This window comes from Muscardinus avellanarius (assembly GCF_963383645.1).
Source record: "Muscardinus avellanarius genome assembly, chromosome: 10".
NCBI classification, from domain to species: domain Eukaryota; kingdom Metazoa; phylum Chordata; class Mammalia; order Rodentia; family Gliridae; genus Muscardinus; species Muscardinus avellanarius.
The window spans coordinates 105,815,177-105,886,960 of NC_137796.1; the positions used below are offsets into that span (position 1 = coordinate 105,815,177).

A 71,784-nucleotide genomic window follows, 5' to 3' on the forward strand; every position below is an offset into this window, starting at 1 on the left:
AGGGAGAGGTCGGGGACAGCCTCCTTCAGAGCCCCCAGAAGGAGCCAACCCTGTACACACTTCATCGTGAACTTGTAGCTTACAGAAGGGTGAGGAAATTATTTCCTGTTTGGGGGGAATTTTTTGTTGTTGTTGCAGATCTGGGGATGGAACCCAGGAGCAGTCTGCCTCTGAGCTACACCCCCAGCCCTATTTTTTATTCTTTATTTTGAAACAGGGTCTCCCTGAGTTGCAAAGGGCCTCACTAAGTAGCTGAGGCTGTTCTCGAACTGCAATCCTCCTGTCTCAGCCTCCCGAATGCTGGGATTACAAGCGTGCGCCACCACGCCCGGCTAATTCCTGTTCTTTCAAGCCATGGACATTTGTTGACTCACACGGGCAGATGGAAGACGACCCCATACAGACCTCAAAGGAAGCCCACCTGAGACGTCAGTGGAGCGGTAGTGAGTGCTCAGCGTGGGAGGCTGGCCTGCACACGGCCAGTGAGCCCTGCGCACACTCACAGTTACACAGGCGTGCAGAGCCCCCAAAGACGCCCGAAGAGGAGACTGGCAGTGCGGCCCCAAGGTGCGCTGCGGATCAAAGGGAAGCCAGCATGGAGCCGCGGCTAGGCCTAGGTATGGTGTAACCCCAAAGGTTCGTGGGTAGTAACATGAGTCCTGGACCCTTTAAGAGGTGGGGCCTCTGCCTGGTGTGGTGATGCATGCCTGTAATCCCAGGACTTGGGAGGCTGAGACAGGAGGATTGCAAGTTTGAGGCCAGCTTCAGGGTCTTCCATTTGAGACCCTGTTTGAAAATAAAAAATAAAATGGGACTGGGGATGTACCAAAGAGAAAGAGGGAGAAAGGGAGGGAAGGAGAGAGAGAAGGAGAGAGAGAGAGAGAGAGAGAGAGAGAGAGAGAGAGAGAGAGAGAGAGAGAGAGAGAGAAGAGGTGTGGGGCCTCATGGAAAGTGGGGGGTACTGGCCCTGGAAGGGATTAAGGTATTTCTCCTGAGATCCCAGTTAGTTCCCAAGAGAGCGGGTTGTTATAAACAGCAAGACTGAGCGGAGCAGGCCTGGCGGTGGCACACGCTTGTCATCCCAGCATTTGGGAGGCTGAGACAGGAGGATCTCAGGTTTGCAGACAGCCTCAGCTACTTAGTGAGGCTTTTTTTTTTTTTTCCCAGTACTGGGGATGGAACCCAGGGACTTTCTTCCTCTGAGCTAAACCCCCAGCCCGATTTTTTATTCTTTATTTTGAAATAGGGTCTCACTAAGTTGCAGAGGACCTAAGTATCTGCGACTGTCTGCAAACCGGGATCCTCCGGGCTCAGCCTCTCAAATGCTGGTATTACAAGCGTGCGCCACCACAGCCAGCTTAGGGAGGCCCTTTGCAAGTCAGTGAGACCCTGTTTCATGATGAAGAATAAAAAAAAAATAGGGCTGGGGGTGTAGCTTGGAGGTAGAATGCCCCTGGGTTCCATCCCCACAAATAAATAAATAAATAAAAATAAAAATAAAACAAGTAAAAAGCAAGACCGGCCCCTCCCCGGTCTCTGGCTTCATGTGTCATCATGCAGTCTCTCCCTCTCCCGCCGACCACCTTGCTGCCATCTGCCACGTCATGACAGAGCCCAGAGCCCCCGCACCTCCCGCTCCAGCCTCCAAACCTTGAACTAAATAACCCTCTCTTCTTTATAAAGTTCCCACCCTCGGGTATTTAGTTACAGCCACAGAAAACAGACTGATACAGGTTGTTGTGTGAGCTGTTGCTCTAGGAGAAAAGAGGGAGGGTGGGGAAGGTTGAGAGAGTTTGGCATTTCCTCCAGTGTTACTCCAGGACGGAGCTAAGACCGAATCTACCCTCCCGTGGCGCTGCCGTGGCTCGACTTTAAATACCTGGTTGTGCCGCTGCTGTCTGTGTCGGTGGAATTTACCTTAAGGATTTTAATAAAAAGGGATCTGGCACGAGCGTTTGCTGATATCCCCAAAACAGAAGGCTCAGAGCGATTCTGACTCCCCGGCCAACTTCATAGGAAATGGTTGAAGCGTTGAAAGTGCCCTACTCCCGTCCGCTGGGAGGATGTTTCTGAAGCAATAAATGATTGATGGTCGAATGAGCCTCACCCTCGAGCCCGAAGTGCAGAAATGAGACAGGCAGGAAAGGGTGGCCCCGCCCTCCACTGATGGGGGCGTCCGTTATGTATCAGCTGCTCCGGGAGCTTGTGGAGGGCTTGGTGTTCTTTAAGGATGATCCCCTGGCTACCCAGAGAGGGGTGTGGGAGTAGCCCATCCTACAGGAGGATTGTAAGTTCAAAATCAGTCTCAGGGAGCCCGGCGCAGTGGCGCATGCTTGCAATCCCAGCAATTGGGAGGCTGAGACCGGAGGATCGCGGTTCGCGGACAGCCTCAGCTACTTAGTGAGGCCCTCTGCAACTCAGTGAGACCCGGTTTCAAAATAAGGAATAAAAAAATAGGGCAGGGGGTGTAGCTCGGAGGTCAAATGCCCCTGGGTTCCATCCCCAGACCCAGAAAAAAAAAAAAAGAAATTGATTTTCTTTCTTTCTTCCCCTCCAGCCTACCAGCTTTGAATTTTTTTTTTTTTAAACTTTTGAGTCTGTTTTTAATTGGGGTTTGGGACATGAGGGAGGTGTCACCTTGGGGCATGCCCTTTCCCCAGGGAATGTCCATTCTAATATTCCTGGGGAGTTTTCTGGAACTTTCTCTTTTCCTTGGTGGTTTTGCTGCTACCAGCCTGTTCGGGTCCACTGCTGACTGGCTCCTCCTTGGAACAGAACCTCCTCTTTTTCTTGGGGACACCCCTGCTGCTGGCCTCTTAGGACCCGCACCGGTTGGCGTCTCTACTTTGGGTGAAGATTTCTTCCTCTTGGGAAGACTTTGCTGCCACCAGCCGTCTCCTCGAGATCACTACTAGCCAGTCCCTCCTTGGAAAACCATCTCTTTTTTGGGGGGGTTGGGGAGACAGACAGGTGGGTCTTCCATTCGATTCTCCTGAGGAACCTCCTGGGCCTTTTGCTTTCTCTTCTTTGGGGGTTTTTCCTGTGTCTCCACATCCTTCTGTCCCGCCCCTCCCAGCTTGGAATTTAGTTGCAAAGAATCCCTGCTGCAACAGCCCCCTGGGTAGAGAGCCCCTGGTGCACCGCCACCAGCCAAAAGCCAAGGCGCCTCTGAAGTCCGGGTCATGAGCCACAGGTCACCAGCACTGAGATTTGGCTAAACTCCAAAGCAGCCGGCATCTGTCACCAGGGGCTGACGGGGCGCCGGGGACCTCAGCTCCCGCAAGCCCCCTGTGGCTCTTCCGGGACCCCCAAGGCCCACGCCGGGGCAGCCCAGAGTCCCTCCCCTGGCTCCAGCTCAGAGGTCCACACTCAATGGACGCCTGGGTGGGCAGAGGCGCAGCCCAGGTCAGAGGAAACGCAGAGGGGTAACATAGAAGGGGGGGCGATGGAGACCAGCCAGTCCCAGAAAGTCAGGTCAGGGGTCGTATGATTTCTCTCCTATGCAGAAGCTAGAGGGAAAATCAAAAACGAAAGGAACTCCAGATAAATGAGAGAGGCCAGAGGAAGAGAGGAAGGGGCTGGGGAGGGAGGGGGGTTGAGGAGAAAACAGCTGAAATCGTGCAGGTGTCCACATTCGAAGGTGCCACCACCGGGCGCACTCTTGGGCCCAGTGGGGTGGGATCCGGAGGGAAACACCAAGCGCTGTGTGCAGGCATGTTGGTGCCACGCTGAACCTCGCCAGGGTGTGTAATTATGATGCACCAATAGAAACATAAAAAAATAAGAGAAAGAGAGAAGCCGGATGTGGGGACGCACGCTTATAATCCCAGTACTTGGGTGGCTGAGACACGGGGATCGCAGGTTCGAGGACAGCCTCAACAGGTAGTGAGACTCTCATTACCTAGCTTAAAAATTACCCTGATTTTTATTTATTTTTGTTTTATTTTCTTTTGTTTTTGGTGGTACTGGGGTTCCTGGAAGCCCTTCTACCTCTGGGCTACACTCCCAGACCCATTTTTTATATTTTTATTTGGAAACAGGGTCTCTTAAGCCAGGGCGGCTGGCTTCGAACCTGCGTGATCCTCCTGTCTCCGCCTCCCAAGCGCGGGAATTACAAGCGTGCGCCACCACACCCGGCAAAAAAATTACCCTGTTTAAAAAATAAAAATACCTGGGCGTGGTGGCCTCTGTTTGTCATCCCAGCATTTGGGAGGCTGAGACAGGAGGATCACGGTTCAAGGCCAGCCTCAGCTACTTAGTGAGGCCCTTTGCAACTCAGTGAGACCCTGTTTCAAAATAAAGAATAAAAAATAATGCTGGGGTGAAGCTCAGAGGCATAATGCCCCTGGGTTCCATCCCCAGTACCACACACACACAAAAAAAAATACAGAATAAAAAATAAGGCTGGGGGTGTATCTCAGAGGTCAAATGCCCCTGGGTTCCATCCCCAGACCCGCAAAAAAAAAAAAGAAACTCTCTCTCTCTTACACACACACACACACACACACACACACACACACACACACACTCAATTACTAGTATCACAAATATATATATATATATATATTTCTTTATCGAAGTAGAGAAGCAATAGAGACTGATGGAGATCAGTAACAGAAGCACGCACATGCACACGCATGCACGCACACACGCACGCAAGAAGCGTCCAGCCCCAAGAGCCGACTCGAGGAAGGTTAAAGCCAGGGGTGCTGGCCTCCACCTGTAATCCCAGTGCTGGAGAGACCGAGACAGGAGGACTGCAAGTTCGAGGACAGACTCGGCAACGTAGTGACACTCTCAGCAACTTAACGAGACTCTTTCAAAACAAAAATAATAAAATGAAACAGGGCTTAGTGTATAGCTTGGAGGTAGAATGCCCCTAGGTTCAATCTCTAGCACCACAATGTGTATGTATGTATATATAACTAAGGCCAAGATGGCAATAGAGGCTGAGATATCAGAAACTCTCAGCCGGGCATGGCGGTGCACACTTGTAATCCCAGCATTCGGGAGGCCGAGAACGGAGGATCGCAGTTCGCTGACAGCCTCAGCTACTTAGTGAGGCCCTCTGCAACTCAGTGAGACCCGGTTTCCAAATAAAGAATAAAAAATAGGGCAGGGGGTGTAGCTCAGAGGTCAAATGCCCCTGGGTTCCATCCCCAGACCCGCAAAAAAAAGAAACTCTCTCTCTCTCTTACACACACACACACACACACACACACACACACACACACACACACACCAGCCTCCTCTGCAGCCCGCAGAGCCAGGGTAGAGGAAGGGAGCGTGGAGCAGACCAGAGGAAAAGAACCTCCCCCATTTGATTCAACTTCCAAATTCAGTAGACTAACATTTTAAAGCTTTGAACAATCATAAAAATGCCTGCACTTCAAAAGAATATATTATCCGTAGCCATCCGGGGGGCTGGCAGAGCTCTGCTCTAAGCGGCGGCAGAAAGCAAATGAACCAAATCCAGCCACCAATGGGGCCGGGAGGAGGAAAGGGGAGCCGGCCCAGTGGGCTTCTGTCACCCCAGGAGACGCTTGAGAAGTCATGTCCAATACAGAAGCCCTGAGTGGCTGCGTGTGCTCGGCCTCCAGGGCTCAGGTCTCATGGCAAAGCAGGTAGTTTCATACAGCCCCAAGTGCTCCGCAGACAGCCCGCCGTGAGCCCGACACGGGCCCGATGTCCCCAGCGCCCAGCAAGCACCCGGGATAAAGGCGACACCCAATGGATACCTGTCAAATGTGTCCAGGGGCTCAACTCGACCCCATGCTGGCTCAGGACCTTCCAGCAGCCTCTGCCCTCACATCTCCCTACAGTTCCCTCTCACACACGGCTCCGTGCACACTGGTTTCTATGCACACTCCTACCCCAGGGTCTTTGCACATCCCTTGCCCACATCTGAAAACCTCATGGCTCACTCCCTCAGGTCTTCGACCAAAGGGCCTTTTCTAAAATTGCCACTTTGCCAGGCATGGGACCCATGCTTGTAATCCCGGCACATGGGAGCCCAAGATAGGAGGACGACAGGTTCAAGGACAGCCTCAGCAAGGAGTGAAACTCTCATCAACCTACTGACTGAAATGGAGCCACTGCCCCGCAGGGGGCGGGGCCAGAAGCTAGGAGGCGGAGCCCTGTGATTCCCAGAGGAGACCACGCCTCTCGATCTGAGAGGAGCCCGATGGAGAGAAACCCGATAGAGACAGAGAGATACGCTCTCCCCCACTCGCCCCTGCAGGCCCGCGGGGGCTGGTGACCGACTCCCCACGAATAAAGGCATCCACACCACCTATACTGGATTTCCGCGTGTATCTGTGCGCCAATGGGACCCGCCGCATCTTTATTTATTAATCATTGACCTAGTGAGATGCTGTTTCAAAATAAAAATTTTTTAAAATGACTGGAGAGCCAGGCACGGTGGTGCAGGCTTGTGACCCCAGCATTTGGGAGGCTGAGACAAGAGGATCACAGTTTGTGGACAGCCTCTGCTACTTAGTGAGGCCCTCTGCAACTCAGTGAGATCCCGTTTCAAACTAAAGAATAAAAAATAGGGCTGGGGGTGTAGCTCAGAGGCAGAATGCCCCTGGGTGCCACTCCCAGTACCACCAAAAAGAAAAAAGTATATGCCTCATCTCTGCAGAAGTCACAGCTACGCGGGCAGCCAGCTCCGCACTCCACTGAGCACTCAGTGGCCCCCGAGGCCACATGCTGTTGTCCTTTGGGTATTTGAATTTCAGTTTTGCCCTTGAATCTGGCCGGATGTTACTTTATTTATTTATTTACTTTTAGTGATCCTGGGGATTGAAGCCAGAGGCATTCTACCTCCAAACTACATATACCCCCAACCCCTTTTTTGTTGTTTTTATTTTGGAATAGGGTCTCACTAAGTTGCTAACGGTCTTGCTGGGGCTATCCTTGAACCTATAATCCTCCCATCTTAGCCTCTCAAGTACTGAGATTAAAGGCTTGTGCCAGCCGGGCGTGGTGGGCATGCTTGTAATCCCAGCATTCCAGAGACTGAGACAGGAGGATCACGGTTCGCAGCCAGCCTCAGCTACTTAGTGAGGCCCTCTGCAACTCAGTGAGACCCTGTTTCAAATTAAAGAATAAAAAATAGGGATAGGGGTGTAGCTCAGAAGTTGAATGGCCCTGGGTTCCATCCCCAGTACCACAAAAAAGAAAAAGAAAAAGCATGTGCCGCCATGCCCAGCCATCCCAGCTACTCAGAAAGCTGAGGGCAGGAAGATTGCAAGTTGAGGCCGGCCTGGGGAACTTAGCAAGACCCTGTCTCAAGATGAAGCCAGATGGCTGGGGATGTAGCTCGTGGCAGAGCACGTGTCTAGCAATGTAAGAGGTCCTGGGTTCAATCCCCAGTACCTCTAATAATAATAATGATAATAATAATAGTAGTAGTAGTAGTAGTAGTAGTAGTAGTACTAGTACTAGTAAAGGGCTGGGGATGTAGTTCACTAGTAGAGTACTTGTGCAAAGTCCTGGATTCCATTCTCAACATGACAATAAACAATTAATTAATTAAATAGGCATCCCATTCTTATTTTTACTTTTTGTGTGCCTGGCTCTGGGAATTAAACCCAGGAGCATTCTACATCTTATTTTCACTTTGAAACAGGATCTTGAATCACGAGGCGGCTCGGAGGCACCGCTGTTTTATAGGCATGCCGATTCTCGTGACATCTGCAGCATCGTGATGTTTGGAGTCTTGAGGCATCTGGAGTCTCGAGATATCTCCGCTTCTGGCTTCCAGGGTTCTGTTTCCTGCTCCGCTGTGAGATCACGTGGGGGAGGGACCCAACTTATCACCTGCAATCCCAGTACTTGAGAAGCTGAGACTGGAGGATTGCATGTTCAAAGCCAGCCTCAGCAACTTAGTGAGACCCTGTTTCCAAATAAAAAACAAGGGGTATAGCTCAGAGATAGAATGCCCCTAATTCAGTCCCCAGGAACACACACACACACACACACACACACACACACACATTCTTGATATTTCTCTTTCCTTTCATCTGTTGATAACGAAGGCATCATTCTTCTTGTTCCTTTGGGATTCCTAGTAATCCAGTCTAGTGCTCAGAAAACCAGCAATATTGGGCAGAACTAGTGACCTGGACAGCTAGACAGGAGCTTGGAGACCATGCTGTCCACAGACATAATTTGAGCACAGTCAGTATCACTGAACATTTTCTAAACGAGCTTCCCATAGATTACAACACGCAAAATGAGCAGGGGCCGCTGGCTTCTGAAAAAATTGTGCCGCCGTGTTTTTGAAAACAGAAAGCCAAGGAGAAGAAGATAACTACATTGTTTTGAAAGGCTGGGCTTCAAGTGTGGAACAATTGAGCAATATGTTTGTAAACACAGCTATTTTAAAAGACTGCGTGGCTTTTCTTCCAATTAAAATACCAAGCAAATTTGTAAGGCTGAATTTTATCAGCTAAAACTTGTAAACAAGAAAACAGAAGAAACCAGATGATAAGCATGCCTAGCTGAATCAGTTCTTTATGATCAGACCCCTTTCTTTTTTTTATAATTGTTTGCAAAAGAGAAAAAGAAAAAAAAAGTGGGTGTGGAGGCCTGTCATCCCAGTACTCAGGAGGCTTGTAGAAATTCTGGAAGAAGAGTTTCCCCCCCAGCATGAGAATTTAGTTAGAGAAACCTTCTCCCCTATTAGGATTAAGAAAGTAGAATATAAAATAAGATATTAGTATATAGAGTTAAGATATAGAAGTAAGGTAAGATTGGAAGCAGAATGAAGATCCGTAAGCCCAGCTGTCCAGGTTGCAGGATTCAAGAACAAGGGCAGGGGACCCGCCAGGTCAAAGCCTCTAATCTCCAGCTTGCCGGCCAAGGTCTCTGTCCTCCCCGCGCTGCCCCCCACAGCTGCAAACAACATGGGCCCCGATCCCCATATCTCTGAGCCAGGTCAGCCCTCCCCCTCCGGCCTGGGGAACAAGGCCATGCTAATCTGCTCTCCAGGCAGATTCCTCAGCGCGGAGATAAGCCTGGCCCAGCCAAGGTGGGTGGGAAGGAGCATATACCATAAGGGAGATAAGCAGTCCTTAGCAGGCTCTGACGTGTGTGGATGCGTGTTTTAAAATTATTGGTTGTACTTGTTTGTCCTTGTATCTGATTGGTTGTATTCTAAGGTTGGCGGGCTGGGACTTTTGGCGGGCTCTGACGTGTGTGTGTGTGTGTGTGTGTGTGTGTAACCACTCCGTCCTGGGGCTATAAATTCAGACCTTGGAGTGAGCTCTGGGTCGAACCTCGACCCCTGGCTAGCCGGGACAGAGCTGCAGCACAATAAACCTCGCTTGCATTTTACATCTCTTGTGAGCCCTTCGTTATTTGGGTTGGTGGGCGATTTTCGGACCCTTCAAGGCTGAGACAGGAGGATCACAGGTTTCAGGACAGCCTCAGTAAGTACTAAGAATCTCATCAATCTAGTGAGACCCTTTTTTAAAATAAAAATTTAAAAGGTTGAGGGTGTAACTCGGAGGTAGAATGCCCCTGGGTATAATCCCGAGTACCACAAAACAAATAAACAAATAAATAAATAAAGTTTACAAGCTGATTTAATCATTTTTCTATCCCAAAGATTTCATCTCTAGAGTTCTCACTGGGTATGAGGAACAGTTGTCATCTTGGACGCCAGACAAACTAGTACTAAAACACCATTTGCAGCCGGGCGTGGTGGTGCACGCTTGTAATCCCCTCGCTTGGGAGGCTGAGACAGGAGGATCGCACAGGTTCGAAGCCAGCCTCGGCTACTTAGTGAGGCTCTCAGCAACTTAGCGAGACCCTGTTTCCAAATAAAATATAAATAGGTCTGGGAGTGTAGCCTGGAGGTACAAAGCCTCTGGGTTTCACCCCCAGGACCACCAAAAAAATAAAATAAAATAAAATAAAACACCATTTGCTGTGTGCAAGGTGCCCGCACTTCAATAGGAAGCTGACATGGTCTCTCTTTTCATTTTCCCGAGAAATCTATGAGGCGGTGCATTTATTATGATAGAGGCATTTACTGGGATAAAGTCTCGCGATGACTAACAGGGACATCAAAGGCAGTGGTCTAGGGAAGACAGAAGCTACTTTTCTGTGACACAGCAATCTAGTACGAGGTGGTCCAGGGCTGGTGTGGTCGGCGATGTGTTTACCATGGCTGCTCCGTCTCGAATGGTCATCCCTGGAAGCCATCTCAGTAGAAGGAAGAAAGGGGAGAGACAGGACAACACCCCAAGAGGTTTCCCACACCACTCTTTCCTGTACCCATTTGGCCATACTTGGTCACATGGCCATGCATGGCTGCAAGGGAGGCTGGGAAATGTAGTTTTTAATAGCTATAGCTATTATGAGAGAGAGAGAGAGAGAGAGAGAGAGAGAGAGAGAGAGAGAGAGAGAGAGAGAGAGAGGAGAGAGAGAGAGAGAGAGAGAGAGAGATAGCCTAGAGAGAAAAGGAGGAGAAGGAGGAGGAGGAGGGGAGCATGGTGACGCACGGTTGTAAATCCCAACATTCTGGAGGCTGAGACAGGAGGATCACAGTTCAGCTACTTAGTGAGGTCCTCTGCAACTCAGTGAGACCCTGTTTCAAAATAAAGATAAAAAAATAGGGCTAGGGGTGTAGCTCGGAGGCCAAATGGCCCTGGGTTCCATCCCCAGACCCGCAAAAAATATAAAATAAGATTTTAAAGGGCTGAGAATCAGGCATAGTGGCACACTTCTGTAATCCTGATTCATGGGAGGCTGAGACAAGAGGACTGTAGATCCAAGGCCATCCTCAACAACTTAACAAGACCGTTTCTAAACAAACAAATAAACAAACAAAGGCGGGAGTGGTGGCACACACCACACTGAGACAGGAAGATCACAGGTTTGAAGCTAGCCTCAGCTACTTAGGATGACCATTTCAAAATAAAAAATAAAATAAGGCCTGGGGGCATACCTCAGAGGTTAAATGCCCCTGAGTTCAACTTCCAGTAACCAAAAAATAAAATAAAATAAAACGGGGGGTGGGGGGGATGAACACTGCTCCAGAGGCTTCCCTGCCTCTCCCCGGAGACTTCGAAGGTCTTTGTAGCAGCAGCTACACGGTCCTTGTCACACGCGCAGTAAGGAGAGGGGCCTCTGCCCCAGACACAGCTCTGATGGAGAGCTGCAAGGTCAGATGCCCTGCGGCCCACGAGCCTCTAGGTGGCAGCGCCCGGCCAGAAACGGAGCCCGCTGAAGGCCTGGAATAAGCCAGGACGGAGGACCAGGGCCCAGAGCCACCGCTGCCCCCCGGAGAGGCGCCCAGACCCTCCAGCGGCCCCTCCCGCCCCCAGTGCGGCCACCCCAAGGCGCCAGACCCTCAGATACTTGTCACTACGCCGTGATGGCGGAGGGAGGAGGCGAGCCTCTGGGGCTTGAGTTATCACTGCGATGGAGGCCAGCACTCCTTGCTGGCAGACACTGTCCTAGCCAAATAAAGACACGCTGCTCTGTATTTCTCATTCTACTGTGAGCGTTTCCAGAGGTCTTGCTTTACAGAGGCTTCATATTGCCGGGCTGGGTGGCACACGCTTGTAATCCCAGTACTTGGGAGGCTGAGACAGGAAGACCGCAGGTTGGAGGCCAGCCTCAGCTACTTAGGGAGGCCCTCTGCAACTCAGTGAGACCCTGTTTCAAAAATAAATAAAATAGGGCTGGGGTGTATCTCAGAGTAGAATGCCTCTGGCTCCAATCCCCAGAACCACAAGAAATAAAAATAAAAAATTAAAGACTTCATATTCTGCCTGAGGAAACAAGTGGAAAGTACTCACTCAATCCTCTGGTGTTTTAGGTCTTTTCTCAATGAACAATTGTGTCTTTTTTTTTTCTAATTGGTTGGTATTGAGAATTTAACCTAGGAGTGTTCTACCTCCAAGCTACATTCCTAGCCCCTCTTTTTTAAATGTACTTATTTATTGCAGTACTAAGGTTTGAACTCAGGGGCATTCTACCTCCAAGATATAGCCCCAACCCTCTTTTTTTTTTTTTTTTTTTGCGGGTCTGAAGATGAAACACAGGGGTATTCAACCTCTGAGCTACACCCCCTGCCCAATTTTTTATTCTTTATTTTGAAACTGGGTCTCACTGAGTTGCGGAGGGCCTCACTAAGTAGCTGAGGCTGTCCACGAACCGCGATCCTCCAGTCTCAGCCTCCTGAATGCTGGGATTACAAGCGTGCGCCACCACGCCCGGCTTCTATTTTTTTATTTTTGAAATAGGGTCTCACTAAGTTGCTGAGGGCCACACTAATTAGGTGAGGCTGGCTGGGAACCTGCGATCCTCCTGTCTCAGCCTCCCACATACTGGGATGACAAGTGTGTGCCACTACACCCGGCAGTTAGTGCTTCTTTTAAACAGGCATGGTGGTGGCCAGGCTGAGACAGGATCACAGGTTGAAAGCCAGACTTCTTAGCAAGTTCTTAGCAACCTAGTGAGACCTTGTTTCCAAATAAGGAATAAAATCAGGCTGGGATATGGCTTGGAGGTAGAATGCCTCTGGATTCAAGTCCCACTACCCTCCCTCAAAAAAAAAAGAGGTAAAATGTCTCTAGACTCAAGCCCCAGTACCAATAAACAAACAAACAAATAAATAATAACAGGCATGGTGGCACACACTTGTAATCCCAGTACTTGGGAAGCTAAGACAGGAGGATCTTAGGTTTGAGGCCAGGCTCAGCAACTTGGGGAGGCCCATAATAACTTAATGAGATCCTGTTTCAAAATAAAATATAAAAAAGACTGAGGTTGTAGCTCAGAGAGTTCAATCGCCAGTACAAAAAAGTAAACAGTGCCCTTTAATATTCTAAACTAAACTGGACGTGGTGGTGCATGCCTGTAATCCCAGTACTTGGGAGGCTGAGACAGGAGGATCCCAGGTTCAAGAGTAACCTCAGCTACTTGCTGAGACCCTGTTTCAAAACAAAAATATAAAAATAAGGCTGGGAGTGTAGCTCCGAGGTAGAATGTTCCTGGGTTCAATCCCCAGAACCCCCCGACAAAGAAAATTCTAAGCTAACCTTTGGGGGGGGGCACTAGAGACTGAATCTAGGGACATTCTATCTCCAAGCTACACTCCCAACCCTGGTTTTATTTTTTTGTTTGTTTGTTTTTTGTTTTTTTGCAGTACTGGGGATGGAACCCAGGGGGGCATGCTACCTCTGAGCTATACTCCCAGGCCTATTTATTATTTATTTTGAAACAGGGACTCACTAAGTTGCAGAGGGCCTCACTAAGTAGCTGAGGCTGGCCATGAACCTGCGATCCTCCTGCCTCAGCCTCCCAAGTACTGGGATTACAAACATGTGCCACCATATCAACCATTTTGTCTTTTTTTGTGTGTGTGTGGTACCAGGGGTGGAACCCAGAGGCTTTCTACTTCCAGGCTATACTCCCAGACCCATTTTTTAATATTTTATTTGGAAACAGGGTCTCACTAAGTTGCTGAGAGCCTCACTAAGTAGCTGAGGCTGGCTTCGAACCTGTGCGATCCTCCTGTCTCAGCCTCCCAAGCGTGTGTGCCACCACGCCCGGCTCCATATCAACCATTCTGATCACAAACTAAAAACATAGTTGGGCGTGTGGTGGTACATGCTTCTAATCCCTGAGATCCTCCACAATTTAGTGTGTGAAACCCCGTTTCAAAATAAAATAGGGGCTGGACGTGTAGCTCAGAGGTAGAACGCCCCCTTGGTGTGGGGAGCCATTAAGACTTTCCCCTTTTTTAAGGCTTTCCCCTACCTTGGTTCAATCCTCAGTACTATACACACACACACACACACACACACACACACACACACACACACACACACCTAGAAGCATAATTCAGTGAGAAAAGATACTACTGAAAACTATTCTCATTCTCCCCTTAGACCGTGAAACACTACCACTTACCTGGAGTGCATAAAAAGCAAAGTCAAACAAATTGGTCCCAGATGCCCCCCTCACGCCCCCCCCCCAAGTTCTAAGGAAACAGATAAGGAGATGACACCGGAGGGAAGTCCAGACCGAGAGAGAAGCCACAGCTGGGCATCCTCGCTGAAGCCCACCCTGTCTCTGAGCACAGCAGAGGCCTGGGCTCCTCTGGAGCTGGGGACCCGCAGGGGATCTGCACGCGGAGCACCGAGGGCCCTCAGGACGCTGAGCAGAGGGCGGTGAGGACGCCGCATCTCACCCGGCATAGCAGGGATTCCTGCAGGGCTGCCGCTTCCCGGTGGAGGCCGCTTTGCACGCAGCCCAGCGGGCAGGGGGCCCGGGGGGAGTCGGCCAAGGCCGCACCCTGAAGGCCAGCAGATCCCCATTTGGAAGTCTGCGAAAGAGAGGTCTGCAAGCGGGAAAGCAGGACATGCATAAGTACCTCTGGAGCAACCTAGCCAGGAAGCCCAAATCCCCAAATCCAGGACCCGGGGTGGCGGTGACGCCCCAGGAGCTCAACTTCTGAAGGTGCTGGGAAAGCACCCACCCACGCCCAGGCACCCTGACCCGGCCTAGCCAAAGACGGCCTCTGGGAGCGTCCCTAAAAAGCACAGGAGCCGGGCTTAGCTTGGAATACAAGTATTTGGGAGGCTGAGGTAGGAAAATCACAGGTTCGAGGCCAGCCTCTGCAATTTATAAGGCCCTCTGCAACTTAATGAGACCCTGTTTCAAAATAAAAAACAAAACAGAGGATACCAGTGGGACTCCAGATAATGGAGGGGAAATATCAGCAAAGTTTGAATGGAAAGATAGGAGAGGAGGAAGGCTGATCTTGATTAATGAGGGTCTACATCCGAATATGCGTAAAATTATGAATATGACATGGTTACCCTGGACAACCTTTGGTGGGAGGGGGGAAGGGAAAACGGGGGCGGGGGGGGGGGATGGCACCAAATATAGTTTAAATGTATAACAAAAAAAAAAAAAAAAGAACTGGAGGGGCTCAATTTTGTCACACACACACACACGGCTCTCAGTCAAGCCTGGTGGCACACGCTTGTAATCCCAGTACTTGGGAGGCTGAGACAGGAGGATTGCAGGTTCGAAGACAGCCTCAGCTACTTAGTGAGGCTCTCAGCAACTTGTTGAGACCCTGTTTCCAAATAAAATATAAAATAGGTCTGGAAGTATAGCCCGGAGGTAGAAAGCCTCTGGGCTCCACCCCAGTACCACCAAAAAAAAAAAAAAAAGAAAGAAAGAAAGAAAGAAATAAGGGCGGTGGGTCATGTGCTCTGAGCTCCCCTCACCCGGTGTGATTAGGGAGTGAGCATGCCAGGCAAGCGGACTGGGCTCTGCCACGCTCTGGCGTGGTGAACGATTCATCTGACGTAACATATTGAGTTCTAATATGCAAGTATAGAATGAGGATCAGATCCACATGTCTCAGCCGGATTTTCTGGGCCGTAAGGAACCAAATTTGACTCTGATCATAAGTAAGAGTACTGTGTTTTGTAACAAACATCCCAGAAGTAGAGCAACTTAGTGAGACCCTGTTTCAAAGCAAAAATAAAACAGGGCTGCGGTGTGGCTCGGAGGTAGAATGGCCATAGGTTCAATTCCCAGTACCACCAAAAAGAAGGGGGGGGGGGGTTCTCTGCATTTCCGGTGCTGTTCCGCCCCCAGCGAATACCCTGAAAAGCAAGACTGCAGGTTTTTGTAAACCCCGATATTGTTACAACACGGCCGAGGCCCGGACCCGCAAAGCCCTTGGTCGCTCAGGCTGAGCGGGTCCAGGGAAACACACCGCACCGCGAAGGCATTTGCGGGAGCGGCATGTGGGCTGCGGCCCGGCACAGACCCCGTGGGTTCGAGTCCCAGCAGCCCGGGGAGAGCTGGACAGGGGGACTGCGGCTTTAAGGCTCGGGTGGGCGGGCCCCGCGTTTCCATGGTGAGTACCACGTGGTTTCCGTCTCCGCATTCCTTGACCCAAACAGGAAGTGCGTCACCGCGGGAGAATGCGGGCTCGCGAGCCCCTCCCCTCCCTGGTTGTTGACAGTGCCGAGCGGCGCTGGCGGCTGCGGGGCGGTCCAGGCCCGCTCGCCCGGGTCGACCCGGGTCAGGCCGGCCCGGAGGAGCTGAGCGCCGGGCCTCCGAGCCCGGGCCCGGGGAGGGTCGCCTGGTCGTGCCCGCTTTACGGACGCCAACACTGGGGCTCCGCCGCGCTCCGACACAGCCCCAAATCTGAGCCCCCGACCCCCAAGAAATGTTCACGAGTCCCTTCTAGACGGGACAGCCCCGCGGACCTGGCCTGGGCCCTCCTCGACCTTGCAGTGCCTCGGTCTCCCCGTCTGCAGGACGGAATGCACTGGAGGTCTGCCTAGTGTGGGAAACGGTAAAGGAAATGCAAGCCGAACTTGTCCTCCAGGGCGGTAGATCCCAAACAAAAATAAACCAGAAAGCGGAATCACAAGACACGAAGAGAAAGCCGGGCGTGGTGGTGCAGGCTTGTAATCCCCGCGCTTGGGAGGCTGAGACAGGAGGATCGCAAGTTCAAAGCCAGCCTCAGCTACTTAGTGAGGCTCTCAGCAACTTAGTGAGACCCTGTTTCCAAATAAAATATAAAATAGGTCGGCAGGGATTGCACAGAGGCAGAAGGCCCCTGGGTTCCATCCCTAGTACACACACACACACACACACACACACACACACACACAGGCAGAGGGTGATGCCTGAGGCCCTCAGATTTTTCTGAAAGTGGGTGGAAAGGCACCCCTGAGGTGTATAAAAAAAAAAAAAAAGTAAACTCTGCAGCTGGGGTACATGTTAACAAGGGGGTCTCCAGAGGGACGCCCCCGTCGTGGCCCACCCCGTCCCCAGGGAGCCTATCAAGAATGTTCAGAGGTTTGGCCGCTCGGGTTTCTCGGGTCGGGTCGGCCGCAGTCGGGTCGGGTCGGCCGCAGTGAGGACGCCAGGGAGCGGCTGGGCCCGAGGGATGCACTGGGCGGCCCTGGGGCGGGTGTGAGTCACCGGCGGGCTCCCGGAGCCGGCCTGTCACGGCGGGCTGCGGTCGGGGCAGTGGATGGCTGAACAGCGGCTCCTTCCTTCCAGGCAGCCGGCCTCCGCAGCGGGGCAGCCTCCGCCCCGAGGGCCCAAGCGCCTCAGCTCACCCAGGAGAAGCGGAGAATGCCACTTTGAGGGCCGGCTGCCCACGGCCAGCACTCACCTGGGGCCTCATTCACTCCTGTGGCTCCATCCTACCCGGTGGCCTGTGTAGGTTTTCAGAAATGTGTACACAAATACTTAGAAGTGTAGCCAGCCTCTGGTGACTGGAGAAGGTGCTGTGGGCCGGGGTTGGAATCAACCCCAGGTGTTGGGGCTCCAGCTGGGAGGATGTAAGGGTAGAGGGGCTCCAGGGCCAAAAGCTTTTCCATTTCTGCTGTGTCCGTCAGCCTCAGCGTTGACTTCGGTTCAGTTTTCCAGGCCGTACAAGAGGAGGTGTGGCTCTGTGCACCTGCAGGACGAGCCATGCAAGAGCAGGGACTGCTCTGGAAGACAGCCGGTATCCTCCTGTGGGGTTTGTTTTTAATTTTTGCAGTCCTGGGAATAGAACCCAGGGCACATTCCACCTCTGAGTTACACCTCCTCCAGCTTCTTTGAGACAGGGTCTGAGTTGCAGAGGGCCTAAGTAGCTGAGGCTGTCCTCGAACTGTGATCCTCCTGTCTCAGCCTCCCAAATTCTGGGATTACAAGGGAGTGCCACCACACCCAGCTATCAGTGTTGTTTTACTACACAAACAGGTAAATGGGTGGTAGGGCTCAGGACCCCCCCGACTTTTAATTTTTCAATTTACCTTTAAGAAGTACCGTGCCCTGCCCCAGACCTTTGGACTTGCTTTGTGAGCAGGTAGGGAGTGCAGGAACCTGTTTTAAACCAACCCAAGGTGACACAGCCCTACCAGGCAGGGTCACTCCTGGTGAGCCATGACTCACTGTGCCCTGAGGCCCTGCAGGTGCCAGCTGCCTCCTGCCAAGCCCAGAAAAACGCCCTGCCCCAAGGAATGTGCTGGTCACGCTCGGACTTCAAGGCCTGAACGTGGGTAAGCAGGCAGCCTACTGACAGGACCTGCTGCCCCCGGCCTTGGGGCTGGCCCCAAGAGCCCAGCGCACTGGCCACCTGCCCAGCTCGTCTGGAAAGAGGCCAAAGCAACAGTGCCCTCCGCAGAAGGTACCAGGAGCCCCTGGACACTGACCCTACACAGGCAGAGCTTGGAAAATCGTGGTGCCTGAGCCGGACATGCTTATAATACGAGTACTTGGGAAGCAGAGACAGGAGAGTCACAGGCCCAAGGCCAACCTCAGCACGACCGTTTCAAAATAAAATAGAATACGGCTGAAGTGTAGCTCAAAGGTAGAATGCCCTGGATTTAACCTTCAGTACCAGAAACAAAAACCTTGATGCCAGGACCTACTAGTTTTTTTTTTTTTTTGAGTACAGCCTGACATTTGCATTGTGAGGTTGTTGTTGAGGTTACCCAAGAACCTGCGAGCCTCCTGTCTCTGCTCCCCAAGAATTGGGATTATAGGCATGCAGCAACACGCCCAGTGCCTAATTCTAATATGCAGGCAAGTTGAAAAACACGAAATTATAGGGGAGAGAAGGTCTGGGAGAAGCCAAGGATAAAGGTGAGAAGGGCCAGAGAGCCCTTGCAGGTGGAGGAGAGTTCTCCCAGCCAGGTGGCTGGCCAGTCGGCGGCTCCCGTATTTAGTGGTGGTTGTCCAAGTGCTTAGTATGCAGCAGGCATCTTCTCCCCACAGGCCCGTGGCAAGCGCAGCAGGAGGCTGGGACCCTGGAGTCCTGCTCACCAGCACGCCCTTGTTCTTGACAGACCAAAGGCCCGGGAGGAAAAACAGGTTTTGCAAAAACCTATAAACCTTTCTCAAGCCACCTTATCTACTCCTTCAAGAAACATCCATACGTACCCAGAGCCAGGTGCTGACGTCCAGAGCGCCCAGGGTTTCAAGCTGGTTGTGAGATGAGTGTGGCCTCTACAGTGTTGAGTAAAATACCAAGAAACCAACAAGTGCATCATTCGCAGAATGGCGAGGTCGGCTTCCTCACTTGATTCAGTGTGCTAGGTGAACGAACGTGTGTGTGTGTGCACGCACGTGCACGCGCATATTTTCAAAACAGGTCTTGATGACAGGTTATCTGTTCCTGTAGATCATGGTCCACAATGTCTAAGAAACACGGAGATGGGCAAGAGCCAGGCTTTGCATACCAAACCTAACTCTGTGAACACTCAATTCTGGACATTTCCGTTAACTCTAAGAGGCCCCACAGTAAACAAAACCCCGATAGACATTTCTAGTTATACCTGAAACAGACACAGCCTCTGTGATCTCGAGATCCTGGGAGCAGTGGACCCAGGGCCCCACCTCTCCAGGCGCTAAGCCCCAGCACCACCAGCCCGGGCACCACCAGCCCCGAGACCAAGTAACAACAGGAGAATCTTCAGAGCTCACTGGAGTGGCAGAGACCTTGGTGGGTTCATGGAGGACACCCCGATACAGGGAGACTCAAATGCTAAGGAGTCCCAAGTACCCCCAAGTCCTTCTTCAAGAGTCGGGCTGGAAAACTCAGCTCTCGTGGGCAGAGACCTCCTCACTGTGGGAACTGGATCAAAACCCCAGGACTCCTGAAGCTCCCGAGGCGGACCTGAAGCCAAGGACCGCCACCATGCTGGCAGGTGACCGCAGCTCTACTGCTGGGGCCCGCACGGCCAGCCTGGCGGTGCTCCCCAGCCGAGGACGGAGTTCTGGCGAAATGAGCGGCCCAGACCTGCCCACCTGCAGCATCTCCTCGGTAGGCGCCGGGCTCTAGCTGGAAAACAAGACCTCGCTCACACCTTGGCCCTGCAAACTGACTTCATGGCTTCTGTCACCGCAGTCTACCCCTCCTCCTTTGTAAACCGCCCCCAGGACAGGGTCAATCTATATTTTCAAGACTAGAGCTTCCAAATCCCAGTCTTCCACAATGGACTGAGTTACCACAGTGCTTTATCCCAACACTAGCTCCTACATAACCACCAGCCAACCAATGTATTTCGACGGCTACCCACATGAAAGACTTGGAAATACATGGAAACACCGTATGGATGGTTACTCTCCAAAACCATTCAGGGTTCTTACCTTTGGGGACAAGTCAAAAGACTTTATGCTCATGCTGGACACTGTCCTCACACTGAGGTCAACAATCTGACGGAATGATTACACAGGTATAAATGTACCTAACTTTCAAGGGAACCCAGCCACCAAGGTTCACATCTTTTTTTCTATTTTGCCTTCTACACAAATAATGAGACAGCCCCAAGAGGCGAACTCAGTAGATTCCCATCTTTAGTGGTGGAGCCGGCTTTCAAACCCACTCGGTATCAAACAATACTGGTTCCTTCACATGAAATCAGGACAAAGAAAGAACATTTCACAGCCTGCGAGACGTACAGGTGCCCAACACCGGCCCAGATGCAGGGCTACAGGCAATCTTCCGAACACGTCAAAGTTTTAACTGGTGCCTTGCAGAAGGTACTTTGGCAAGCTCTGTCTGTATTTGAAGTTTGAAGTCCTCGAAACCAATTTCATCTGCAGCCTTCACAAACTTGAAGAAGCCAAACTACCTGTTGGTGCCCTTACCACATTATGAAAACCCAGCCCCTGCAAAAAGGGCACCCACACAAAGGAGTATTATTCAGTCATAAAACCTCAACATATTTTGATATAGAAAGATCTGTATATAAGTTGTGTTGTAAGTGGATTTTTGCAGTTCTCAACATTTTTGGTGGTGGTGGGGTGGTTACTGGGAATTGAACCCAGAGGCATTCTACCTCTGAGCTACATCCCCAGACCAATTTTATTTACTTGGAAACAGGGTGCCACTAGGTTTCTGGGAGCCTCACAAAATTGCTGAGGTTGTCCTTGAACCTGTGTCCTCCTGTCTCTGCCTCCAAGTACCAGAATTACAAGCATCAGCCACCATGCCCAGCTCTCAACTTTTTTCTTTTGCGGTACTGGGAATCAAACCCAGGGGCATCCCACCTTCAAGCTACCCTCCCAGCCTATTTTTCATTCAGGGTCTAAGTTGCGGAGAGCCTCACTAAAGTAGCTGAGGCTGGCAGCGAACTGCGATCCTCCCGTCTCAGCCTCCCAAATGCTGTGATTACAAGCGTGCACCACCATGCCCAGCTCTCGACCTTTCTAAAAGCACTAAATCAATATAAATAAAGCAGGGGCCACAGAAACCTCAAAGAGCATCAAGTGAAACCTCCCAGTCTGGTGAGGGCCTCCAGTGCTGAAACCTGAAACCCCGGTTCCTGTCAGAAGCTGCCAAACTCCTTACCTGTACTTCCCTCTCGAATGTTTCCATGAGAACACCACACACCTCAAATACTCGGGTGGTTCTGCAAGCTAGCCGTGTGCAGCAAGACCATCTGAACCACCGAAGCTGGAGCAGGGGGAGCATGTACTATACGCCGACCAGAGCCTCCATATCCAGAGCCTCCGTATCCAGAAGCCCAGTCCTGTGCCTCTGACAGTAAGGGCCTCCTGTGGCACCACCATCCAGGGTGCTCACTCCAAGCCGACTGAAGATTCCCGGCCTCACCGCCAACTATGTACACAGCGACTGGTCTGAGAAGTGCCAAGTGATAAAACTATGTCAAAACCCAATGAGATTCATCTGCTAACACAGCTGCTACTTACTATCCAGCTCAAAAGCCTCAAGTAGCACTGTGCCACAAAAGATTCTATACATAGGTTTTCTAAAATCCCCGGTGCAGCCATGTCCCCAAACAGGGCCCCCACTTCAAAACCCTCTTTTGGCATTTGGAGCGTGGGCGGGCGCTGGCCTTCTCAACCAGCAAAGGAGGCAAACCCTGCTTCCACTGAGGACTGCAAGCCTGCAGGCCCAAGCACAGTTATTCAGGCTGAGTGAGCTCTAATTGCCCCGGGGGAAAAAATTACGAGGTTAAATTGTGTTTCAAAGGCCTAACCCTCATTTGATTACATCATAAGGTTATTCAAATGTGATGACCCAAACAAAACTCCAGACAGGCCCCATTGTTTTTTGGTTTTTACAAGTGATTTATTCATTTTACGATGGAAGGTGTGTACCACTACTCCAGTTGGGTAGACCACATCGTAGAATTTGACTGCAGGTCTTCTGATTTAGCCAAATGCTTTAAATTTTGCTCTATAAAATACTAAACATTATCATAAAGTATTTTTTTAATATTCCAACCATGCTCAAACACTGCAGTGTCAGGATGAACTAACTCAACCTGCTGGTGCCAATCAGGGCAACGGGAGCAGAACCAATGAGCTACTATGCCTAAGAGAAGCCTAGTCTAGCTGAAGACGAGGTCCTGTCCTCCCGAACTAAAATTCAGCCTACACTGTTCTCAGAGACTGAGAAAGTCCATATTATCTTTTTAGAGTACAGGACAAGAACGCAATCTTCACCGATTCCTTCTGCCTCTAAACTGGCACATAGAAAAGCTTCTGAAAGATTCTAAGATCAGAAAACGGTGCTGCTGTGGGCCGTGGGCCTCCGTCGGGCACAGGGAGGACAGTGGGGCGGGGAGGGGCAGGAGGGGAGGCTACCAGCGGGTGGCAAGGAGCACTGAGCGCGACTGCGATGGAAAAAAGGAACAAATGCTCAAGTTTTTAAAAAGTTTAATGGAGCCAGCCAATAAGGCATGTAAATTGTGTTCTGGCAGACCTGCTTTCTCTTACCAAAGGAAATGGCACATGTTTTATCAAGATTTGACAATTGAAAGTAAAGGGTACTAAGAATAAGCTTCAGAGCACCAACTTAAACAAAACAACCAGAAATATTGTTATTCAACTTAGAAAGAGGAACTAAACCCCAAGGCATGAGGGCAGATTGTATGTGTTCCTCCACTGCAAAATTCTGTAGGAATGGGCGTCCCAGCCCCTCGTGAGCAACACATCACACCACCAAGCCCCTATTCCAGAACCTCAATTTACAACGACAGAAAAGGAAATTCCAAATGCTTTACTCGGTATATCCCAAAGGGAAGCTTGAAAATATCCATAATACACAGGCTTGTCCATTTCAGGTAAAATGACAGATTGCTATAAATTCTTTCTGCTATTGTACTCAAACAAAATAATGATCTGCTTTTGCAAAAATTTAGAAATACCTTCCATTCCTACTTTGAGTACGGATTTCAGTTTTAAATAGGGGTTAGAACCTAGAAGGAGTACAGAACTCCAATCCACACAACATTTCTAACATTCCATCCACGACTCATCCAGTCAAGAAGGGTTAACTTAGCAAAGGTTCTTCACTCACACAAAAAGATAGTATTAAATGGCTGGAGAAACTGCAAACTTCAAAGTGCTGTGAGTAATTACTGGAAAAACCCTTACACTGATTTGCAATGGTCATTTAAGGATAAAAATAGGAAGTAATTGATACTGGACTACAAGTTTGCAAGGAAACATTTTTCACTGTCCTACTTGATATATAATAATAGGATAGAATAGATTACAGTACCTGGCAGGCTGACATCAGTTCTTCTAAAGACTACCATTCAGTCAAGACACTAAACATGAAGATGAAGCATGCTCTAAGACACTGGAGCCACAAGGCCTGATGTTTACTCACGAGGACTCCACTGAGAACTTTTAGTTTTAGGTCTACCTAACATCTAGAGAACCTCCAGGCGATTCCAACTTTTCCAGAAGGAGATTCCAAACTGCACTTCTTAGCAGGAGGAGTGGAGGGACAGGACAGGGAGAGAGCTGGGTTTTGCTATTTAAGTTATGATCACATCATTAGCAGATAAAACAGAGCTTTTTCATCTCCCACCCACTACAATGAAAACTGCACAAAGTAGGGCACCCAACAAAAATGTAAAACAGGAAACGAAGGACTAGAATGAATACCTACCCCACCGTTCACCTCCCCTCTCATTAACAAGCTCAAGCCCATGACCTTGCCATTCCAGGTCACGTAAATGCAGTCTATGTTTACATTTACCATAGAGGAAGTACTCCGCACAGGACGTGCTCCTGGTCTTAAAACTGAGTATTTGAAGCCTACAGGGTTGATCTGGGGCCGTTTAATAATATTGCTATTTTTAGAGCACTAACACACACAAAGTGAATCCAATAAAGTTCTGTGTATTGATTCAATATTAAGTATTAATTGCATGACCATCATAGCACCTCTTTACATCACACAATCACCAGAATTAGAAACTGCTTCGAAAACTTAGAAACAGGGCACAATCCAATAATTAGAAGTTGCATTGTTACTATACAGAAACCAGGTGCGTGGTTCAGTGCGGCTGCGAAGTGGAAGCCTGCAAGACTTGACGCAGAGGCCAAATCGTGTTTTTAGACTACTTTAGGAACCTGGCAATACTGTTGAAGCAAAATACTCAACACATCAGGAAATGGACCCCCCCAAAAAAGGCATTCTATAACCAAATAAACATCTGATATTTCCTTTCCCTTTGAGAATAAATACAGTTAAGGTCACTTTTAGCCTTGGAACGGATATATGTTTGCCTATGATGATCTTGCTAACGACTACACGATATCTGATGTCCTCTGCTAGGATTATAGTTTTGAGAAAGCCATAGTTACGAGAGGCATCTACCGTAAATACCTACAACTTCCTTTTATGGCAACCACTATAGAATTCACTTGTCTTAAACAGTGAACAAGGGAAGATGGCCTCGTGTTTCCTTTGCAGTAATAGTATATGCTGAGGGTCAAGTGGCTTTCAGCAGCATGGTGGGTGTGGACATGTCTGCAGTTTAGATCATTCTGTTGCGTTTATGGGTTGGTGAGTCTGTAAGGACATCGCCACACTGGGCTGAGGTACGCTTTCTAGTTCCACCATTGTCCAAGTGGAGTGCCATTTCTTCTGATATGAAAGTGTTCAAATCGACATCATGGAGTCCATTTCTCCTTCGACTAGCATTCGATCCACTGCTTACATGTGTAGGAGAGCCTGGGGTACTCGAACGCACGCTTATACTAGCCATTGCACCACTAAGACCTAGGAAGAAGAAAAGAGGTTTTAGAGTTGCTCCATTATGTGACCCTTTGAAAGCAACCCACTTTACTTTCCACGTAGCCAGAGTGTCAAAGGATGCCTGCCGATTTCCTATGTAAGGGGTCACCGGTGCGGTGTCATTCTGGAAGAACCAATCACCCGGCTTCGATGTATGTCTGCCTGGGTAACACTACCAATATTGCAACACTGGTAGCTAGCCATCACGGCAGCTCGCTATCAGTCATGCACTGTCGGGTGGACACATGTGAAATCCTCCCATCTATTCTAACAGGTAGGTACTGTACACAATTCACAGAAGAGGACAGGTGGCGCTGGCTTTAAAGAGGACACGCCAGTTAGCCAGTCATCATTCTGACAGATCCCTGGGACGCACATCTGGGTGGGGGGAGCACAGAGGGGAGGAAAGAATCACTGCCAGGCGTGAGGAGGCTGGATCCAACATCGTCTCTTACATGACTGGTATATCACCTAAAAAATATGCCTGAAAAAAGGGCAGTTAAAAATCATGCTGGGGCATCAGGTAAAGTTGGAGATCCCTGGACAAATGGGACCGTGTACCTTCAAGGTCCACACTGCACTTGACGGGAACCTCAGGATGGCCCAAGTTACAGTCTCTGGTCCATTAGGGAAAGGCGAAGGTAGGGTAAGAGGCCTTATACTTTGCTCCAAATTATGAAATCTAGAATATCTAGCACTCACTGTGGAACACTCATTCCTTGGACTCTTGATCAATTAAGGAGCCAAACCTACATTCCACTCCTCAAGTGTCCGATATAGTCCTGTGAAAGCCCTGAGTCGAGACCAGAGCATTTCTAAACTGTGGGGCCGAACTGAAAGCCAGCGCTGGCAGTGGACTTCCTCCTAGACGTTTCCTTTTTTTTATACTACTCTAGCCTCACCTGGGGGTTTATTGCTTGACGAAATTCATAACATGATCAGGTATGTTTCCAGAGAATTAAGACTCAGGTTTTAAAATAAGCTTAGAGGTTTGTTTTGGTAGAAACCCATTTTAATTTTGAACTCTGGGAAAATGTGATCTAAATTTGAAAGTTAAAAAAAAATCCCCTGCCCCCTACCACACCAAGTCCATCCGCTCCCCTTGAAATCAGTCCCACTCCCCAAATACTCTGTGCGTGTTCTCAACCCAAGGCCCAGTCACCGCCCAGCACTGACAATGCTCTGCAGCCGCACCTCCCTGCTGAGCCGCCTGAACCCCTCCTCCCTCCCTCCTCGGTCTGTTTCTGCTCTAATACAACCAGTCCCTACTGCCCCCTCCAAAGACACTCTAAGTGTCCCCCTTTACCTCTCAACCTTCAGAGACCAGCTCCTGTTAAGGAAAAAAAAGGAAGGAAGGAAAGAAAAGCACTAGAGTACTTCTGGAATCAGGCACAAAGTACTTTTACTTAAAAGCAACCCTATGGCATCTGTAGTATTCCATTCTGCAGGTAAAAACCAAGTTTAAAAGGTGAAGTAATCTACGCCAAGGTCAACAGGTAGTAAGCAAAAGGTGACAAAAGTCCCCTCAGGTGGAACCTGCACCATTCACTGTTAAGTTGCCTGCCTGCCCCCAGGCTGCCTCCCCACCCCATCAAGCGTATCAACAATCTGTTCTTCCTGAAATCAGGCCTGGCTTCTCTCCTTTCCTCCAGCTAGCTGAGGCCCACAAGCTCCTCCAGTTCCCTGGAGGCTCAATCCTGGTTCTCCTACCTCCTTTCCAGTGTCTGGCCAGGCCCCCTGCCTCCTGCTTAAAGCTCTTTACTTCTTTCTGCTCTCTGGCCTCCCAGCAGCTCCCACCTTCATCACCTCTGTGGGCCCTAACAGGCGGACTCCCCCAGGGAGAGCTCCTCCTCCCCTTAGCTTGCCCACAGGCACCAGCATTCTCCAAAGCTGGACCACCAGGGTTTTCTGCATTCAGAGGCCCACCCAGGTTTCTAACTGCCTCCAGGGCATCACTCAGACTTAAAATCTTCAAAGAGGATCTGAGCCTCCTCTTAGTCAACCCACAGGCTTACTTAAAAGAACATAAAGAAACATCCTGGGCTATTCTTAAAGCACAACCATCTCTGCCCATAGACCTCTTCATCTCTACCTAATGAATTTTAACACAATATCTGGCACATGACCCTGAATTATAAAAAAAAAAAAAATACTGCTTCCAGGTCCGACCCTACATTTTGAAAATCACTGAAACCCAAGGCTCAGCTGTTGATTTCAGGAAATAAGCCCGGACTGCTGGCTGCTCATCAATGCCATCATTCTTAAGACTCAACTACTCGCAAGCTGTTAGCATCTCTTCAAGTCTGACTCGCAGACTGTACACTTCTTGCAGGGAGAGCTGAACCTTCCTTTTCCTGATCCCTCAGCCCATACCATGCTACCAGAAGGGACCTAGTACTTACATGATAACCTTTTACATACATGATCTGTAATTTGGAAATCTAGCAATAAACTGGGCAATTCCAGTAATTACATTCAGGATTCCCTTTATCAGTTGAAACCACAAAAACAATTTGGCAATCCCCACCTCCTTATACCAGTGTAAGGTTCCATGGCAAGAATGACAAATACCAAAGGCTCTTAAAATACTGTTACAAATGGACTTGACGCAAACATTTCTTAGTGCTTTAACTTCTCCATGAAAATATACATCCAACATCAATATGACCAATTTGAAAATTCCCCAGTAACTTCTGTAAAATCATCAGCTTTGTCTATTAGGTGTATGACCTTAAGGTTTTTAACAGCTCAAGTAAAGTCACAATGGGCGGGCAACTATCAGCTACTCTCAGCTGTGAAGACCTTTCAAAGTTTGACTCACTGAATTTCCCAAGACTTTTTCTTTACAAGTGTCAAAAAAATTAAGATTAACAACCAAAATATATGTGTATTTTAAACAGCCCAAATTTTATTTTATAAACCAATAACAACTCCTGGAAGATGCTTAAAAAACCTTAGCTAAGCCACATGAACAATCAGGCCTATACAAGTACAGAAAATCTAAACATGCTTCAATACTAAAAAAAAAAAAAATTAAGTTGTATAAGTCCCGAGGGCACACAACTTAATTTCTACCGAAAACACACTTTTTCAAAAGAGCTATGGGAATATCAATTGACAACAGCAGTAGAACAAGTAGCATGATTAGACAGGAGTCTCAAGTGCTTAATACAAGATAAATAAACTCATCAGCCTCAAAGTTTCTGCATCCATTTAATAAAATGATTAGTGCAGGAGTGGGGAGAGAGATTAGGATGAATTAATCATACTGTGAAAACTCCCACGGGAGCCAAAACAAATTTACAGTCCCAGTTATAGGAATTCAAGTTACACAGCGAATTATTAAAGTAGCACACAGCTATTATCATCACACCAGGTTCGTGCTTAGGGTCATGAGAAGATGCTGTTTGCAGAATTAATTACATGTAATCCAGGTTTCCAGTCAGGTCAACACAGGCAGAGCCTCTCACTGCCTGGCCCAGCAGCCCTGCCTGAGGCTTTGTCTACACTCCACTGGCTTCCCAGCACCCAGAGCCTGTGAAGAGGGCTGACCCTGGAGTGAGAGGCTCTCGGCAGATCCTTAGCAGACCTCCCCACCAGTGTTACCCCCTGGACAAAGTAGGAACTGAAATCCCCAAAACTGGAACACAATGGGTACCATCCTGTCTGGGAGCCCTAAGAACTGGCTCTTGACTAGATGGTGTCACACTCCCTGTGCACAGCTGTGTTCTGAGGTGCAGGCAGGCATGCGTAGTGTCCATGAGATGTACCAGGAGGAACTAATCAGTTAAAAGAATTCTACTAGGAAGACTTTGGTAATGTGAAGTAGATACCACTCCCCACCCCAATCTGTAAATTTTAACACTGAATTTTTATTGAAGTAAAGCACACTAAATCAAATCAATTACAAAGATACATGTGTCGCACCAAGAAAACATTTTTCAGTTACGCTGACAGCCCAAAATGCTTTCCATTTTTCAAAAACAGTTTTTAATGCCATGGGGGGAAAGCTCACGACATCAAAATGAAAAAAGCAAGATACAGTACCATATATGCAGTATGAGCTCATCTATGAAGGTTTTAATATTTATACACTTAAAAAAAGACTAGAAGAAAATGCACCAAACATTTAACTGCATTTATCACCATGTAGTGGGATCACAAGATACTGATTTTATTTTGGGAATTTCAAATTTCCTAAGAAATTAGTAAGTCATAAAATCAGTGAGAAAACAAGATATCAAACTGCTTCATAACTACCAAAAGATAAATAATAAGTACTGAATAAATAAATGGGCTCTGAGGTGTAGCTACAGGGTCTTTTTCACTGCGATGGAAAAAAGGCCCAACAAAATTTTATTGCAGGATCAAGACAATTCTGCACCATCATGTTGGGAGCCTTCAGTCCTACTGCCTCCAGGAACTTCAATATATAATATCTAACTCTGTCCAATAGAAATTTTAATGCTATCTTAATTGCCTTAATTGTTCTTGTTTGCAGAAGCTGGTCTGAAGAAAAGGCACAAATCAGAAATTCCAGCTGTCAGAGGAAATTTAAATAATCTCTTTGAGATACTATAATCAATTTTAAGCAATTAAGAGATTGCTTTGATGCATTAATTTCCTACATCTTAATTTCTAAGTAAGTTTTTTTTACACATCTTACTATTAAATAGCTATCAACAGTTCTTTTACTTCAAGAAAATCTAGGAGTGTGGGTTTCCTCAAAGGAAAAAAGAATTCTGAAAGACGGATATAAATCCTCACAGGCTGGTTCTATCAGTCCTCTGCCACTGAACACAGGAACCAAGTTCCTTGTGTACTCTATCTCATCAATTTGAGAATCCTAACATCTGTGTCAGCTGTCAAGATAAACATTTAGTTCTCCCAATGGAAAGGATGGTAAAATGACAGGAAAGGAGGGTGGGAGAGACCCAAACACAAGTGACTAAATTTTCTTCTTAAATTTACACTAAGTATCAATTGTCAATTGTAGGGCATTTTATCAGGAAAAGATTTGTTCTCAAATTTAATGGCTTCTCCTCAGTATCGCTCTGGCACACATGGGCCAAAGAAAGTTTGAACAAATACCAACAACCTGGGCTCAGAGGAGAAAGAAAAGGATGGGCTCGGGCTGCCTAGAAGTCAGCATTCCATCAGCTCAGGATTAAAGAAGGTAGCCGTCTTATGCTCTGGGCTTAACAAAACAGAAATTTGCCCATCATTTTTACCCCTAGATAAAAATTCCTATCTGGCCCTATGCCTCTGAATCCAATTTCAAATCATCACATTCTTCATTTAGGGTCCTGTCCTGAGCTTCTCTATCTGCAAGAAAATGTCAAGCAACTTACTGACCACAAGCTCTGTTGGGGGAGGAAGCGAACTTGGGAATCCCCAAGGCACACGGCCTCAGCTCAGCTCCCTGTGTAGATGTGCTTCAGATATCATTCTTAGACCAGAATCGCCTTTATCTCTTCAGTTGCCTGCCCCTACCGCCAACAAGCAGTGCTGGCTCAGTATTTTGTCTTCAGTAAATGTGAGGCGCTAAGGAAGGGATACAGATTAACAATATACTTTTTTTTTCCGGGCCTGGGGATGGAACCCAAGGGCATTTGACCTCTGAGCTACACCCCCCCCACCCTATTTTTTATTATTTTGAAACAAGACCTGAGTTGCAAAGGGCCTCACTAAGTAGCCGAGGCGCTTAGAAGCGTGTGCCACCACACCTGGCCTAACAATATACTCTTCCGTTGTAGTGGCAGTATTGGGGATCCAGCCCAAGGGCATTCTACATGAGCAACACCCCCAGACCTATTTGTTATTTCTGAAAAAGTTTCTCACACCAAATTGTGGAGGCTGGCCTCAAACCTGTAATCCTGTCTCTGCTTCCCAAGTACTGGGGCTAACAGGCACACACACACACACCACCATGCCCAGCTGACAATATCTACTATTGTTCTAAAATAGACATACTTTCTGCAGAAGGATGAAACTGCAGAAACTGGAACTTGTAACACTAAATTCAGGAAGAAAGCAGAGTTTTCAAAGCAAAAGGCCTCAGCCTTCAACAATAAGGATCCCCTGGTCTTGCTTTTAACTCACAAAGTAGTACTTCAAAAGGTATCTTTGCTGGACGAGGTGTAACTCAGTGGTAGACCATGACATGCTTGGCATGCAACAAGACCTGGGTTCACTAAACACACACAATGCAGGACACCCTGAACCTACAAACACAGAGGCACAGTAATTAAGAGGATGCATTTTAGAACCAGTCAAATCTGATCTATTGTTTACTAACCACACTGCTTCATCTGAGCCAAGTGAGACTTTCTTCACAAATAAAATGTATTGTAATAATCCAGGAGGTGTTAGGATTGAGAATCTCCTTAGCCCAACACACACACAAAAATAGCTCTAATGATACACACTGGGCCCCAGCGAACTCCCAGGTGCTCTAATGTAAGCCTCTGGTTGCACCCAAGTACACGGGTCAGACTCTTCCCACAGGTTCTCAGCCCTCCGTGCTGTATTCACTCACTTTTCAGGGGCTATGTTAACTAGCCCCTGTAATACATTCAGAATACAATGATTCCAGGTTCCAACAGCCGAAGGAAGGAGCCAGGCCTCTGCTCTAAGAGCACCCCAGTCAGCAGGAAGTGACACCCATGGCAACACACTGAACCCAGTTGAGGGCAGGTTTAGGCAATGAGAACTCGAGGAAAGTTGAGTCAACAAAGCGACAGCTACCAGTCAGAGGGTTGGAGAAGGGGATGGTAAATAAAGAACATGGAGCTAGTGTAAGACAGCTGAGAGCTGACCCGGGTCAAGACCAGCTCTCAATTGCCTGCAAGGCCATGCTCATGCAGGACTTGCCCCTGCAGGCCAGAAAAACACTAAGCAGTAGTGTGACAAAAGGAAATGGTCACTCCAGGATGTCACACGGACTGACGACTCGGTCAGCTCACAACAGAAAAAAATTAGACAAAAGTCACCCCAAGCCCAAGCTCATCCCCTGCAGAGGCCGGCCCTGCCGGGCTGTATACTGAGACTCCCCTTTCTGCCCCAGAGTATCTTAAGCACATTTATGCCATTAAGACATCATCAAACAAACATGTTTGCCTCAACAGGTAACGCTTTTTACTGGTTTACCTATTCCTGGATCCTGCACATCATCTGCTGAATGGCCACAAGAGGACATGACTATTTGCTATTGTTGGGGCTGAGGGCCAAGTCCAGTTAGAAATGTCACTTAAGACAAATGCCAACAGGACATACACATTTGGAAGCTTAGAGATAAATCTGTACAAGAGGTGCAGATCTGGAAGAGTTAGGGGGCCCCAAAAGCCTAGAGCTGGAATCCTAAGAAAGCTAATGCAGGCCAGCAGAAGCAGCCAGGCCAGGAGGCAACCAGCATAAGAGAGCAGGAGACTGCAGAAAAGGAAGTCTAAGGAAGAGTGGTCAGAAAGGGGACAGTCACAAGGTGTTCAGGTGCCTCTGGTGAACCTCAAATACTGTCTGCAAAAAGACAAACTTCAATCAGCTCTCAATAAATGTCCATGTTATTTTTTATTTATTTATTTAGGTGGTACTGGGGATGGAACCCTTCTACCTCCAGGGTACACTCCAGGCCTATTTTATATTTTATTTGGAAACCGGGTCTCTTAAGCCAACTTATGCGATCCACCTGTCTCTACCTCCCAAGCGCGGGGATTACAAGCGTGCACCACCATGCCCGGTGTCCACGTTATTTTAAGACAAGGATTAATAGTGTAAGGACAAAAACCAATACACAGCAAGCACCTGTGTATATCTTTAATTTCTCTGTGAGTCCAATATCCAATGACTAGGTCTCAATACACAGAAAGTAAATATGTTACAGACAAGTGTCCAAAAAAAGCACTGGATTACAGTCATTGAAAACTGTAATAACCATTAATTGATGAGCTTTTTTTTGCGATGCAGGGGGTGGAACCCAGGGGCATTCTACCTCTGGGCTATACCCCCGCCCTGTTTTTTATTCTTTATTTTGAAACAGGTTCTCACTGAGTTGCAAAGGACCTCACTAAGTAACTGAGGCTGGCCGTGAACCACAATCCTCCTGTCTCAACCTCCCAAATGCCGGGATTACAAAGCATGTACCACCACACCCAGTTTGATGGACTTTTTTTGGCGGCACTGGGGTTCCTGGAAACCCTTCTACCTCCGGGCTACACTCCCAGACCCATTTTATATTTTAAATTGGAAACAGGGTCTCTTAAGCCAGCAAGGCTGGCTTCGTACCTGCGCGATCCTCCTGTCTCTGCCTCCCAAGCTCGGGGATTCCTGATGGACTTTTGACTGAAATTACTTATGTCTCTCTCACCAAACGGGGCCCAAGGCTGATAAGATATACTTATTAATGCCACACCCCCTGAACACAATGCTCTGCAAATTATCTCAAATTTTGGGCATTTTTCTTCAAATAAAGGCCATATTTTAGATACTTGTGTGTGTTTAGCAGAGGTACTAGTGGAGACAACTGTCCCTTTGTTGTTTTTTGTTTTGTTTTTTTTTTAAGTGGTACTGGGCTATGTCCTCAGCACTTTTTATTTTCCAACAGGGGTCTCCTTAATTTATGCACACTGGCTTCAAAGCCAGATCCTCCTATCTAAACGTCCCAAGCTAGAATTCTAGCCATGGTCCAGTGTGTCTGGATTAACTGTCCTCTTTATAAAAGACATAAAACATGAGGAGGAATGTAATGTTTGCTTGGATTATAAATTCAAGTCTGCCTCAATATATAGATTCTTTTATTGTGTACCTTAGTTTTATCAAAATTTCATTAATTTAGAATACCCCTGCAAAGGAAAATTCCAAAATTTTCTATTTTATTTTGTACTTCAGATTTGGCTAAGCAAATTATATGCAAAACTGAATTGCTTTTAATATTTATCCTAAGGTGTTTTCAAAATATTTTTAGAGATCACGTGAACAGTTTCCACTTTGACTTATAGACTATAAAGCAAATCCAATCCTAAAGACAATGGGTAAAGTTAGTCATTAATCTACATTACTATTTAGTTAACAATGCCCTCTCATTACCACTCACTGAAATTCCTTTCTTTAAACACTCAGGCCGACTGGTATTCTCACAATACAATGGTTCTTGCAAATCACTAAAGCACAAAACTCAAAAAAATGTGTTTCTGTAGACTCTTTTAAGGGGCTCTACTACTTCATGGCAACACTGTTTTAACTACATGAATTAGAGCTATGATTCTGAATAAAAGTACACTATCTCAAATATATACTTAAGTAAACATTACAAATTTATTGTAGAAAAGTTTTTCTATGAAATATTATATTTAAGATTCTTAAAACCTCCACTATTTAAGCCTAAGTCAAAATTAGAAATAGTCCCTCCTATGACTGTATCATCACTAAAACTCCCCAAGTTCTAAACTCACAGGCTGAACGGACGCAGCCTGTGAGCCCGCACTGGGGCCTAAAGCAGGGCAGTCTCTCCAGGCGGCGGCTTGTCCTCGCTGTCAACACTGCTGCTTACTTTTATAACAACTGTGGCTTTTCTCTTACAACTATAGGACAGAATCCAGAAAAAAGAAAAAAACATTCCTTAAAGTAGGGAATGAATTATAAACCCACTCGCTGAAGAAAATCAGAACGCTTAAGACAGCTGTGTCACATACTATCACCCACTTAAAATTAACCTGACAAGCTACATACACTACACCTGTTTTTCCAAATTTAAAGGGGAAGATGTGGAACTCTTAATTCAATAAGAAAAACAGGTTAGCCTCATTTTTGCCTGAGTTTCAGAAGTTCTCAACAGCTTAACTTTAGAAATCTAGTGTGCAGTCTGAAGTACTGCACTTCATACATGGGCTTTTCTGCAGTAATTCTTTAGTCAAAAACAAACTTGCAATCAGAAAAAAACAGAATACTTTCCAACTCCATGTTCTGATTAGAGTATATAGGAAAGTATCGAGGTTTGCAAAAGAATCCCTGCAGACACTAGAGTCTGTGATACAGAGCCCCTTATACATGCCCCATTACTTTATTAGTAGATTCACTAAGTAACCTACTCTGTAGCCCAGAAATGTTAGCTTCTAACAGGGCTCATGATCCAACTCCCTAGTTATTTCTACCTGTCTAGTCGTCTGTGACCCAGGTTTTCATCTTGGCTTCAACCAAGGCTTATTTGTCGCGCTGTTTACAGCAGTATTACGTATTATTCAGAGGGTGAGTCAGGCACACGTAACAGACTAATCACTCTGTTCCCAGGCTTCTCCAGTGCTGCCCACACCCCAGCCGCTTTCTGCTGAGATACACTGGTGGCCTGGGGTGGTGGCAATGGGCCTGTCCACTGGCTGACTTCAGTCCAAGCAAGGAGGCCATGAGGGACAGCAGGCAGAAGGAAAGCCCGAGCCGCTCCCACCCAGCCTTCAACGCTCCCTCTCCCAGCACCCTCCATAATGAAGGGCATGGAAGGCGACTGACTGCCAGCGCCCAGAGAACTTAACCCAACAATTAACTACCTGCCTTGCTTGCTTGCCACGGACCAGGCCCTCGGAGCAACTATAAATTAACAGAATTCTTAAGACACAAGAACTTGCTCTTTATCTCAAAAGAATAAGAAAATATGTACAACATTTGAGTGTAAAACAATGAATTCTAGTTAATACTGCAGAAAGATCATTAATGTAATACCAATAAGCTCAAACTAACTTTCTAAAAACATTTTTAGGACAGGCTAGCTAACAAGTCAAAAACCGCATGTTTTAGCTTACCTTCGATTTTAACATTTCTAGAAAGTGTTTACTATTAATAGACAAAAAAAAAAAAAAAGACAATATTATCTGGACCTAAAGCTAAACGTGAAAATGGGTCCACAGGCACACTCTTAACCATTTTTCCAAAGAAATATGTTTAAACGGCTTTACCATGCAGAGCTATGGCTTCCCGGAAGGGTTGCAAATCAGTCTCTACAGATGAGCTAGTTTCCGTCGAAGTAGCTCGGTTAGGGGACACTACAGTCAGTCTTGGGGGAGCTCTAGAGTTTCGTGGTGGAGGAACCTTTCCACACAGGAAGCTGATCAAGTCTTCTCTACGAATAGTTCTTCTGCGTTTTTTAACCCAAGCCAACACATCCTTATTGCGTCGCTGATAGCCAATCTGAATTCCAATATCAAAACTTCGCTGATGGGTATCCACGCTTTCTATTAGAAAAGAGAAAAAGGAAAAGATACATGATTATTGTTAGAGCCATACTATATTCTGGCCTAAAGAAAACCTTTAGCCAGTTAACCAAGATAAATTTCATGAACTATGACTATGAGGCCTCTAAGTCCATAAACAATCATATTTTAGTGATGCTGGGAAATTCTATACATATCATCTTAAAGGTCTAAAATTCAGAATTTAGACACACATGCCCAGCCTCGTTTTATTTATTTTGAAATAGGGTCTTGACCAGTTGCTGAGGGTCTTGCTAATTTGCTGAGGCTGGCCTCAAACTGGTGATCTTCCTATCTCGCCTGGACTTACAGGCATGCACCACCACACCTGAGCTTATCTTGTTTCTTCAAAAAAATAATAGAAATATAGAAAATACTTATCTTTAGCCAAACTACATAAAATAACTTGCCTTATTAACCTAATTTACAGTACCAAATTATCAAGTGCTTTTTAGTACTTTACTAAGTTCACACAAGAGAACCTACCACGCGAGAGGTATTCTTGCCCTACCTTACTAAGTGAGGTGGCTGAGGTACCGAGCACCGAGCACCTCCCAAGTCACATATGGAAGAACTGGAACTCTGCTCAAAAGCCTGAGCTCTGACCACCAAGCTGCACTGCCTTCCTTCAGGTCAGATTAGATTCTCACAAAGAGAAGCAGAAGCACCACCATTCCCCTGCCGCCTAAATGCTGCCCGTGACTAGGGCCGCACTCACCCTGTCCTTTCAGAGGTGCCCTCCCCTCCTGAAGGCTCAACACCAAGAACTGGCAACACACAAGACTGCAGTGAATGTGTTAAGAAATAGGGAAGGAGCCAGGCATGGTGGCACACACCTGTAACCACAAACACTTGGGAGGCTGAGACCAGAGGACTGCAGAATCGAGAACAGCCTCAGCAACTCAGCAACCTAGGAAGACCCTGTTTCAAAATAAAAAATAAAAAGGTAGGTATGTAGCTCAGAGGTAGAATGCCCTGGATTCAATCCCAGTACCAAGAAAAGAAAGTGAAATAAGGGAAAATTAATTCTGACTGCTCATTCTCTTTGTAGGAAGGTAGAGACAAAAATCTCCCTTCACTGCCTGAGTATATTTTCAGTTTGCTTTCGATTTCCAACAGCTTTTTTTGTTTTTGATTTTTTGAGGGTCTGGGTATGGAACCCAGGGGCATTTGACTTTCGAGCCACACCCCCTGCCCAATTTTTTTTCCTTTATTTTGAAACAGGGTCTCACTGAGTTGCAGAGGGCCTATGTAGCTGAGGCTGTGCGGGAACCGCGATCCTCCTGTCTCGGCCTCCCAAGCGCGGGGATTACGATTGTGCGCCCCCACGCCCAGCCCGGCTAGCTTTTTTAATTCATAACCATTCCCTTGCCTTAAAATTCCCCAGACTCAAGCTGGGCATAGGAGGATCGCAGGCTGAGACAAGGAGGATCGAGGTTCACTGACAGCCTCAGCTACTCAATGAGACCCCGTTTTAAAAAAAATAAAGAATAAAAAAATAGGGCTGGGGGCATAGCTCAGAGGCAAAATGCCTGGGGGTTTCATCTCCAGTACTGCAAAAAAAAAAAAAAATTCCCCAATTTTGACTCCATATATATACTGTGCCTAAATTCAGTAAGATGACCCCTGCCCTTTAGTTTTACAAGTTGAAGATTTTGAATTTGTCGCCATAATTTATTCTCAGTTAACTGCTGGGTTATAGCAGAAAATCAGCAGGATGTCTTTAATGACATTAAGATGGCTCAGTTATCCCCTGGACCTTCTGGAGAAACAAGATACTGTTCCTGGCTTTAATTCCATGCCTCCTACATTTAGAGTAGATTCTAAAAGGAAAAGCAGAAAACAATGAATCAAAGACAATAATTCACACATCACAGAGGATCCTGAGCTTAATAAATTTTCATTATTAAAAAAAAGGCACCTCAGCCGGGCGTGGTGGCGCACGCTTGTAATCCCCGCACTTGGGAGGCTGAGACAGGAGGATCACACAGGTTCGAAGCCAGCCTCAGCTACTTAGTGAGGCTCTCAGCAACCTAGTGAGACCCTGTGTCCAAATAAAATATAAAATGGATCTGGGAGTATAGCCCAGACAGAGGTAGAAAGCCTCTCGGTTCCACCCCCAGTACCACCCCCCCTCCCAAAAAAGGCACCTCTTGGGAGTCCGCTCAGTGGGGGAGCGCGCCTTCCTGTGCACAGGGCCCTGGGTTTCGTCCCCATTAACCCCCACCCAGGAAGTTAACAAGTGCAGCTGAACAAAGAGAACTGTTACCGAGGCCTACCCATTAGCGATGGCTAGTCTTTACTGCTAAAGACTAAAGTTGTCTATGGAACCTTTTTCTTCAAAAATACTTTAAAATTAAAAAAAAAAAACAGGACCAGAAGTCAACATCCACTGAGCACCTGTAGTATATCAGAGCACATGTCTTCTCACAACTTTGCAAATCAAGTAGCTCGAGTGAAGTCCTTTCTCTAGTATCTTATAGCACAGCTGAATCACGATGTAAACTAGAACCTAACTTCTCACTTCCTCATTCACAAAGCAAACATGAACTCCACTTTAAACCAGCATTTACAAGGTTAATACAATGATTTCCCGTCGTTTACAAGAGACTTATAGGAGAGCCAACCTTAAGAGGATGGTTAAACCCAAGTTCAACCCAAACCTTCAAGAAGTCTGAAAGAGCCGGAGCCATCTAAGGGAAACCAAGTCATCAAGCAAGCAAACTCTATCCCACGGACCCAAAAAAAGACATAATGTATGAACCTAGATGCAATCAGATTTTTACAAACCCGTCCTACCTAAAATATCTGCTTTCAACCAAGCTCATAACTTTTGTTTCCCAAGAGTGGGGAAATTTTATCTTTTCAGTAGGGCATGGTAATACACATCTGTAATCCCAGCTATCCCAGGCTGAGGCAGAAGGCTTAGGAGTCACAAATCTGAGGCCAGCCTGGGCAGCTTAGCAAGACCCTGTCTCAAAATAAAAAAAGGGTAGCCAGGCATGGTGGCGCACGCTTGTAATCCCAGCATTTAGGAGGCTGAAAACAGGAGGATTGTGGTTCGCGGACAGCCTCAGCTACTTAGTGAGGCCCTTTGAAACTCAGTGAGACCCTGTTTCAAAATAAATAAAAAATAGGGCTGGGGGTGTAGTTCAGAGTGGAACGCCCCTGGGTTCCATCCCCAGTGCCACCAAAAAAAAAGTTAAAATAAATAAATAAAAAGGGATGAAGATATAGTTCAAGAGGTAGAGCCATCTCCAGGACCAAAATCAATGTTTTAAAAGTAAAAAGGCTTTAGCCTTTTTAGGCTTTTTAGCCTTTGTAGCCTTTCGGCATGTAGCTCAGTAATTAGAGCACCCCTGGGACTCAAACTCCAGTAGCACAAAAACAAAACAGAAAGGAAAATAAGAACCAGTGAGCCAGGCATGGTGGTGCGCACTTGTAATCCCAGTAGTTAGGAGGCTGAAGTTGGAGGATCACAGGTTTGCAGTCAGTCTCAGCAACTGAGCTAGACCCTGTTATAAATAAGGCTAGGAAGCCGGGCATGGTGGCGCACGCTTATAATCCCCGCGCTTAGGGGGCTGAGACAGGAGGATCACACAGGTTCAAAGCCATTCTCAGCTACTTAGTGAGGCTCTCAGCAATTTGGTGAAACCCTGTTTCCAAATAAAAAAAATATAAAATAGGTCTGGGAGTAGAGCCCGGAGGCAGAAAGCCTCTGGGTTCTACCCCCCAATACCACCAAAAAATAAATAATAAAATAAAATAGGGCTAAGGACGGGTGTGGTGTTACACATCTGTAATCCCCAATACTTGAGTAGGCTGAGACGGGAGGATCACAAGTTTGAGGAAAGCCCACCAAGTAGTGAAACTCTCACTGACCTAGCGAGACCCTGTTTCAAAAAAAAAAAAAAAAAAAAAAAAAAAAACAGCTCAGAAGTAGAATGCCCTGGGTTCCAACCCCGAAAAATAGCACTGGGGGTGTAACTTGAGATACAATGCCCCTGCTTCAACCCCCAGTACCATTAAAAAAAAAAAAAATGGAGTTGGGCCCAGAATTGGAAAGAAGGAAAAGATAGACACATGAAAGAGAAAAAGTCTAAGGCAGGCATGGGCAGTGCAAAGAAAGATGACACAGATGCAGAAATGTACAACTGGCAAGCAAAACAGCAAAAAAAAAGAAAAACTAGCCAGGCGTGGTAGCATCCACTTGTAATCCCAGCATTCAGGAGTCTGAGACCCGAGGATTGTGGTTCGCGGACAGTCTCAGCTAGTTAGCGGGGCCCTTCGCAACTCAGTGAGACCCTGTTTCAAAATAAAAAGAAGAGAGCCGGGCGTGGTGGTGCACACTTGTAATCCCCGCGCTTGGGAGGCTGAGACAGGAGGATCGCATGGGTTCGAAGCCAGCCTCAGCTACTGAGTGAGGCAGAAAGCCTCTGGGTTCCACCCCCAGTACCACAAAAAAAAAAAAAAAAGAAAGAAAGAAAGAAAAGAAAGAAAAATAGGGCTGGAGGTGTAGCTCGGGGGTCAAATGCCCTGGGGGGGGGCGCGCACAAGATGGTTGGGGGGGTTACAGTACTAAGAAGAAAGAGCGTGGCCAAGTTTTATTTTGACTGAGGATGGAACTCAGTGATAGTATTAGTGGTAATCTCACAAAAGGCCTTGATCCAAGCCCCGGGAAGTCGTGCACAGGCACACACACACACAAAGTCCTAGCAATCAGATCTGCAAGGATAATGCTGTCATCAGACTTGAACAACACTGAAAAGCTCAATATTCACCAGTGGTGTGGTTTATCAGACGACAATTATGTTAACAAGTTGTCAACTTCTTTTAAGAAATTATGCAGCTGGGTGTGGTGGCACACACGCTTGTCATCCCAGCATTTGGGAGGCTGAGACTGGAGGATCGCGGTTCTCGGACAGCCTCGGCTACTTAGGGAGGCTCTCTGCAACTTAATGAGACCCTGTTTCAAAATGAAGAATAAAAAAAATAGGACAGGGGGTGTAGCTCGGAGGTCAAATGTCCCTGGGTTCCATCCCCAGACCCGCAAAAAAAAAAAAAGAAAAAAGAAGAAATTATGCAGTTGAGCAGTTATCTCACCTCATCAAAAACTCAAGAGCTTGATAAAAATCAGGCATTTCGCAGCCGGGCGTGGTGGCGCAAGCTTGGAATCACAGCATTTGGGAGGCTGAGACAGGAGGATTACTGTTCATGGACAACCTCAGCTACTTAGGCCCTTTTCAACTCAATAAGGCCCTGTTTCAAAATAAATAAAAAATAGGGCTGAGGTACGTGTAGCTTGAAGGTAGAATGCCCCTGGGTTCCATCCAGTTCCACAAAAAATGAGAAAATAGGCACTTTGTGCATACTAAGGATTACAGACTAGAAGGAAAAAAAGGAGAAAGTCAGACGCAGAACTTCAGGTCTTAGGTATGTTTCTGCACTACCTGAGAAACAACTTGGTTTAATACCATTAACAACATATTCTGAGCCAGGTACGGTGGCAGTCAATACGTGGGAGGCTGAGACGGGAGGACTGCAGGTTCAAGGGTAGCCTCAACAACTTAGTGAGATCTTGTTTACAAAGATAAATACTTTAATTGTGTGTGTGTGTGTGGGTCTGGAACCCAGGGACATTCAACCTCCGAGCTACACCCCCTGCCCTATTTTTTATACTATATTTTGCAACAGTCTCTCACCAAGTTGCGGAGAGCCTCACTAAGTAACTGTGGCTGTCCACAAACCTCAATCCTCAGGTCTCAGCCTCCCAAATGCTGGGATTACAAAGCCATGTGCCACCATGTCCGGCTTAAAAAAATACTTTAAAATGCGGATGAGGGACTGACAGTTTAGCCAGAAGGTAGACTGACAGTTTAGCCAGAAGGTAGAACACCCTACCCTAGCTTCAATCCCCAGTATCCTCACCAAAAATAAAAACTGGTGTGCATATATCTAAAACCAGGTCCAACTATTTTAACCACATTAACCAAACCTCAGTTATTTCCCTAAATATAATAACATCGCACGGTGATGCTAGGGTACTTAAAATATAGTTTGCTTTTGGGTGGAACTGGGAATTGACCCCAGACCATGTGTGTGTGTGTGTGTGTGTGTGTGTGTGTGTGTGTGTGTGTGACCGTGACCAAGAATGGAATCCAGGGGCTTTCTACCTCTGGGCTACACTCTCAGACCTATTGTATGTGTGTGTGTGCGTGTGTGTGTGTGTGTGTGTGTGTGTATTTCTTTTTTTTTTTTTTTTTTGGAAACACGGTCTAAACGACTTGCTGAGAGCCTCACTAAGTACCTGAGGCTGGCTTTGAACCTGCGCAATCCTCCTGTCTCAGCCCCCCAAGTACTGGGATTACAAGTGTGAGCCACCACACCCAGCTCAATTTTATTTATTTGGAGAGTCTCACTAGGTTGCTGAGAGCCTCACTACATTGCCGAGGCTGTCCTCAAATTAGCAGTCCTGTCTCAGCCTCCCATATACTAAAATTACAAACCTACACCACCCTGCCCAGCTAAAATACAGTTCTAAAGCCCACCTCATACCTCGAACGAAGTGGGAGATCTGCAATCCTATTGGAGAGTCATAGGCATGAAGAGACTTTTTTTTTTTTTTGGCGGTACTGGAGATGGAACCCAGGGACCTTCTACCTCCAGGCCACACTCCCAGACCTATTTTATATTTTATTTGGAAACAGGGTCTCTTAAGCCAGCTGAGGCTGGTTTCGAACCTGCGTGATCCTCCTGTCTCAGCCTCCCAAGCACGGGGATGACAAGCGTGCACCACCACGCCCGGCATGGAGACATTTTAATGTCATCCTTCAACAATGTAGTAATAACCCACACACACAGGTGGCTTCCTGACAGGGCTTCCTGAGCCCTGACAATTAGACTCCTGAATGACACCTTCAGACTCCTGAGCCAAAAAGAAAAGAGCACACAAACTGTAGGTCAGCCTCGTATCCACACTACCACATCCAAAGCCACTAAGGAAAACAGCAATGTACTCGGATATTTAGATGAATCCTCAAGGGTATCAAAATGTCGGTCTCACCTTTCTTATAATCAAAACATTCATTTCCTTATAAAAAAAAGCCAGGTGTGGTAGCGCACACTTCTAATTCCAGTGCTTGGGAGGCCGAGCCAGGAGGATCGTGTAGTTCAAAGGCCAGCCTCAGCTACTTAGTGAGGCTCTCAGTAACTTAAGTGAGACCCTGTTTCCAAATAAAATATAAAAAAGGTCTGGGAGTATAGCCCAGAGATAGAAAAAAGCCCCTGGGTTCCACCCCCAGTACCACAAAAAAAAGCTTGGCATGGTGGCACATACCAGTAATCCCAGTACTTATCAGGCTGAAACAGGGCTGTAGATTTAAAACAGCCTAAGCAACACACCGAGACTCAAGCAACCCAGTGAGACCCTGTAAAACGGGCTAGAGGTGTAGTTCAGAAGTAAAAGCCCCCGGGTTCCATTTCTAGAAGAACAGACGCGGGCACACACACACACTGATTCACACAATAGTCAATGTGTTTATTTAAGATTCTGAAAATATACTCAAGATTTTAGGAACCTAATCCTCCACCCTGTAGAGGGTCGGGAGTGTCAGCAAAGTGCTCAAAAGTTTTTTTCTGCAGTGAAACCCAAATGCAGCACCTTTTCAGACAAATCCCCAGGTTAGGAGTAAATGAGGCCTAGGGCCTCAAGCATGCTAAGTCAAGTCCACCAGTTACACTCCTAGCTCTTTCATGGGTTCTGATACTCAGAGAACTTTGAGGGTCAGCCAGAGCAGATATCCCAACTTCATAAACAAAGAGAATTCTCATAGGGCCTTGTCTAAAACTGAGTAGGAGCCCAGTTCCCTCTACCACCTCCCCAACAAGACAGGTTCTACCTCAGTCTCCTGAGAGACTGCAATCCCTAGGAGTGCACTGTGAACACTCCTAGGGGATGCTACTGACTACAAAATATTTAATTAAGTTTACACTAACCATGGAATCTGACACAGGAAGAAAAAAGTAACTTCATTAGGAACATGGAAAACTAAGCCAAAACCAAATTAAAACTGTTTCCATCCCACTATTTTTAGAAAATGCCGCCATATTCCGTAAGGAGTTGGTATCCAAAATGAGGCACTACCTTTAGAGCCCGCGGGCCAAGCAGCCTTGCCCCAGCCTCCGAGTGACAGGCCGACACAGCGGCCAGACTTGTACTCTCTGGCACTTGCAACCAAAAGCCATGCAGAGGAAAAGAGTTTTTTTTAAAAAACTTAAAAGAGATTGAATCCACAAACTGGAATGTAATGACTGAGGCAACAGCTTCTTGTAACTAAACTTGAAGAGTAAGATTAGACTACGCTTGAAATTCCTAACTATAATCTACACAAAGGAACTTGAAACCGTCAAAGCTCACTCCTGCTTTGCAACAGGGCGTCACAAAAACCTGTGGCCTCCACCTCCACCTCGAGGTGAAAGGCGCTCCCCCTCTGACCGTCTACACTCACCTAGCCGCCCACCCAAAACTGCATTATGCCGCTCACCGTTAGCTTACACACGAGTCCAAAATGGTCATGCTGGAGTGCAACAGCACACTAACTTTCTCACCTGCCAATTCTATTTTCATTTGCCCCTTTGAGAAAGATAAAGAAAAAACACACTATAAAGTTTATCCCAACACAAGTAAAAAATATGAAGACAGCAATACACCAGAATTACGTCCCTTCATATTAAGCACTGCCCATGGGGACAAACAGCTAAAACGTGACCACCAGCACAGCCAACAACGGGCACTCACGATATGCCAGGGGCAAAACTAAGAGGACATATCCTCATTCACGGGTAGTCAGCCTCGTTTACAGTTAAGAAAGCCAAGGCGTGGTGACGTGCCCGGCTCCAGGACGGCTCCAGAAACACACAGCGAAGTAACAGCGCCAAGGTCTGAGCGCAGACACCCTGGCACTGGCTTCCAAGACTCTTCACAAAGCTAGCTCTGCACCTACTGCTGGGTCAGGCACCTGGAGATGTTCAAGGAAATACCCAGAAACACCTTAAGTGTGTGCAGCATCAAGAGTCCTGCTCTCGGGCTGGGCGTGGTGGCGCATGCTTGTCATCTCAGCGCTTGGGAGGCTGAGACAGGAGAATCCTGCGGGATTGAAGCCAGCCTCAACTACTAGAGGTTCTCAGCAACTTAGTGAGACTGTTTCCAAATAAAGCATAAAATAGGTCTGGGAATATAGCCCAGAGGTAGAAAAGCCCCTGGGTTCTACCCCCAAGTACCACACACACAAAATCAAGAGTCCTGCTCTCAATGTGTAGGGTAGAGCCTATTCAACCAATGCTTTAAATGCACGTTCAAAATGTAGAAGTAAAGAAAAGAATCAAGGAAAAGAACAAAAACTGAGAAAGGAAAGAGAAGTGATGAGAAGCGACACTACCTAGTACAGCCTCACACTGGAGGACAACCACCAGCCCGGCCTCTAGGAGGAAGCAGCCCTCCGCAGAAGAATTCAGAATTACATACAGCCAACACTCCTCTTTCTTTGGGTGTGTGTACCTGACCTGTGTGTTGGGATGGAACCCATAGCCTCATGCATGCTAGGCAAGCACTCTACCACTGAGCTACATTCCCTGTCCCCAAGACACTTTCCTAAAGGAATGAAGAGACTGACACCAGTCACCCAAAAAATGAGGCAGACTTAAGTAAACAGTACTGGAGACAGACTGGGAATGTAGCTCAGGGTTAAGAACAATGGCCTAGCACGCACAAAGGCCCTGGGTTAGATGGCCAGCAAGGAACTGGGAGATATGGGCCTAGATTCAGTTGCAGATAACAAAAACATACTAAGAGCCCGGTGTGGTGGCGCACGCTTGTCATCCCAGCATTTGGGAGACTGAGACCAGAGGATCGCAGTTCGCGGACAGCCTCGGCTACTTAGTGAGGCCCTCTGCAACTCAGTGAGACCCGGTTTCAAAATAGAAGAATAAAAATTAGGGCAGGGGGTGTAGCTCGGAGGTCAAATGCCCCTGGGTTCCATCCCCAGACCTGCAAAACACACACACACACACACACACACTAAGAGCCAGGCACGGTGGCAGATGGTGCGATCCCAGGACTGAGGAGGTTGAGATAGGAAGATTGCAGGTTCAAGACCAGCCTTGGCAACTTAGCAAAACTCTCAGCAAACTCGCAAGACCTTATTTCCAAAGGAAAAAAATAAGAGGAGTTGGGATGTATAGCAGAGGTAGAACTCCCCTGTTCAATCCCCAATAAAACAAAAGAAAGAAAAGGAAAACGCTAAGCCAGAGACCCTGCAGTATTTAAGAAATACTATCCTCTGGGCTCAGCAAGAACCAGCAACCAGGATTTTTTTTTGGGGGGAAGACATCTGGAGATTGAACCCAGGGGCATTCTACCTCCAAGCTACACCCCTAGATCTTTGTTTTTTGCTCGTTTTTTGAAACAGGAGTCTATATTGCTGAACCTGCCATCTTCCTGTCTCAGCCTCCCCAAGTACTAGGATTCCGCAATCAGGATTTTCTTCTCCTTTCTAAAAAAGGAAACCAAAGTTTGACCCTCCTACCTGGGAAAGGGCCATGCATCCGTTTTACGAGATTCTTTCCTTAATGACAGAAAAACTTACATTTTCTTTCAAATCCTTCCAGTTACATATGAACAAAACCAACCAATGAACATTCAACCTTTCAAAAGCCCACTGGCAATTAAAAGGGGCCCTCTGCTAGGCTTTTAACCTCAGTTCTGACCTTCCTATGCGCTCAGCTAGTATGAATGCCAAACTCCTCACACTGCAAAGTGAGCCATTTTTAGCTTGACAGATAAGTGCTTAATTACACAAAACAGGGGAATACTGCCTCCTTAAAGGATCCCCTAAAATCTTCCCCTATGAATCACATTTAGGCATTTAATCAAAACCATGAACAATCTGATTTAAACTTACCACTACTTAATGCTATACTTGCGATACTACCTTGCTTTTTTTTTTTTTTTTTTTTGGTGACACTGGGGGTGGAACCCAGGGGCTTTTCTACCTCCGGGCTATACTCCCAGGCCTATTTTATACTTTATTTGAAACAGGGTCTCACTAAGTTGCTGAGAGCCTCGCTTAAGTAGCTGAGGCTGGCTTTGAACCTGTGCGATCCAGTCTCAGCCTCCCAAGGGGGGATTACAAGTGTGCGCCACCACGCCCCGGCTACCTTGCTAATTTAATGGGTTCTACAGAGACCACACCCTAAAAAGGAGAAGGGTGTGGATACCTGGCATATTATCCACTCTCCCTGCAACAAATACAAGAGTAAGATGTTGCTGTAACATCAAACTCCATTTGACACAATTTATCCATTCCTGCTAGGTAAAAAGGATGTTTTGTTTTACAGAAACGGAACACAAAATAAAATAGTTTGACTAAACTATATAGAAATCAAGTGATACTGTTCCTCTTTAAGTTTTTTAAACTAGTAAATTGTAAGCTTTTTCAAATAAAGTAATCAAACTAAAGTTCAACTTCTGAGCCCATCTTTTATAAAGAGTTATTAAAGAGTTGGGCGTGTGTGCCCAGCCTCAGCTACTTAGTGAGGCCCCCCACAACTTAGTGAGACCTTGTTTCAAAATAAAAAATAAAATAGGGCTGGGGGGATAGCCCGGAGGTAAAATGCCCCTTAGTTCCATCCCCAGTACCACAAAAAGAAAAAAAAAAAAAATAAGTGAAGGAAGGAAGAAAGGAGCCCGGCATGGTGGAGCATGCTTGTAATACCAGTATTTGGAAGGCTCACACAGGAGGATCACAGGTTTGAGGCCAGCCTCAGCAACTCAGGGAGACCTCATTTCAAAATACAACATAGAGCCAGGCATGGTGACACCCTTGTAATCTCAGTACCTATCCGGCTGAGACAGGAGGATCCCAGGTTCAAGGCCAACCAACCTCAGGTTCAAGATAAAAAAGACCCTGCTTCAAAATAAAAAATATATATAGCTGGGCGTGGCGTCGCATGCTTGTAATTCCAGCATTTGGGAGGCTGAGACAGAATTGCGCAGGTTCGAAGCCAGCCTCAGTTGCTTAGTGAAGCCCTTTGCAACTCAGTGAGACCCTGTTTCAAAATAATAAAAAATAGAGCTAGGGGTGTTGCTTGGAAGTAGAATGCCCCTAGGTTCCATCCCCATACAGCAAATAAACAAACAGAGCCATCCGGGCACGGTGGCGCACACTTATAATCACAGCATTTGGGAGGCTGAAAGCAGAGGATTGTGGTTTGTGGACAGCCTCAGCTACTTAGTGAGGCCTTCTGCAACTTAAGAGAGACCCTGTTTCAAAATAAATAAAAATCGGGCTGGGGATATAGTTCAGAGGTAGCATGCCCATGGGTTCCATCCCCAGCACTACAAAAAAATAGAGCCAGGCGTGGTGGCACACTCCTTATGATCCCAGTACTTGGGACGCTGATACAGGAGGATCACGGTTCTAAGCTGGCCTCAGCAAGTAGTGAGACTCTTATCAACCTCATGAGATCCTATTTCAAAAAAAAAAGAAAAGAAAAAAGGACAGAAGGTATAGCTCAGAATGTCCCTGGGTTCAATCCCTAGTACCAAAAAAAAAAAAAAAAAAAAAAAAGGCTGGGAGCATGGCTCAGAGATAGAATAACCCTGGGTTCAACTCCTAGTAGCAAAAGAAAAACGGCCATCTTTAATCCTACCTACAGCGATATATTCTATCGATATACAACAGCACCTAAACCAGAGGCCACTCAAAATTTGATTATGGCTCATGCTAAGGCCTAACATTTATAAAAAAAAAAGTAAAAATGTGTTGCCTTTCCCCCTTCAAATAAAAAGTCTACTGTAACAGCAAAAGAGACTATGGCATCCCCATACAACACAATACCACACAGCAATTCAAAAGCACTGAACTATTCATGAACTTATGTCAAAAAACATCAAGGTATGGTAGCACACACCTAACTCCAGTACTTGGGAGGCTGAAACAGATGATTGCAGGTTCAAGAAGTGTCTCAGCAAACAACCACCTGGTGAGACTGTTTCAAAATAAAAATAGAGCTGGGAGTGTAGCTCAGAGGTAGAACACCTCTGGGTTCAATCTCCAGCACTACAAAAAAAGACATTATGCTAAAGGGAAGCCAGACACAAAAAGCTATAGACTACACAGTTCTAAGGGAAAACTCTATGCGCAGCTGGGGGCTGGGAATAGATATATCCTATTTTTTAGTAGTGTTATGTTTGCCAAAATGAAACTATGTATCTTGGAATAGTACTCCAAAAAACTTGAGTTTCTAAAAAACTGAGTTTAAGTATCATTTCAAAATTCTTTCCAGATGAAACCAAGAGCCATTTCAGAAAGAATACTCAAGATCTTCAAGTACTGATGGATCTTAAGAAGCATTTTACTCAACAGTGAAAATTTAAGAAACTCAGCTATCAAGCTGACCACTAAAGCACCACTTAAACTATTTCCCTTTTTTTCTGTAAGGCTAGGCTACTGGTTCCTCATTCCCTAAAATTAACATTCACCAGTTTCAGTCAACAGTTCTTAAAATTGCCATCCCTAAAAAAACTGCAGTCTCCTTAAGAAATCTAATAAGGGAAGCCGGGTGTGGTGGTGCGTGCCTGTAATTCCTGTACTTGTCACAAGTTTGAAGCCAGCCTCAGCAACTTAGGAAGTCCCTATTTCAAGATATAACAGAAACGGGGCGTAGCTCAGAGGAGGAACACCATTTGGTTCAAGCACCAGAACCAAAAAAAAAAAAAGCTAATCAGGGCTATTTGTCCTACAAAATGCTGCTGCCATTTGAACATTCTTAAGAAAACATCTGAGAAGCTAGCAGATGCCCGTAGCCTGCTTTGACCTTTTTTGATTATTTATGAATTACAAAAATTCCACTACTGTTAAAAGCAGCTCTTGAAAGTTTGAAAATGTTACATTTTTGCTAAGATTAACAGTAAAATCCAGTCCTTTTTCCATAGAAACCTTGCCAACCAAACCCAGATTCCCGAATCTTCTGTATCTGTAAAGGCACAAAGCCTAAGCTCAGCGTTACCCCAGGGAAGGATGGCAAAAAATATGTCACTGCAAAGGGAGAAATAGGAACTCCAGAAGACCACCACCATAAACTACAAAGCTGTCAATTCAGAACTGCTCACCGATTTCCTACCCGTTTACAATCGCAAAAGGAGTTTTGGAGGAAAATATCTGATACACTGCTAGAGAAGGGGAGCGTGTTAACATCTGCACAGGTCCATTCCAATTAGCAAGTTTTCAATGCACCTAAATTCTATCTTGCTCTAAGCGACCTGGCTCAAGAATCTTCCTGGAGGCCTTTGCGCCTGTCTGCGCTGAACAAAATAAAGTCCTTTTCTCCCTCGATGCCTTTTCCGACTGCTGCCTTCCAGCTGGGCCTTGACCTCGGCCCTAGGCGCTGGGGGCTAAGGTCTGGCCGAGCCTGGAGGGGCAGCCTTGGGCACCGCAGGGCATTCATCAGCCCCCTTTCAACGATGACCATCAGAATGTCCTCGGGAGAGGAGGGGCGGGAAAGGGTGTCAAAATCTCCTGCAGCTGGTCTAGCTGGGCCACCGAGATTCTCCAGTTGCAAGTGGCAGCCCTCAGAACAGAGCGCACCCCCGGAAGGCACGGCGAACGCCCCAACGCCGGCTGCCCTTCCCCTTCTTAAGCGGCAATGCGGCGAGGTTTTTACCTTTGTAAAGGTTGGTGACGGCGGTGGCTGCGTTTTGGAAGGGGACCCAGAGAGAAAGTCCTGGCTGCTGACACACTCGGTCTGAAAACAAACAACAACAAAAAATACAAGGAAAAAAAAAGAAAGAAAAACGGAAAGAAACGCACGCACAAGGACAAGAGACAGAGAGAGAGGGAGAGAGAGACAGACAGGGAGAGAGAGAGAATGTTATTTGGGCGTCAATCACTCCGGAACGGCCATATTAGGTTTCGCCATTTTGTTCGGGGCTTCGGGATCCCCGGGGGCGGGCGAGGTCGGGGGGCCCGGGGCTGAAGGCGGGGCGGCCGGGGGCAGGGGGGTCGCGGCGCGGGCGGCCGGGCCTCGCAGCGGGCGCCCCCGCGGCCCCCGCCGGGCCGGGCCGGGCACAATGGGGCCGCCCCTTTCGCCATTTTGTGGCGGGGGCTCCTCCCAGTCCTCGGGCCGGGCCGGGGGTGCCGGGCCGGGCGCGGAGGGTCCCTGGGAGCCGGCCCCCGGCCCCGCCCGCCCGCCCGCCGCCGCCGCCGCCGCCCGCCGCCCCGAGCCTGCAGCGGCGGGGGCGGCGCGCCCCGCGGCCCGACGCCCCCCCGCGGCCCGCAGGGAGCGGAGGCCGGGCCGGGCGGGCCCAGCGGCACCGGGCCGGGCGGCCGGGCGGGCGGCGCCAAGATGGCGGCGCGGCCTCACCTTTGTAGAGCTGGGCCACGGCGGTGGCCGAGTTCTGGAAGAGGTGCCACAGCTTCTGCTGCTTGTGCTCGGGCTGCGCGGCGGCCGCCGCCTCCTCCTGCAGCTCGGGGGGCAGCTGCTCGTCCTGCTCGGCCTCGGCCAGGCACTGCCGCTCCCACTTGGAGAACCAGTGCTCGGGCCCGTGCTCCTGGATCTCCGCCTCGCCCTCCTCCTTCCGCTCCTCCATCCTCCGCGGCCTCCCGCGGCCTCGCCGCCGCCGCCGCCGCCTCCCCGGGCGGGGCCCCCGCGGGAGCGTCGTCGTCGAGGCCCGGCGGCGGGGCCCGGCGGCGGCTCCTCGCGGCGGCCCGGGCCCCGCTCCTCGCCGGCCCCCGCCCGCGGCCCGCGCCGCCCGCCCGCCCTGCCCGAGCCCTCGCCGGCCGCCGCGGAGGAGGCGCACCGCCGGGCCTCGCCGCGCCGCGGAGCCCTCTACCGCCCCGCCATGGCGCCGCGGCCTCCCCGGGGCCGCCGCCGCCGCCCGCCGAGCCCTCCGCGCCGCCCGGCCAGCGCCGCCGAGCCCACCCCGAAGACTGAGCAACGTCGCCGCCGCCGCCGCCGCCGACGCCTCTGCGGCTGCTGGTCCCCGCCCTCCCCCGCCCACATGCTGACTGGAAGCGCCGCCCACCCGGCCGCGGCTCCCGCGAGCGGTTGGGTCGCGCCCGCTCCGAGGGCTCCCATTGGTCCGGCCCGGCCGGTTCCGCGTGCCGTCCCCTGAACACAGCGTCGTGATTGGCTCGCCGGCCCGTCTGCTCGACGTCATCAATGGGCGGGGGAAGGGAGGAAATGTCAGGCTGGAGGAAGACGGAAGGGAGGGGGAGGAGTTGACAGCGGCTGAGAACGAGCCTGCCAACCCGGAGAGAAAAAAATATATGTAAGAAAGGAGCGGCGCATGCGCGCTGCGCGCTGCCCCCGGGCCGCGGGACGCCGCGCAGCCACGTGACCCGGCCGGGCGACCGCACCCGGCGGGGGCTTTTCCGGCGCCGCCGGGCCGCCGGCGACGGGAAGCCCACTTCGGCGAGGCCTTGCCGGGGCGTGGCGGGTGGCGGCGAGCTTGCGCGCCGGAGGAGGGGAGTGGAGGAAGTAAATAAAACTCCCATTTGGGGGTCGGAGTCAGCCAAGCGCTTCCCAGCTTTTCATTCCAGCGCCCCAGCCTGGGCCGGCGAGTGCAGACGGAGCCTAAAGAAAGTGCGAGTCCGCGCGCATGCGCCGGCGGCCCGCCCGCACCTGTCCGCGGCTGCACGGCCCCGGCCACGTGCGCCGGGGTCACGCGCGGCCTCCAGCCCCGGCCGCCCCGTGACCGCACAGAGGAGCCCGGCAGCAGGCCACCGCCTGCAGGGTGCCTGGTGCAGGGCCGCGGGCGCGGTCTCACCTGCCGCCGCCCTGTGCACCTGGCCCCTCGGTGCTCCTCCCGCCCCGTCCTCTGCGAGGCTCCGGCTGCCCCGGCCTCCTCCCCAGGACTCCGCGCTGCTGCCTCCACCCTCGGGAGCTCTTCCTCATCCTCCCATCTCCGAGCTCGGCTCCGGTGGTCCCAAAGTCCGAAGCCCGAGTCTGGTTACATTGTTTCCTAGCACCTCTGGCTATCTGAAATAATGTGCTAGAGCAGGTGTCAGCCTGGCGCGGTGCGCACAGGCCTGCACCCCCAGGACTGGGGAGGCTGAGACAGGAGGATCGCAGGCTTGACGCCAGTCTCAGAGACTGCCTCCGGAACTTGGCGAGACCCTGCTGCGGAAAAAAAAAGAAAAGAATAGCCAGACGCAGTGACACACGCCGGTAATCCCAGTACTTGGGCAGGCTGAGACAGGAGGATCGCAGGTTCGGGGCTAGCCTCAGCAAAGGCCCTGCGCAACTTAGACCGTGTTTCAAAATAAAGAATAAAAATAGGGCTGGGAGTATAAATCGGAGGTAGAATACCCCTGGGTTCTATCCCTAGTACCAAAAATAAAATAGCGCTGGAGGTGTAACTCAGAGGTAAAATGCCCCTGAGTTCAATCCTCAGTACCAAAAATAGGACAGTTGTCAGTATTGTTTCTAGTGGGATCCTGAAAGGTGAGAGAGGTTTAGAAAGAAGGGAGATGGGTCTGAAGACCAGACCTCGGAAAGCCAGAGGGTGCAAAGGTGGGGAGTAAGGGCTAATGGGGGGGCCTGAAGTTCTTTAGGGCCACCAGAGCAGCAGATAAGAGGTAAACAAATTATTCTGTTCAGCATGAAGTCACAGGGCCTATTTCATAGGGGCCCTACAAAAACATACAATAAGCCGGGCATGGTGACACACGCTTGTAATCCCAGCATTTGGGAGGCTGAGACAGGAGGATCACAGTTCTCAGCCAGCTACTTAGGCCCTTAGCAACTCAATGAAACCCTGTTTCAAAAATAAATAATAAAAATATAGGGCTTGGAAGTAGCTCGGAGGTAGAGTGCCCCTGGGTTCTATTCCCAGTACCACGAAAGCAATAATAGTAATAATAATAATAATAACAACAACAACAACAACAACAACGATAGAATACAGTTTTAATTTTTTATTATTTTTTTCTGGTACTAGGGATGAAAACCAGAGGCATTCTACCTCCAAGCTACACCCCACAGCCCTATTTTTTTTTTAATTCTTTATTTTGAAACCAGGTCTCACTGAATTTCGAAAGACCTCACTAAGTAGCTAAGGCTGTCCGCGAACCAAGATCCTCCGGTCTCAGCCTCCCAAATGCTGGGATTACAAGTGTGTGCCACCACGCCTGGCTAATCTTTGATTATTTTTATAGCAAAAAAAAAAAAAAAAAATGTGGCCGGAACATTAGCACTTATCTGTCACCCCAGCTATTCCCAGCCACTCTGGAGGCCGAAGAAAGCTTGGATAATTCAGGGAGAATCTGCCTCAAAGTGGAAAAATAAAAAGGCCTGAATACATAACCTAGTCTAGAGCAGCTCTGCGTTCAATTCAATCCCCAGTGACCAGTGATACATAACACACACACACACACACACACACACACACACACACACACAGAGTCACAATCAAAAAGATCTGGTAGCCAGGCATGGTGGCGCACGCTTGTAATCCCCGCACTTGAGAGGCGGAGACAGGAGGAAGCCAGCCGCGTTGGCTTAAGAGACCCTGTTTCCAAATAAATTATAAAATAGGTCTGGGAGTGTAGCCCAGAGGTTAGAAGGGTTCCATCCTCAGTACCACCAAAAAAAAAAAAAAAAAAAAAACATTGGGCATAGTAAGGTACGCTTGTAATCTCAGTACTTGGGAGGCTGAGACAGGAGGATCACAAACCAACCTCAGCAATTTAGCTAGGCTCTCAGCAACTTAGCAAGAATTTGTTTCAAAATAAAAAGGGCCAGGGATGCTGTATGTGGTAGCAGAGGCTTGTGATCCCAGGTTCGAGGACGGCCTCAGCAACCTAGTGAGACCCTGTTTCAAAACAAAAAAAGGGTTGAGGGTGTGGCTCAGAGGTAGAATGCTTCTGGGTTCAATCCCTGGAACCACAAGGGGTGGGGGGCGCCAGAGACCTAAGTCAGAAGTATAATGCCCCTGGGTTCAATCCTTGTAAAACACACACACACACAGGATCAACTTCAGATTAGCACAACTTTCAGTAAAGAGATCCTGTTTCAAAAAAAATTTTAAAGGGGGAGGGGCTGGGGATGTCACTGGGAGGTAGAATGCCTCCAAACTCAATCCCCAACACCAAAAAAAAAAAAATTTAAATTAAAGATAAAAAAAAAATGAAGCCAGGCATGGTGGCACATGCTTGCACTTGGGAGGCTGAGACAGGAGGATCGCAGATTCACGGACAGCCTCAGCTATTTAGTGAGGCCCCGTTTCAAAATAAAGAATAAAAAATAGAGCTGGGAAGGGTGTAGCTCAGAGGTAGAATGCCCCCTGGGTTCAATCCCCAGTACTTGGGGGGAAAAAAAAAAAAAAACATATTCTGTGTAAAAGAAACAAAGTCACACCACTTTGCCATTGAGAGCCCAGCTCGTGTTTTTGAGGAATAAGGCTGCTCACTGTTCTTCACTGAATTCTGACTCAGTATGAGATACTTCTGACCATGACCTGGTAAAGACACCTATTTTCAGCGATCGAGCCAAGAAGAATGAAATCGAGTCGCCTGAATGCCAGCTCTGAGAAACGTTGCAGAAACAGCCCGTTAGCTTTCCTGTCATGACCTAAACCACATGGGTCTTCATGTTCGCCTCTCAATTTCTCAATTCTGAATTTTGATGGTCTCGGAATCCTTACGCTAGTGCTCAGTGGCTTATTGTCTTAGTATCCACGGGCACCCTGTGATCAGTGACACTCGGAATGGAGGAATCGTAAAATGACTTCAGATGCATGTTACGAAGAAACCACCAAACAAGTCATTGTCGACAGGAAGATTCCAGTCAAAATGTTGCCTGCCCCTTAAAGATGTGATATCAGGCCGGGCGTGGTGGCGCACGCTTGTCATCCCAGCATTCGGGAGGCTGAGACCGGAGGATCGCGGTTCGCGGACAGCCTCAGCTACCTAGTGAGGCCCTCTGCAACTCAGTGAGACCCGGTTTCAAAATAAAGAATTAAAAAATAATAATAATAGGTCAGGGATTATAGCTCGGAGGTCGAATGCCCCTGGGTTCCACCCCCAAACCCTCAAAAAAAAAAAAAAAAGATGTGATATCAGGAGCTTCTGAGTCAGGCCACCTCGCCTGCCCTTGGTGATGGTCTCAGAATAACCTCATTTCTGACAGGGGGTACAGCTCAGTGGTAGAGTGCTGGCCTGGCATCCTGGAGGCTCTGGGTTCTATCCCAGTACCATAACAAGAAAAGAAAAATCCACATTCCAAAATAGTCAAAATTTTGTTACATTCTTTTTTGTTGTTTCTGTTTTGTTTTGTTTGGGGGGGGGTAGTTGTTGTTGTTGTTGTTGTTGTTGTTGTTGTTGTTGTTGTTTTGGGGTGGTCCTACGGATGGAACCCGGGGGGCAGTCTACGTCCGAGCTACACCTCCAGCCCTATTTTTTATTCTTTATTTTGAAACAGGGTCACACTGTGTTGCGGAGGGCCTCAGTAGCTGAAGCTGTCCTCAAACCGGCGATCCTCCTGTCTCAGCCTCCCAAGTACCAGGATCACAAGCGTCCACCTCCACAACCGGCTCACAAAAAGGTTTCTGGTCTCATTGATAAAAGACTAGCAGAATCCAGGGCTCTGCCACTGACTTTTATCCCCAGCTCCTGGAAACAAGAACAACAAAAAACTTGGGCCCCAAAGTGTCAAAGAATCTCAGCCCTTATGTGGTGTTAGAAATAAATGTTCATGGAGTCATGAGAAAAGACACATATTCGAAAGTGGAAAGGTGAGGTGAATTTTACTTTTTGCCCAAAAGGATCCTGCCACCAATTTAGGCAGGAACAACATGGCGGGAAACTGCTGGGCTGTGCTGCGCTCTGATTGGTGGAAGCATATCCTCAAAACTTTAACCATTGGCTGAAGGGGATGGCACAACCCGGGAGACAAAATGGCAGTTCTTGGCCAGGCATTGTGGCCCACTCTTGTAATCCCAGTATTTGGGAGGCAAAGACCTGAGGATTGTGGTTCGCGGCCAGCCTCAGCTACTTTGTGAGGCCCTACCAATTTAGTGAGACCCTGTTTCAAAATAAAGAATAAAATATCGGGCTGGGGGTGTAGCTTGGAAGTAGAACGCCCATGGGTTCCATCTCCAGTACCACACACACACAAAAAAAAATTTTAAAGTCAGTTCTACAAAATAGAGCCTAAGTCAAGCTATTCCTTTGATAGAAAGGATCTAACTAGCCTATCATGATGGTGCACACTTGTGATCCCAGCACTTGAGAGGCTGAGATGGGAGGATCTCAGGTTCAAGGCCAGCATCTACAACTTAGTGACACCCTGTTTCAAAATAGAAGACTACAAGACAGCTTGGGGTATAGTTCAGAGGTAGAACGCCCCTGGGTTTCATACACACACACACACACACACACACACACACACACACACACACAATCGAATTATATTCTCACATTGGGAAATGGTAACTTTTCTCAAAGTGTTTCAAAACTGAACATGTGAGCCAGGCGTGGTGGCGCACCCACGCTTGTAATCCCAGCACTTGGGAGGCTGAGATGGGGAATCACTCAGGTTCGAAGCCAGCCTCAGCTATTCAGTGAGGCTCTCAGCAACTTAGTGAGACCCTGTTTCCAAATAAAGTATAAAATAGGTCTGGGAGTATAGCCCAGATGTAGAAAAAAGCCCCTGGGTTCCACCCCCACCCCACCCCACCCCCCGGTACCAAAAAATATATAAATAAAAAGCAAAACTGAACATGTGATGAGAAAATACATGCATACTGGAACTAGCTAGCTCCCTTTCCAATATCCAATCCAAAATTATTCTTTACGTTTTATTTAAGTAAGAGCTTACATTTTATTTAAGTATGCTGAGTTTGAAGACTACATTTCCCAGCTTCCCTTGCAGCTAAGGGAGGATGATGAAATAAAAGGAAGTCATTGGGTGGAGCTTCCAGGAAAGCTATTTAAAAGGAACTGACTTCGCTTGCCCTTTTGCTCCTGCCACTTCCTCCCTCCTGATGCCTGGAACACAAACAAGATATCCAGGCTGCGGGAGCCATCTTCGACCGCGAGCTAACCTTAATGAAGGAAGGAAGCATGTGGCAACAATGGTCTCGTAAATGAAGTCACTGATGAATAAGTTTGTGGACAACCCTGGTCTCCCTACCTCTTGTTTTGTGTTTTGTTTGTTTGTTTGGTACTGGGGATTGAACCCAGGGGCATTCTGCCTCCAAGTTATACCCCCAGCCCTATTTAATTTCTATTTTATTTTCTGTTTTTGAAACAGGGTCTTGCTAGGTTGCTAAAAGTCTTACTATGTTATTGCTGGGGCTGGTCTTGAACCTGCTATCCTCTTGTCTCAGCCTCCCACCGGTGTATACCACAACCCTCCATTTAAACATTTTGTGAGTGTGAAACTGGGACTTGAACCCAGGGGCATTCTACCTCTGAGCTATACACCCACCCCTTTTCTTTTTTTTTTTTTTTTTTTTGGTGGTACTGGGGGTGGAACCCAGAGGCTTTCTACCTCTGGGCTATACTTCCAGACCTTTTTTATATTTTATTTGGAAACAGGGTCTCACTAAGTTGCCGAGGGCCTCACTAAGTAGCTGAGGCTGGCTTCGAACCCGTGTGATCCTCCTGTCTCAGCCTCCCAAGCACAGGGATTACAAGCGTGCGCCACCACACCTGGCTCTTTCTTTTTTTTTTTTAAAGAGAGTCTCACTAAGTTGCTGAGGCCGGCCTGAAACCTGTGATCCTCCTGTCCCAGGATCACAGCATGTAATGACAACACACAATGCTGGGATTACAGCATATGCCACTATGCCCAGCTGAGATATTTTTTTTAATAAACAAAGAAACAGAATCCTAGATTATATAAACAACTGTGGTCAGGTCTCTGTACCACTAAACCCAATCCACTGTTTCTTGTGTTTTGTTTTGTTTTGTTTTTGTGCTTCTGGGGACTGAACTCTGAGGCATTCTACCTCTGAGCTGCACCCTCAGGCCAGGCTCTCACTAGGTTTCTGAGGCTGGTCGCTAACCTGCTATCCTCCAGCCTCGGCCTCCCAGTTACTGGGATTCAGGCAAGCACCCCCACGCCCTGCCCGGCGCCCTCGCTCTCTGTAGTACGTAAAGCTCAGGGTACTCTGCAGATTGCTAAATCGATGGGATGTGTCATAATCTGGAGAGGTCTGAGGGTGCTGCGGCATGTTGCCCCCATGGCGGGTTGGAGACCTAAGACTGCAGCTGCCAGTCGCTGGGCGATAACAGTGCCATGTTCATCTGACTTGCTCTCTGAGGGGTGAATCACAGGCAGTTAAAAGCATTTTCTGAGCAAAGGCCTGTGGCCTTCCCAGCTTGCAACCACTTAGCGAGTGGTCCCTGGAGGCTGGATTGAACATGTGCTTCCGCCCAGCGACCTCGAGACAGCCTGGTTCCCCAGTCCCACTCCTGACATCTACACACTTTTTTTGTTTCTTTTTTATTTTTTATTGGTGCATTGTAGTCATGCAACTGAATGGAGTATACGGTGGTAAAGGCATACATATGTGCCGGTATTGGGAAATGGCCTCAAAATATATTTGAAGATAGCTTTGGTGTTAATGTGCCGGTATTGGGAAATGGCTTCAGAATGTGTTTGAAAATAGCTTTGGTATTAGAAAGCCAGAGCTTGGATGGGGCAGGCACTCTGATAGGGAAGGAAACCTGCGGAGTTCCCAGAACACAGGGTGATGAGCAAGAAAATAGAGGTAGCCCAGGGCCTTTGCATTTTAAAGACAAGCAACTTTTAGCAGATAGGCTAGGATGGGGAGGAGGGCACAAGCCGTCAAGAGATCCCTGACTTAGATAATCATGGATTATTGAAGTAACACATTTTGGGGTCTTAAAGACTTGAGCTCACACCTACAGGAAGAAGAAGACTTTTGGTCAGACAGGATGTAGGATAGTGAATCCCCACATCAAAAGGAGATGCCTGGAGAAGGGGCGGATCTAGTCGGGTCAGAAAGACGATTGGTTAAGCAAAGACGTGAGATAAAATTCTTTATAAAAACTGTTCTTCAGTGACTTATTTCCAAGACACTCCACTATGTCACTCTCTTAATGATGCAGTGCTTTAATTTCTGTTTTTTTCTTTCTGCCTTTGTAATAATAAAATTGCTTATAGCAAAAGGCGTTCTGGTTACTAATTTCCAAGGTAGCCAAAGACAGGAACCCGCAACTACGTCTCACACCAGTACAGCGCACATGCGCACATCACTCCTTTAGCCCTTACTCAGTCCCCCCCCCCGCCCTCCTTTTTGGTTTTTTATTTTTTGTGTGTGTGGTACTGGGGATGGAACCCAGGGGCGTTCTACCCCCGAGCCACACCCCCAGTCCTATATTTTTTTCTTTATTTTGAAACAGGGTCTCGCTGAGTTGCAAAGTAGTAGCTGGGGGTGTCCACGAGCCGTGATCCTTCTGCCTCAGCCTCCCAAATGCTGGGATTACAAGCGTGCGCCACCACGCCTGGTTCCTCCCTCCTTCCCATGTTTGGCTTAGTGATTGACTTTGATATGTTTGTGAATGTACATCATGTACATAGGGAATTTCTTTTTTTAATGATTTTTTTCTTTTTTGCGGTCCTGGGGGATGAACCCAGGGGCATTCTACCTCTAAGCATCACCCCAAGTCTGTAATAGTATTGGAAAGAGGTTTTAAAATGTATTAATGTATCAGTATTGGGAAAGATTTTCAATATAAGAGAAGGAAGAAAGTGGGAGCCAGGGCAGAGGTTTCTTTACATTTCTAAAGAGAAGGAAGAAATCTGGAGCCAGGGAAAAGGCGTCTTTACATTTCTAAAAGAGAAACAAATGGCCTAAGGGAAATCTGAAGAAATCCCAGATCCCAGAGAAACAATTTCACACATCTTGGGGGATGGAACAAGAGGTGTAGAGGGCTGTGTCTGGAGGCAGGACAGCCACCCCCTTCCGGGGAAAATCCAGCTAGGAGGCAGCAGAGGCTGGGCTAGAGATAGGGCTAGAAATATCTATAGATCAAAGGACCTGCCGCAGGCTTGGTCGGGATAAAACACTTAGTAAACTGGAGTTCTGGGGCATTTTCATTCGAATTGCCCCCCTGTGCCCCTCTGCGGCACAGGGCTGTAACTATCTCTGTATTTCTATCTTTTTAATAAACTTCTTTAAATCTTCAGCAACTGTCCATGCTATGCATATTTATTCTTAGCTTAGGACAAGAATCCACGGTTTTTATGTTTTTATGTTTGTGTGATTGTGGTGGGGGAATTACTTCTCCCCTCACACACCAAACACATTTCACCGCCACAAAGCCCTATTTTTTATTCTTTATTTTGTTTTTTTTGTTTTTTTTATTTTTATTTTTATTTATTTATTTATTTATTTATTTTTTAGATGATCATGAAAGAAAGAATTTATTTTTATTTTTTTTATCTTGTGGAGTATTTTATTTTATTTTTTATGAATATTTATTTATTTTTTTAAATTAATTTATTTTTTAAATTGGTGCATTGTAGTCATATATCAATCACATTGGAGTACAAGACTTGAAAGGATATACAAGCACACATCATTCAATTAGCCCTCCTCCAGCCCCCATCCCATTCCCTCCCCCTCCCTCCATCCCACACTTCTTTGGTGATTTACTTTGATACATTTGTTTATGTACCTCCTGCGTTTTAAAGAGGCTCCATCCTCCACTATTACATACCCTCTGATTGGTCACATTAGTTGCTTCACTATAGGGCCCTTTCTATAGCTCAACCTCTTCCTGTTGCCCCTTTCCTCCTAGTTATTGCTGATTAAGAGAAGTGTCTGATTTATATTTTCTGCGATATTTCTCTGTGCATGCTGCGTTGCAAGTACCGATCCCACTCTTGACGGCCCCAGTAGTGGCCTGGCTACTCAGTGGACTAATCCAGACCTCGCTGGCTCAAGCAGCGGCCTTGATTCATGGGAGGCTCCGGTTCTGGTCTCGCTGGCCCCTGCACTGGTCTAACCCCTAAGCTGGCTTTGGTCCCGACCTTGGAGGCCGCAGGAGTGAACTTGCCTCACGCCAGGCTCCGATGCTGGCCATTGGCCCCTGCACCGGTCTAACCCCTTGGCAGGATTCCAATCCCGGCCTCGGAGGCCCCAGCACCAGCCTAGCCTCATGGCAGGCTCCAATGCCGGCCTCGTTGGCCCCAGCACCAGCCTAACCCCTCGGCAGGCTCCGATCCCGGCCTCAGAGGCCCCAGCACTGGTCATGCCTCAAGACAGGCTCCGATGCCGGCCTCGCTGGCCCCAGCACCGGCCTAACCCCTCGGCAGGCTCTTATCCTGGCCTCAGAGGCCCTAGTACCGGCCTTGCCTCAAGGCAGGCTCCGATGCCGGCCTCGCTGGCCCCAGCACCGGCCTAACCCCTTGGCAGGCTCCGATCACGGATTTGGAGGCCCCAGTACCGGCCTTGCCTCAAGGCAGGCTCCGATGCCGGCCTGACTGGCCCCAGCACCAGCCTAACCCCTCGGCAGGCTCCGATCCCGGCCTCGGAGGCCCCAGCACTGGTCATGCCTCAAGACAGGCTCCGATGCCGGCCTCGCTGGCCCCAGCACCGGCCTAACCCCTCGGCAGGCTCTTATCCTGGCCTCAGAGGCCCTAGTACCAGCCTTGCCTCAAGGCAGGCTCCGATGCCGGCCTCGCTGGCCCCAGCACCGGCCTAACCCCTTGGCAGGCTCCGATCACGGATTTGGAGGCCCCAGTACCGGCCTTGCCTCAAGGCAGGCTCCGATGCCGGCCTGACTGGCCCCAGCACCAGCCTAACCCCTCGGCAGGCTCCGATCCCGGCCTCGGAGGCCCCAACACTGGTAATACCTCAGGGCAGGCTCCGATGCCGGCCTCGCTGGCCCCAGCACCAGCCTAACCCCTCAGCAGGCTCTTATCCTGGCCTCGGAGGCCCCAGTACCGGCCTTGCCTCAAGGCAGGCTCCAATGCCGGCCTCGCTGGCCCCAGCACCAGCCTAACCCCTCGGCAGGCTCCGATCCCGGCCTCAGAGGCCCCGGTACCGGCCTTGCCTCAAGGCAGGCTCCGATGCCGGCCTCGCTGGCCCCAGCACCGGCCTAACCCCTTGGCAGGCTCCGATCCCGGATTTGGAGGCCCCAGCACTGGTCATGCCTCAAGGCAGGCTCCGATGCCGGCCTCGCTGGCCCCAGCAGCGGCCTAACCCCTCGGCAGGCTCCGATCCCGGCCTCAGAGGCCCCAGTACCGGCCTTGCCTCAAGCCAGGCTCTGATGCCGGCCTCGCTGGCCCTAGCACCGGCCTAACCCCTCAGCAGGCTCTTATCCTGGCCTCGGAGGCCCCAGTACCGGCCTTGCCTCACGGCAGGCTCCGATGCCGGCCTCACTGGCCCCAGCACCGGCCTAACCCCTCGGCAGGCTCTTATCCTGGCCTCGGAGGCCCCAGTACCGGCCTTGCCTCACAGCAGGCTCCGATGCCGGCCTTGCTGGCCCCAGCACCGGCCTAACTCCTCGGCAGGCTCCGATCCCGGCCTCGGAGGCCCCAGTACCGGCCTTGCCTCAAGCCAGGCTCTGATGCCGGCCTCACTGGCCCCAGCACCGGCCTAACCCCTCGGCAGGCTCTTATCCTGGCCTCGAGGCCCCAGTACCGGCCTTGCCTCAAGGCAGGCTCCGATGCCGGCCTTGCTGGCCCCAGCACTGGCCTAACCCCTCGGTAGGCTTATTCTTTATTTTGAAACACGGTTTCACTAATTGCGAGGGCTTCACTAAGTATCTGACACTAGCCATGGACCTGTGATCTTCCTGTCTCAGGCCCCCAAGTGCTGGGGATTACACACCCAGATTTTTTTTTTCTTTTGCAAGTCTGGTGATGGAACCCAGAGGCATCTGACCTCTGAGCTACATCCCCCGCCCATTTTTTATTCTTTATTTTGAAACAGGGTCTCACTAAGTTGCAGAGAGCCTCGCTAAGTAGTTGAGGGTGTCTGCCAACCGCGATCCTCCAGTCTCAGCCTCCCCAATGCTGGGATTACAAGCGTGCGCCACCACGCCCGGCTTTTATTTTTTATTTTGAAACAGAGTCTTGCTAAATTGCTGAGGCTGTTCTCAAACCTGCAATCCCCCTGTCTCAGCCCCCTGAGTCTCAGAGATTACAGACATGTGCCCCGCACCTGGCATGGTTTATCCATGCTGTAACAACACTTAATTCCTTTTTGTGGGGCTAGAATTGAACCCCGAGGCATTCTACCTTAATGCCACACTCTCAGTCTAATTTTATGTCATATTTGGAAACCATCTCACTAGACCGCTCTGAGAGTCTCGTTAAGGTGCCAAGCCGGCTTTGATCCTGTGGTCTTCCTGTCTCAGCCTCCCCAATATTGGGATTGCAAGCATGGGCCGCCATGTTTAACTTCTCATCATGAGGTGGGACCAGCTTTGCTTGTCCGTTCCTCACTGGTGGACAGTCGGGCTGTTTCTACTGTTTAACTCTTGTCAATGAAGGTACAATAAATATTAGTGTACGTGTTTTTTATGTTTTTTTTTCTTTTGTGTGTGGTACTGGGAATTGAATCAGAGACATTCTACCTCTGAGCCTCACCCCCAGTCCTATTCTATTTTTTATTTTTATTGATTGATTGATTGTGGTTCCAGGGATTGAACCCAGTGGCAACTTCTGAGCTACACCCCAAGCCCATTTTTATTTTTATTTTGAAACAGGGTCTTGCTAGGTTGCTGAGAGTCTCTGAGTTACTGAGGCTGGTCTTGAATCTTTGATCCTCCTGTCTCAGCCTTCCCAGTACTGTGATTACAGGCATAAGCCAACACATCCATCTTATATTTTAATTTTGAAACAGGGTCTCACAGCCAGGTGTGGTGGCGCACGCTTGTCATCCCAGCATTCGGGAGGCTGAGTCAGGAGGATCGCAGTTCGCAGACAGCCTCAGCTACTTAGTGAGGCCCTTCGCAACTCAGTGAGACCCTGTTTCAAAATAAAGAATAAAAAAATCAGGCTGAGGGTGTAGCTCGGAGGTAGAGTGCCCCTGGGTTCCATTCCCAGAACTGCAAAAAGCAAACAAACAAACAAACAGGGTCTCACTAAATCAAAGATGGCCTCCCTAAGTTGCTGAGGCTGGCTACGAACCTGCCATCCTCCTAACTCAGCCTCCCAAGCACTGGCATTAGAAGTATATATAGCAAAGCCAGGCGTGGTGGCGCATAACTGTAGTCCCAGCATTCCGGAGGCTGAGACAGGAGGATCGTGGTTCGCAGCCAGTCTCAGCTACTTAGTGAGACCCTTTTCAACTTAGTGAGACCCTATTTCAAAATAAAGAATAAAAAATAGGGCTAGGGTGTAGCTTGGAGGTAGAATGCTCCTGGGTTCCATCCTTAGTACCACCAAAAAAAAAAAAAGAAAAAGAAAAAGAAAAAGGAAGGAAGGAAGGAAGGAAGGAAGGAAGGAAGAGAGAGAGAGAGAGAGAGAGAGAAAGAAAGAAAGAAAGAAAGAAAGAAAGAAAGAAAGAAAGGAAGAAAGAAAGAAAGAAAGACTTGCATATCAATGCCTGGTCAGCCTGGTATGGTGGTACATACCCATAATCCCAGAACTTGGTAGGCTGAGACAGAGGATCACAGTTCAAGGCCAACCTCAGCAACTTAGACTTTTAGCAATTTAGGGAGACCCTGTTTCAAAATAATAAAGAAGTGGGGGCCTGATGCAGCTGAGCATTGAGTCCTGCAAAGATATCTCAAACCATTACTAAAAATTCTGGGTCTTCAAGAAGCCCATGCCCAGGTTTACCAAGAGATTTGTGCAGGAGAAGGTTTGATGTCCTTCATCTTTATAAAATCAGGAGTGCTGAGAAAAGAAGTCAGCCTTTGAAAAGTCCTGCTCCTGCTCCTGGTCTTCATTAACCAGCTTACTTGAGTACCATGAGAGGAAACGTCAGTCGGCCGGTAAACTTAAACAAGCTGTGTTAGACGGGAACACCAAACAGTGCTGTGCCTTTGTATAAGAACCATTTACTATGTGGCATAAATAAATGTTTCTATGAGATATAACAATAATAATCTAATAATAATAATAATAATAATAAACCGGGTGTAGTGGTGCACACTTGTAATACCAGTACTTGGGAGGCTGAGACAGGAGGATCGCAGGCACACACCAGCTTCAGCAATTTGGTTGAGGCCCTCCACGACTTAGCGAGAGACCCTGTTTCAAAATAAAATAGGAATGAGGGTGTAGCTCGGAGATAGAAAATAAGAAAAACTATAGCCGGGCGTGGTGGCTCACGCTTGTAATCCCCGCGCTTAGGAGGCAGAGACAGGAGGATTGCGCAGGTTCGAAGCCAGCCGCGTGCTGGCTTAGGAGACCCTGTTTCCAAATAAAAATGTAAAAATAGGTCTGGGAGTGTAGCCCAGAGGTAGAAGGGCTTCCAGGAACCCCAGTACCACCAAATAAATAAATAAATAAATAAATAAATAAATAAATAAATAAATAAGAAGAAGAAAAACTAAAATAAGAAACACTAAAAATAAGAAAAACTAAAAAAAGGCTAGGTCATTCTGCTCTTCCATGGAGGACATAAACCAACCCAGCAGCCATCTCTTCAAATAATTTCTTATTTAGCTAGGGCTTAATGGTGTCTAATATATGCACCAACCCCCATCCTACCAGTAACATGCTAGCAGTTTTCCTAGTAATTTAGAGATGATTAAAGTATACAATAAGAAACCTATAAGGCCGGGCGTGGTGGGCACACTTGTAATCCCCACGCTTGGGAGGTGGAGACAGGAGGATTGTGCTGGTTTGAAGCCAGCCTCGCTGGCTTAAGAGACCCTGTTTCCAAAAATAAAAAAAGTATAAAATAGGTCTGGGAGTGTAGCCTGGAGGTAGAAGGGCTTCCAGGAACCCCAGTACTACTAAAAAAAACCAAAAACAAAACAAAACAACAACAAAAAAACATATATATATAGAGAGAGAGATAGATAGATAGATAGATAGATAGATATAGTCTCAAGCCAGGCGTGGTGGCACACACTTGTAATCCCCGAGCTTGGGAGGCTGTGACAGGAGGATCGCACAGGTTCGAAGCCAGCCTTAGGTACTTAGTGAGGCTCTCGGCAACTTAGTGAGACCCTGTTTCCAAATAAAGTATAAAATAGGTCTGGGAGTATAGCCTGGAGGTAGAAAGCCCCCGGGTTCCACCCTCAGTACCACACACACAAAAATAGGGTCTCACTAGGTTGCTGAGACCTGCAATCCCCCTGTCTCAGCCTCCCTAGTACTAGGATTATAGATGTGTGTCCACACTTGGCTTTTTTTTTTTTTTTTTTTTTTTTTGCGGGTCTGGGGATTGAATTTAGGGGCATTCGACCTCCGAGCTACACCCTTGCCCTATTTTTTATTCTCTATTTTGAAACCGGGTCTCACTGAGTTGCAGAGGGCCTCACTAAGTAGCTGAGACTGTTGGCGAACCGCGATCCTCCGGTCTCAGCCTCCCGAATGCTGGGATGACGAGCGTGCGCCGCCACGCCGGGCTTATTTTTTATTTTAAAACAAGGTCTCCCTAAGTTACCATGTGCTGATCTTGAACCTGACACCCTCCTGCCTCAACCTGAGTACCTTGGATGGTGTGTGTGTGTGTGTGTGTGTGTGTGTGTGTGTGTGAATGTTGAGGATTGAAGCCAGGAGCATTTCACCTCTGTGCTACACCCCAGCCCTTTTTTATTATTTTTTTGTTTGAAAACAGGGTCTTGCTAGGTTGCCTACTGCCTCACTACATGCCTGAGGCTGGCCTCGAACCTGAGATCCTCCAGTTTCAATCCCCCAAGTACTGGAAATACAGGCATACACCACAGCTGGCCTTATGCTATGCCATTTTATGTAAGGGACTTGACCATCCAGAGATGCTGGGATCCTCCAGGGCCCCTGGAACCAATCACTCGTACATCCTGAGAGATGACGGTATAAGGTTCAAAAGGGAAGAGGGTCTTCGGGTGTAGCCCCTGGACCAGCAGCTTCAGCACCATCGAAGAATGTTATTAGACGTGAAAATTGTCAGGCACCCCTCCAGCCGTGTGGAACCAGGGTCTCTAGGGATGGGCCCAGGCAATCAGAGGTTTTTTATTTTTTTATTTTTTATTTTTATTTTTATTTTATTTTATTTTTTTGCAGGTCTGAGGATGGAACCCAGGGGGCATTTTACCTCCGAGCTATACCACCTGCTCTAATTTTTTATTCTTTATTTTGAAACCAGGTCTCACTGAGTTGCAGAGGGCTTCACTAAGTAGCTGAGGCTGTCCGCGAACCTCGATCCTCCAGGTCTCAGCCTCCCGAATGCTGGGATTACAAGCCTGTGCCACCACGCCCGGCTCAATCAGAGTTTTAACAAGCCCCCCAGGGGATTCTGGTGCCCGCTCCGATGTGCTGACTCCAGCATCAGGGGCCTGGGAAGACGATGTCAGAAATGAGAACCGCGCCAGAGATTGGTGAGATCCTGCAAGACATGGCTGTGCTTGCGTCACCGAAATGTCTCCCCACCGACTAATCCGTGCGGTGCAGGCGATTAGTGCCAATTAGCTGCATTCAGGTGTGCTTTTGACCTAAATACCACCTTGCAGCTCAAGATTACCAGACACCGCGTATTTTCGCCCCCAGAGAGGCTCTGGGAGGCTCCAGGCCAGAGAGAAAGTTAAGAATAGAAAGCCAGCGGGTCATCTGACTGCACTCCAACCACCACCTTGTGATTCACCACTGTGTGCAGATCGTGGTTCCTTAAATAAAGAGCCTGTTGGTCTTTTCAGAAACCAAAGAGCCACAGAATGTAAAGTCAAGGCGAGATGTATCACTGACAGCTGCTTCTGACTTCGGTAGCCCGTTCATGAAACGGGCTACTGTGAACTCTGTTCAGAGTACGGCCTCACTATTTTAGCTGGGCATGGTAATGCATCCTGGAATCCTAGTGCTTGGGGAGGCTGAGACAGGAGGATCACAGATCTGAGGCCAGCTTCAGAAACTTCTCAAGACCTTCAGCCACTTTGTGAGACTGTTTCAAAAAATTTTTTTTGTGTGTGTGATACTAGGGATGGAACCCAGGGGCATTCCTACCTCCGAGCTATACTCCCAGCCCTATTTTCTATTCTTTTTTTTTTTTTCAGTTCAAACTTATTTTCCTTTTATTAAAGTCCAAGTTACCGTTACAGGGGTTTGGTACTCAATAAAGGAAAACTTGTTCAAATAAGGTAATATGTTATCATCAGCATTTCCAGGTAATTGTTTAAGATCAAGTAGCAATACCAATAAATCCTTGGGAAGCCCATCCATGAAGGTTTACACTTTGTCAAGGCCCAGTTCCTCTGGAGTGGAGATTCCCAGTTCATTTAAAGTTGGTCTAAGTTCCTGGATGACATATGGATAGATTTCCTTATGAGGTCCTGCTTTGTCCTTAACAACTTCCAGGATACGAACAGCACCAGCAAAATCATTTAACCGTCTGCATGCTCGCAAAGCAGCATCAATGATTTTGGGTTCTGGAACCAGATCATAGCCAACAAGCGTGTTCATTCCTTTACGTAATTCCCAAGCATCTATATCTGGCTTGTTGAAGTAAGTTACCCAACGAGCATCAAACTCCTCATCTGTCTCATGTGAACCATGGGAATAGCAGCGAGCTGACTGGATGGCGGCGGCGGGGCTGGGGGCCGGGGCGGTGTGCTGGAGGCCTCGGGGCCGACATGGGCGGCTGCTGCTACGGCGGAGAGCGGCGCCCAGCGGGCTGAGGCTGGAGGGAAGCCGCGGTGAGCTCGCCGGCCGCTAGCAAGCGCTCGGGGGCCGGATCCGCGCACCCTATTCTTTATTTTGAAACAGGGTCTGAGTTGCAGAGGGCCTCACTAAGAAGCTGAGGCTGGTCACAAACCTGTGTTCCTCCTGTCTCAGCCTCCAAGTACTGGGATTAAAAGTGTGCACCACCATGCCTGGATGTCTTTTTCTTTTTCTTTCTTTTTTTCTTTTTTTTTTAGTACTGGGTTTGAACCCGGGGGTATTCTACCTCCAAGATATACCCCCAGTCCTTTTTTTTTTTTTTTTTTAATGTATTTATTCATTTTGTGGTTCTGGAGAGATTGAACTCAAGGCCATTCTACTTCTGAGCTATACTCCCAGTCCTATTTTATTCTTTATTTAGCAACATGGTCTCAGCTGTGCGTGGAGGGCACGCTTGCAATCCCAGCATTCCAGAGGCTGAGACAGGAGGATCTCAGTTCACTGACAGCCTCAGCTACTTAGTGAGGCCCTTTGCAACTTAGTGAGACTCTGTTTCAAATTAAAGAATAAAAAATCAGGCTGGGGGTGTAGCTTAGAGGTAGAATGCCCTTGGGTTGAACCCTCAACACCACAAAAGAAAGAAAGAAAGAAAGAAAGAAAGAAAGAAAGAAAGAAAGAAAGAAAGAAAGAAAGAAAAGAAGGAAGGAAGGAAAGAAGGAAGGAAGGAAGGAAGGAAAGAAATATGGTTTCACTGAGTTGCAGTGGGTCTCACAAGTAGCTGAGGCTGGCTGCAAACCTGTGATCCTCCTGTCTCAGCCTACCAAGTACTGTAATTATTAGCCTGCACCACAATACCCGGCTTTGTTCTTTTTTTTTTTATATAGAGCCTCACTAAATTGCTGAGGCTGGCCTCAAACCTGCAATCCTCCTGTCTCAGTCTCTCAAGTGCTGGGATTGCAGGTGGACACCACACCTGGCTATTTTTTTTCCAGTACTGAAGACTGAATCCAGGGGCATTCTACTTCTGAGCTACATACCCCTATCCCTATTTTTTATTATTTATTTACTTACTTATTTATTTATTTATTTGGTGGTATGGGGTTCCTGGAAGCCCTTCTACCTCCAGGCTACATTCCCAGATGTATTTTATACTTTTTTTTTTTTTTAATATTTGGAAACAGGGTCTCCTAAGCCAGCGCGTCTGACTTCAAACCTGCGCGATCTTCCTGTCTCTGCCTCCCAAGCGCGGGGATTACAAACGTGCGCCACCATGCCTGGTGAGACTCTATTTCAAAATAAAGAATAAAAGCTGGGCATGGTGGCGCATGCTTGTAATCCCCGTGCTTGGGAGGCAGAGACAGGAGGATCGCGCAGGTTTGAAGTCAGACGCGCTGGCTTAGGAGACCCTGTTTCCAAATAAAAAATGTAAAAATAGGTCTGGGAGTGTAGCCCAGAGGTAGAAGGGCTTCCAGGAACCCCAGTACCACCAAATAAAAAAAGAAATATAGTCTCACTGAGTTGCAAAGGGCCTCACTAAGTAGCTAAGGCTGGTCTTGAACCGTGATCCTCCTGTCTTAGCCTCCCAAACGCTGAGATTACAAGCGTGTGCCATCATGCCGGGCTCTATTTTTTATTCTTTATTTTGAAACAGGATCTCACTAAGTTATGGAAGGTCTCACTAAGTAGCTGAAGCTGGCC

General features: G+C 48.1%; 2 protein-coding genes across 2 annotated transcripts in view; both read right to left on the reverse strand.

Annotated features, from left to right (window-relative positions):
* Positions 1-24,800: 24,800 nt before the first annotated feature.
* HAPSTR1 (HUWE1 associated protein modifying stress responses) lies at positions 24,801-51,940 on the reverse strand (the record flags this gene model as incomplete). The annotated part of the gene is made up of 4 exons (XM_080702576.1): positions 24,801-25,045; positions 36,001-36,276; positions 51,016-51,096; positions 51,715-51,940. The coding sequence occupies 4 exons, from the start codon at positions 51,938-51,940 to the stop codon at positions 24,801-24,803; spliced, it is 828 nt and encodes a 275-aa protein (XP_080558702.1).
* Positions 51,941-69,654: 17,714 nt separating this feature from the next.
* Positions 69,655-71,784, reverse strand: part of LOC308268852 (cytochrome c oxidase subunit 5A, mitochondrial-like) — a gene marked incomplete at both ends in the record, with an annotated part of 6,339 nt that continues 4,209 nt past the window's right edge. The window contains one exon of the mRNA XM_080703956.1: positions 69,655-70,072. Within this exon, the coding sequence (XP_080560082.1) occupies positions 69,655-70,072 (418 nt within the window). The remainder of the gene's footprint in view (positions 70,073-71,784) is intronic.